Source organism: Prosopis cineraria, unplaced genomic scaffold (assembly GCF_029017545.1).
Source record: "Prosopis cineraria cultivar Desert tree isolate PC_DT_omini unplaced genomic scaffold, ASM2901754v1 PC1, whole genome shotgun sequence".
In the NCBI taxonomy this organism is placed as follows: domain Eukaryota; kingdom Viridiplantae; phylum Streptophyta; class Magnoliopsida; order Fabales; family Fabaceae; genus Prosopis; species Prosopis cineraria.
Genome location: NW_026555332.1, coordinates 55,125,134 through 55,196,118, shown reverse-complemented (window position 1 = coordinate 55,196,118; position 70,985 = coordinate 55,125,134). Strand labels below are relative to the sequence as shown.

The 70,985-nt window shown below is 33.9% G+C and overlaps 6 protein-coding genes across 12 annotated transcripts; 2 read left to right on the top strand and 4 right to left on the bottom strand.

Moving 5' to 3' along the window:
• Positions 1-1,496: 1,496 nt before the first annotated feature.
• LOC129304611 (uncharacterized) lies at positions 1,497-5,642 on the bottom strand. 2 transcript variants are annotated; one of them, XM_054944334.1, is made up of 6 exons: positions 5,328-5,642; positions 4,020-4,312; positions 3,769-3,875; positions 3,504-3,636; positions 3,194-3,388; positions 1,497-2,196 (listed from the first exon to the last, which is right to left on the bottom strand). In XM_054944334.1, exons 2-6 carry the CDS (start codon positions 4,293-4,295, stop codon positions 1,918-1,920), a joined length of 990 nt encoding a protein of 329 aa, XP_054800309.1. In that variant the 5' UTR covers positions 4,296-4,312; positions 5,328-5,642; the 3' UTR covers positions 1,497-1,917. The 2 variants fall into 2 exon arrangements, with proteins under 2 accessions (XP_054800309.1, XP_054800316.1); XM_054944341.1 differs by lacking the exon at positions 5,328-5,642 and adding an exon at positions 4,496-5,291.
• A 2,221-nt stretch (positions 5,643-7,863) lies between these two features.
• LOC129303556 (homeobox-leucine zipper protein HAT5-like) lies at positions 7,864-10,831 on the bottom strand. The gene is made up of 4 exons (XM_054942941.1): positions 10,207-10,831; positions 9,707-9,837; positions 9,115-9,354; positions 7,864-8,491 (listed from the first exon to the last, which is right to left on the bottom strand). The coding sequence occupies exons 1-4, from the start codon at positions 10,289-10,291 to the stop codon at positions 8,105-8,107; spliced, it is 843 nt and encodes a 280-aa protein (XP_054798916.1). The 5' UTR covers positions 10,292-10,831; the 3' UTR covers positions 7,864-8,104.
• A 23,071-nt stretch (positions 10,832-33,902) lies between these two features.
• On the top strand, positions 33,903-38,774 carry LOC129312203 (bidirectional sugar transporter SWEET4-like). 2 transcript variants are annotated; one of them, XM_054954843.1, is made up of 5 exons: positions 33,903-34,042; positions 34,436-34,509; positions 35,943-36,159; positions 37,979-38,263; positions 38,363-38,774. In XM_054954843.1, exons 2-5 carry the CDS (start codon positions 34,439-34,441, stop codon positions 38,522-38,524), a joined length of 735 nt encoding a protein of 244 aa, XP_054810818.1. In that variant the 5' UTR covers positions 33,903-34,042; positions 34,436-34,438; the 3' UTR covers positions 38,525-38,774. The 2 variants fall into 2 exon arrangements, with proteins under 2 accessions (XP_054810818.1, XP_054810809.1); XM_054954834.1 differs by having other exon boundaries at positions 33,909-34,042; positions 34,436-34,472.
• Positions 38,775-39,246: 472 nt separating this feature from the next.
• LOC129312185 (peptidyl-prolyl cis-trans isomerase CYP38, chloroplastic) lies at positions 39,247-43,452 on the top strand. The gene is made up of 7 exons (XM_054954815.1): positions 39,247-39,619; positions 40,387-40,677; positions 40,806-41,005; positions 41,560-41,795; positions 42,468-42,610; positions 42,743-42,814; positions 42,930-43,452. The coding sequence occupies exons 1-7, from the start codon at positions 39,440-39,442 to the stop codon at positions 43,155-43,157; spliced, it is 1,350 nt and encodes a 449-aa protein (XP_054810790.1). The 5' UTR covers positions 39,247-39,439; the 3' UTR covers positions 43,158-43,452.
• Positions 43,453-43,659: 207 nt separating this feature from the next.
• Positions 43,660-47,317, bottom strand: LOC129312193 (serine/threonine-protein kinase STY13-like). Its single transcript, XM_054954825.1, has 6 exons — positions 46,577-47,317; positions 45,432-45,553; positions 45,077-45,273; positions 44,813-44,987; positions 44,279-44,413; positions 43,660-44,118 (listed from the first exon to the last, which is right to left on the bottom strand). Exons 1-6 carry the CDS (start codon positions 46,848-46,850, stop codon positions 43,912-43,914), a joined length of 1,110 nt encoding a protein of 369 aa, XP_054810800.1. The 5' UTR covers positions 46,851-47,317; the 3' UTR covers positions 43,660-43,911.
• A 2,739-nt stretch (positions 47,318-50,056) lies between these two features.
• LOC129316338 (uncharacterized) lies at positions 50,057-58,920 on the bottom strand. Of its 5 annotated transcripts, none has more exons than XM_054960698.1 (19): positions 58,744-58,920; positions 58,225-58,262; positions 58,076-58,098; positions 56,736-56,842; positions 56,593-56,644; positions 56,436-56,520; positions 56,126-56,216; positions 55,584-55,622; positions 55,346-55,413; positions 55,155-55,235; positions 55,007-55,062; positions 54,842-54,915; positions 54,599-54,691; positions 54,403-54,504; positions 54,195-54,275; positions 53,999-54,089; positions 53,868-53,896; positions 50,512-50,622; positions 50,057-50,407 (listed from the first exon to the last, which is right to left on the bottom strand). In XM_054960698.1, exons 1-19 carry the CDS (start codon positions 58,849-58,851, stop codon positions 50,294-50,296), a joined length of 1,443 nt encoding a protein of 480 aa, XP_054816673.1. In that variant the 5' UTR covers positions 58,852-58,920; the 3' UTR covers positions 50,057-50,293. The 5 variants fall into 5 exon arrangements, with proteins under 5 accessions (XP_054816673.1, XP_054816697.1, XP_054816683.1 ...); XM_054960722.1 differs by having other exon boundaries at positions 54,638-54,691; XM_054960708.1 differs by having other exon boundaries at positions 55,155-55,217; positions 58,744-58,919.
• Between the last annotated feature and the right edge of the window lie 12,065 nt (positions 58,921-70,985).

Here is a 70,985-nt window from a genome sequence, read left to right as displayed (position 1 = left end):
AGCAGATTTAGTTACGTCCAGTATAAATGACTTCCTCGCATGGTATTGAAACCCGGACCGGACCGGCCGGGTCAACTCAAAAACCGGTGACCCGGTCCCTTGTCCGGTCTGGGTTTACTTCTAAACCGGTAACGAAATAAATCGGTGTAACTCAGTCAACCCGGTATAACCCGGTTAACCCGGTGGGTTGACTGGGTTAACCGGGTTATTTTTTTAAAATTTTTTTTTTCACTTTTTATTTTTAAGAGTGTTGAATTTAGAAATAAGATAACAAAAAAAAAGTAAAACTAAAGTCAAAAAATAAAAAATTAGAGATAGAGCACGCTAAGTCCAATTCAGATTTTCAAACAACATTTATTTCGGCCTTTCATCTGTGTCTCTCCTCTCTCACCCTAACCTAATCAGTGTCTCTTCTCTAGCTTAATCTCCGTCTCTTCTTCAGGCTCCAGCTCTATCTCCATCTCTTCTCCAACTCTATCTCTGTCTTTACTATCTTCATCTCTTCTCCAGCTTAGTTTCTGACTCTTCGTCTTTTTTCTAGCTCAATCTCCGTCTCTTCTCCAATTCTATTTCCATCTCTTCTCTAAACTTTTGAGATTGAAGAGTTGTAAGTGTAATGATAGATATTTAAAATATTGTATTTTATTACTGTTAGACTTTTGAGTGGTTGAATTTAGTTGAATATTTTTATAATTAATGTCTTTTTATTTAAATTGTATTATTTTAATCATGACCGATTTGCCACCGGTTCAACCCCCGGTTCAACCCTAATTGAACCACTAACCCGTGACCCAATGCCATAACCGGTTCAATGACCGGTCCGATCTTACGTACCTTGCTTCCTCGTCTTCTACAAGGCTTATAAGATCTCGGATTTGAGAAATGACTTCGACGTCTTCCGCAAGGCTTATTCTATTCTCTAAATACCGACTGTCGTGTGTGTACTGGATTAGCCCTGGTCATCTTTTGACCAATGGAAAAATAATTCCACAAATTATTTTAGATTATAGAATATTTGTATTCCAAATAAAAACCTTGTTAACATGTTTATCAGTTTAAGTTAGAAAGAATAAACGGCACCCACCGTTACTTCGGACGCAAATGTTTTCATTTTCACTCGCCCATGTTCTAGCAGGAAGAATCCATCACCGACAAGATATACGTGAAAATTTAGCTAGGCAATGTTGCTTTTCTCATAATTGCTCTTGATAACCCAGCTACCCGTTATTTTTCTATATTTTTAAGTCGTCCATCCTTTGATACATGAAATTTGAGATGAGTCCCATTATTGATTATTCATGATTATGAATCTTGAATAGAATAATTTGAGAAAATACATCTTATACATTTATTTGTACAATGTTCAAGCAAAATAAGTTATTTTTTTGTTTCATAAGTCATATCTTACCTTCTAGCATTTAAATCCTATTGAAATATGTGGAGAAATATTAAAAGATAAAAAAAAATATTAACCCAATAAATAGATGGAAAAAATATTTAAAAAAAAAAGAACAAAACGTGCCCAGGTTAAGAGAATTCATGCAAATAGTGTGAATGCTAGAGGAAATATTTTACAGGCATATGTAGATACTGATCCGAATAATTTTCAATCATCGATTAATAAATTCGCTGATCCATTATCACTTCAATAAGAGAACCCGTGAAAAAGCTTCCTGAAGCAAATGCTAAAAGCAAATCAACCACGCGTGTTCTGCCAAATATAGGGAATGAAGAAGAGAGAGGAAACAACGTAGTTTGCAGAGCTGACAAGAAAGGTGGCATAGGAATCGAATCATGAATTTCCTGCTCAATCCGTGCTTCAACAGCAATTCGAACCATCTCAATTTTCAGTGTATATACAGGGGAAAAAATATGACGAGCAGACCGGATATTAAAGAAGTTGATGCACGGCATGTGTCATGAAACAAGTCCCTCCCGAGCAATACTGGTGACACGAAGTACGGCTTGAGCACTCAGCGGTGAGAGTTTTGATTGACAGAAGTTCTCCCACGAACCCAGCTCTGGACGCTCAGAAACAGAAGCAGGCATGGGATCATGAAATTTCTCATATACATTTTGAAGCTCAAGCAGCAGAGTCCGGGCTGCCTCCCTGGATTCAGGGAGCTGGTCACTCAGCTGGGATGCAGCTACTTGGATCAATTTGTCAATTCCGTAAGCCTTTATGCCCTCAGCACCCTGTAAATAAATACAGCACAGGACAGAAAATGTTAATGCTCAACATCCAGTGCCAATAATAAATGAAACAAATGCATTGCTCTTCCTTCACATATCAACCGAAGAAACGCTTTTCACATTCAGGTTTAAAATGTCAGATGCAATTTATCGCATTAAGTTGCCAGCATAAAGATCTAATAATGATTCTCGGATCAGGAATTGACCAAAGAATGGCAAAAAACAAAATGATTCAGAGAGTATGTGATACATGTAGTTAGGATCCCTTATGTCCTTAACAACAGTGTAAAACTTGGGACTCTTATTTCTAGAAACTCATTATAAAAAGTGACTTAAACTATTGAAATGCAAGCAATTAGAAGATGGTGTAGATGTACTGAATCATGCACTACTGTTAATAAATCCCAGCCCATGTGCATAAAACACGTGCGAGAGTGTGTGTATGTGTATGCATACAAAACTGAGCAAGCTATAGCAGCCAAACATCAACCAAGAGAGGTAATAGTTATACCCTTTAAACAAAATAGCAGTTTAAATATGGGCTTGTGACCATGAATGCCTATATTTCAAGGAACAAACTCTTCAATAAATCAACAGTAAAGAAAGTTGGCAAGGCGAATTTGAGATAGAAACTTGGCCATTCAAAATTCATTCAGATGTCTGAAAAGGAAACGTTTTATCGTAACCTCATGGATGATAAATGCCTTTTTCCTTGTGTCACTAATCTATTTTTCCTCTTTCTAAAGATTTTTTTTTTTTTTGGCGTCTTTTTTTATGGGGGTGGACGCTGTGGGGAGGTTTAACTTCTTGTAATCACCTAAAACCTTTATAGAATTCAGACATCATTCTAACTTTAAGATGCATAGCATATGCTAAAAAAAATGATGTATCAAACTAGCTAAAACCAATAAAACAAATGGAACAAACTTAATAGGATTAGTCGTACAAATTTCTTGGAAAGGAGCATCAGGGATAAGACGCATTCTCAAATCTCTCTTACCAATCGAGGGACACTTCGAGAAAAGCACATTGATGCCTTTGCACGAATTCGAGGATTCCTATTCTTAAGATGAGGTTGCAATTTTGGTAACAAAGATGTAGGGGAAATCCAGGTAGTCATAGCTATTAAGGCTCTCTCAGCTGCCTCACATACAAAGCGCTTGTCCTGTGAAGACTTGAGAAGAAGCTGTACCAGCTGCATCAATGGAAAAATCGTTCACATGCAAGAGCATGTTCATGATAATCAAGTACAACAAGGGAAAATTACTTAGTAAAGTAGCCAGATTAACCAAGAAGGAACACTGAGTTACCAGGGGGTCCAGAAAATCTATTATAAGATCATTATATGCACTGAAAATGTCCGCAGATGTCATAATGGCAGTTTTGCAAAGAGCACTTCTAGGGCTTTTCAAGGACTTTACAAGAAATGTGATCACATCCCCTCTGCTCACCAGAAAGCATATTGATGAATTCATTAATCCCCAAACAAAAACAACAGCAAACTGATCAGTAAAAGAATGTTTTAGATTATCATATTTTCAAAAAAAGCAAAATATCTGCATGTTCGTTACTTACAGAATATCAAGCAGTGCTTCCTTGTGAAATATTGAAATCCGCCGAACATTATTGAGGGCATTGCATACCAGGACCCACTCCTTGGAGTCCAATCCAGTCAACAGAGTCTGTAATAAAATCCAGTAGCTGATCTCAAATAATTCAAGAAATGAATTTCCTATAAAAATATAATAATTAACAGTAAAAAATTGAAGAAATATTAGGAACCATAAACAACTTCAAAAGCCTGCCAGCAATAAAAATAATATTACCTTGAGACAACTATCAATATCTTCTAAATCCCTCAAGTTCTCAGAATCAATGTATTCTACTTCTGCATTTCCTATTTCTATTTGAGAATCGCCTGAATGATTACCATTGACAGGTGGAGGCACTACAGAAGCACAATTTTTTTCCTTTTGCAGATCTTTATTATTTTCATCCACATTGTCAGCAGAAGCCATATTTAAACATGCCTTACTGGAGCTCTCCTCCTTCCTTTCAGTTTCCAGAGTTGTATTGTTATCACTAAGAGCTTTCTCCGACATCCCTGCCAGGCCTTCGTCTGGGATGGAAACAAGGACATCTCATAAAAGCTAACAACACGAAGTACACAGGATGCTACTTAATTTATTTAAATTAATACCAGTGTGAAATGTAAGAATGAATGAAACAATAAAAAGAAAATGAAATCAAGATCTAAACTTGAAGAAGAAAAGATCATCAAAACCATGGATCAGAATTTAACCAAAGGTGTATCTGCAAGCCTCATTCCCCTAATTTTGGTCTCACTCCATAAGACTAATATATTTAGTTGTTTAGATTCACTCCTGAATTTCTAGATCCTCCTCTGCCAGATATCATATTCGCGTAGCAGTTTTTTTCTCCTGAACTCATCTATCGGACAGATTATATTTCTAAGGAATAAAGAGCAAAGACATCCATTTTGCAGCTGCCAATACAAATCCTAGCACCGACCATTCACTCCAAAGCCCACATAGAGCAAAATTTGCATGAGACCTACAAACTGGAGAGTTTTGGCAAAGTGACCCACTCATAGTTTTTCTTTACTCCCAATGATCCACAGAATCCCGACCCGCAAAAATGGCCCTGGGCCTAAACAATGAAGAAGAAAGCCTGAGACTAAGCATCATATAAAAATTGGCCCAAGTCAGCAGGTATTCACAAGACCGGAAACCGATCATCACCTTACATAGAAGACAGACTAACGCAGTATGATTAGGTTCTTACTTCTTAGTAGATCATGCTGTATACTCGGCTTAATGAGGAAAATAGGAACCCAAAAAGAAAAAAAGACTCAACCCAAATGAAATCCCAAAAACCTTGGAGCTGCGCTATACTAGAATTAATCCCAATAGCAGCAAGAATGTATCAAGATCTCGGTTTACACTGCTTTACACTCCCGATTCTTTATGAACTACATGAGCATTTGAATCCAATTCCAACTCAATTGATTGAAACATGGAAACAAAACAGTAGTTGCCATGCCTAATGCCGATCAAACCCGCGTTCGATTAGAGTGAAAAGAACAAGAAAAAGAGGAAAGAGACAGAAATTACCAGACAGGAGGCAGAGTGTGATGGACCAGAAAATGGAGAAGAAAAGATGAAAAAGAGTAGAGAGAGACAGGAAGGAGTTGCAGAGAAAGTGAGGGCACTATAGGAAGTGAAGATTGTGTAACCGGCGAAGACAGGAGTCGCGCAAGACGACGCCACAACTGGAAAACCCGACCAAGGCCGGCAAGTTTGGGTAATATCGCATGTGAATCGCCAGGTCAACCGATTCTTTTAATTCCCGATTTCCTAAATCGCCCAACTCCTTCCCCTCATATTGCTGACTCCTGCCACTCCCAAGATTTACCATTTATGCCTCCCGATTCGCTTTTCTTGTTAATTTCATTTAATTCAATTCACCGACGCTCCAACTCAATGAAAGGTGGCGGAGAGATTTGATTTGAAATGATGCTTTATCATTTGACAGGGATTAAACAATTCATTTTGATGTGGATTAGCACCTTAATATGGTCTTTTCATCTGCTTAATCCATCCCAACCATTGAATTTAAATTCCTCCCATTCCAGATGGAACCACCGAATTTTAGGTAAGCCGTTATTTTGAGGCCAATTTACCTACATTAATTAATATTTTTTGTCAGACGGGTTGCAAATTACTAACTTCTTTTATTGTAATAATATAATTTTCAAAAATGTAAAAATTGGTTACATTTATCTACCCGCCTTGTATTAAAAAATAAATTTTCAGGTACGAAAAATCCTAAACATACGTATCTTTAATTAACCAAATGATATAAAAAATATTTAAGAGAGAATGACACAATTCAATTGCACTCCAAGTTCCCTCTCCTCGCTCGTCCACAAAGCTACGAAAGGGGATCCATTTTGAATTAAACGCTGCTGCCGAAGTTGGTCTCGAGCAAATGCTTACACTCACAAGTCGCAACATCACTCTCAAACCCTGGCAAATCGTTGGCCCAACAAATAATTAATTCATGATCACAATTTTATTCTGGAACAAACCCCTGGGAAAATGTTTCGTTCAGCCATATACGGACCTGACAAGTAACAATTTAGGAGACCCGACTGAACTCATTACCCATGAATGAAGAGTGAGAACAGGTTGAACAGTGCTAATAAAAGCCAATGGGTCTCAAAATATGAATTCTGCAGATACGGATGGAGAGGAACAGCAGAAAGATGTCTGTGCTGTGGTAAACGGCGGTAAAATACGGATATATCATGTAAAGCTCTTCTAATGATGACATGTCTCATGCCTCAAAAAGTCGATGGCTCTGGAGGAACAGCTCATATACATTCAAAGGAACCAACAGAAGTGAAAGCGAAGGGATATATTTCCATACATAGTTGTCCATTTAGGTGCTGCGGAGCTGCGCATGGAAGAAGAATGAGAAATGGCAGAGACACTGTGGGCCAATTCTCTGACCGGGCTGGAGAAGGCTTCCCAATCTTTTAACATCTGGGGCAAAGAATATTTTGAGCTGCTCTTCACCACGGATTGCTTGTCAAACTGAATCAGAAATTGAAGCACTCTTGACTTGGTTGAAGGATAAAAAAACAGCCCAGAAGAACGAGAATTGAAAGAATCCATTTTGCAGTGGCAGAGTTCAAGGATAATTCTACCCATTTTCACCCGGAAGGTTTAAGTTGACCGCCACGAACTTTCGTCCATGTTAGGCAATAGGTGTTAGATTAGCATTGCTGTTCACTGATTTTACTTAAAATATGGTAAACCTTTATATTAGGATTTGGAGGACTTGCATTCAGCAATTTTATTATGTATGTGGTCATGGAAGTTTCAATTAATTAAGACAGGTCATTATATTTAAGCATTTCAGCAGGGATCAAGTTACTGCGAGGGGGATTTTTCATGCACGCAGATAGTTAGGTCCGAGACTGAGACTGCTTTATATCAACATGAATACTTGTGGGAACGATGCAGGCTCGTTACGCAAGTTTTAGATGTCACATGTTTGGGTATTAGTGCAGAATGCAAATTTTGACGACTTGATTTTATTAGGAGGAATGCTGGATCGGCTCCATGAGATCATGATTCAGTTAGAATCTTGCTTGGCAGCACAAAGTGACAGTAAATTATCCAAGAGGTGAAGAAGAGTAGACTGACAATATCTGATTTCGTGTCATTTTGTGGAGAGAGTAGCTTTTTTTGGTGGGTCATGATGAAGCCCATGGTTTGATTCTCTGCAAAACAATACTGAAACCCGCATTACTTGCTTTTGAAGGGGTTTCAAATTTGGCCCCCTCTTTCCACTGAGCCCGCGGAAAAGAGGAAAGCCCACTATTTGAGACGTAGAGATGTTTCTGAGGAAGCTGGTCCCATGGGAACAGTTGAGTTCCGTTATTAATTTCTAACCGAATGTCTGATACCTTCAACTTAATTAGACTCGAGTCACCTGCATTACTTCAATTATAACATTGCTGATGTTTCTCAACTCATTATTCTTTTAAAAGAGAAAAAGAATATGACATTATAGATCAAGCTTAGTCGTCGACCTTTGAGGGCGAACTACACCGTGAAGGAGATAAGACAACATGAGACGTCATTAACCAATTATTTATTAAACTCAAGCTTTGGATCCATTGATCCGAGGGATCTCAGCACCTCAAACAGACGTTGAAGTTTTCTTTGATGCCCCCATCCCCATCATCTGTAACAAACAACAGACTCTTCGCAATCTGCTTTATCGTGTAAAACACTAATCTCTTGCACGACACCTTACATCATTACATTTTTTTCCCCTCTCTCTCTCTCTCTCTGTCTCTCTTTAATACAGGCTTGATTTAAGACCACACCCACCAATGCAACGCCTCTCCCTCCTCATGGTTTTGGTTCTCGGATTCAGGGGCCACAAACACGTCAGAGAAGTAACTCCTGCCATCGTCGCTACCATCGTCCTCCTCCGACGGAACCCCGCTGACCCCAGCCACGCACCCACCGATGTTCTCAGTTGCAAAGTAGGAATCAACGCTGTCCAAGACAGGCTGTGGAGCATCCTCGTCCACCACCGCACTTCCACCACTCCCACTGCTGAGACGGTCCTCCACCTTTACGTTGAATGGTAGGGCAGGCATTTGGGCTGGCTCCATTATAAGTGGATCGGCCTTTTCTTCAAGTAATGGTTCTCGTGGCATCTCCCTAGCTAGAAGCTTCTCGTTTAAGGCTACCACCTGAGGAATTGTCAATAGTCAATTGTCACTCTATAATAAGATATACATATACATATATATATATATATATATATCATGTCATCATTATCAAAGATAAGCATAGACCCATTAGTTTGTGGACTGGTCTCCATACTCACTTTGAAATGCAAGTGTACGTCTTTTTCATAGAAAGTATTGGCATATTTCGAGAGATCTACCTGGTATATTCATCCAGCTACGCTTAAAGGGCCTTTTAATAGTGAAGGTGGTGCTCAGAACCGATGCCACGTTTAGAAGTATGTGGCTAATTAATATGGTCGAATCTCATTGGCGGGACCCTCTTAGTAAAGCTTCAAATCATCTAATAGGTCGTGGGTCCTTTTCCTATGATGGAATCCTGATTGGGAAGGCATTAATTATTAACTTTATCTAATACAGCACCTTACCCAGTTACCTGACGCGCACAAAAGCACAATACAGATCCTTACATTTTTTTTATATTTAATATAAAGACTTTGATATCCATAATCAATAGTAATTAATATCGATTCAACTTTCCATCATATTTATGATTGATTTTTATTTTTGCTTGGGGTATTAATAAACCGGAACCAAATGGACCTTGAGAGACAGTGTATGCGTACCTCTGATTTGAGCTTTTCATTGTCCTTGAGGATAGAGTCGTACTTTGAAAGGAGAGCGTCGTAGGAAGACTTGAGAACATCATAATCCCTTTCAATTTGCTTGGTTTTCCAACGGGCCCTGCGGTTTTGGAACCACACAGCCACCTGTCTTGGCTGCAATCCAAGCTTCTTGGCCAACTGGATTTTCCGTTCCGGCTCCAGCTTGTTCTCTTCTTCAAAGCTTTTCTCCAGCAGAAGCACCTAAACGTTAAATAATCCATATACAAGGGATTACAAATTATATTGACGAAATATACATACTCACAATCTAGAGTATCTTGGAGTTGAGATTGAATTCAGCCTCAACGGGTAATTAATGCTAATGCATACATGCACCTTGCTATATGGGGGAACAATAAATGGGTTGAAATCAATCATTTCATGCCTGCGAAGTTTATATCTTAGATCTATTGCATCAAAAGAACTGAAATCCAGATTCATATTAAATCAGAAATTTGTAGCGGATAATATTGAAGTTTCAGATTTTATACAATATAAAACCGTAAGACCAAGCGGCAGCGTATATATTGAGCTAACTAGTCAATCAACCAACCTGCGCGGAAGTGAGGCGTCGCTTCTTCTCCGGCAGCTGCTCATCGTAATATTCCTCATCGAACAGTTCATCCGCTGACCTGAAAAATGGTCGTTTCTTTGAGCTTTCGTCCAAGCTTATAATCGATCCTCCTGTTTTCATTGCAACTCAAGTTTATGGTTCGGATGAAGAAGGAACGAAACAATAAAACTAAAACGTTTTTAATAGTTTAGTTCGTCATGGTCCAGGTTACGGGCATCAAATATCTAATGTAAACCAAGTTTTATGCAATTAAGTGGTTTCCGTTTATGTCAGTCCAGATTGTGGTATTGTATTCCTGGCTATGACGGAGTAATTTTCTCGACAGCGACCAAAAAAAAAAAACATAAATTTAAGCCACCAAGCAAAATGAAACAACATATTGGCATATCGCTGAAGACAAGGCAACGTTGCAAAAAATATTTGAGAGGGTAAAAAATTTCCCCAAAAAAAAAACCCAGTGGCGAAGTGTTGTGAATCACCTCGATAAGCTGGATCACCATTCCCGAGAAACAGCATGTTCCCGCGGCAAACGGAGGGGCCAAAGAAAAGACGGCCGGCCTCCATAGTTCAAGCCTCGCCCTCTTTCCGCAAGCGTACAGGGTCTTCGACGACACTCCCCACCGATGACCACCAGAGATGCTTACTCCGGCGACAGATGAGGCAAAAGAAAATAGAACAGGTGGGTCTCAGTATAGTATTTACTTTTAGGAATCAAAGGGGTCCAGAGTTAAAAAATCATTAGCTTGTGGCGGAAGAAGCTGGTGCTCCAGAGCAACCTAGCAGGCGTTTCCAACGGGCATATACAAAATCCCATCATGCACCGACCAATCTCGCCCAGCTATGGTGGGGTTTTGCGGGCGACAGTTTCGAATTCTGCAGGCAGAGTCAGAAGCACCCGAGCAGACACAGTTACGAAGGTTTGGCCAAGAAATGGTCACCAAGACTGCGCCAGAGCTGGAGATAGAAAATAGGGCAGAGAGAGGAATGAAAATTATGGGAGCAAAGTATATAGCGATGACCGGAATAAGAATCCCGGCGGACGCCTGGGGTTGCGGAGCAGGCTGTTTTAGACAGCGGGTGTGAATGACGCTAGCGACTAATGTTGAGAGAGTGGGGGAGGGAGCGCTTATAACATGGGTTCATTGGCTTGGAATGACAAAATTGCCCTGGGTCATTCTGCTACGGAATGACGAGATCGACCTTGGCCATTTTGACTCTGAATGGCCATTTCATTGAGCAATTGTGCAAGCGAGAATTGTGCTCATAGACCAGGTGAAAAGTTATTTTATATATAAAGATCTCAAATTTTCTAAAATTATAATTATAAACATGTAGAGCCTTTTTAAGAAAGAGAATGTATTTGACGAATCATATACATAAAAGACAAATACTTTATCTTGTGAAATAGTTACACATAAATAATTTAATATTAAAAATAAGAAAAATAATGATCATATGTAAAAAAATTAGTGCTCTTTTGAATTTAACAATTTAAATGTACAAACCCACAACCTATGAACATTGATTTAAACATATGATTCTCTAATTGAAAGAGCAGTTTTTGTGTTGCCAAATTTAATGATTTTCATTAAGAAATTAATGTTTTAAGAATACCCACATGCATGATGTGGCTACAAAATTTTTCTCTATTTTAGTATTGAAATTTTAATACTCCCTCCCTTGAAAAAATGTAAAATATTTTTTGAAAAGTTTGATATTAAAAAATATAAAATATTTTTAATTTTTAAAGTGTAAAGTACCTCTATTGATGAATGACTTTATATTTAGAGTGTTTACTAGAGATAAATATGTAAAGATATAATTAGTTTGAAAGTAGATAATTACTTTATTGAGAACGATATTTGATTAAAAATGCTTTATATTTTTTAATGGAGGGAGTATGTGCCTTTGAATTACAAAATGATGTAGCTTATTTGATTTATAAATATTTCAATGTTTTTTCCTTTTAAAAAGGGACTTTGGTCCTTCAAAATAATTGTAAAACTTTAAGGTATTAATTTATAAATAATTGATCATTTTTGTCCACAATTATAAATCTCTCATTATGGCAGCGTGGTGGCTAATTTTAGGTTGGGGGCAGTGTGGGTGCTAACCGGCACCAGGGGTGAGATAGGCCAATGAATGATGCAGTGGAATTTAGAAATAAAAAACAGAGTGATTTGAATTCCGTGAATATTGATGCCATGCTGAGCGGTCGGAGTGTTGTCGGATCATGCACCCTCCAAACATTGTTGGTCTCGCCCTTTCAGCCTCACTGTTCCCATTTCAGCACTTCTGATGGGGTGGCAACTGGCAAGTTGCCGCATCATTTAGATTCTTTTCTTTCTTCTTCTTTTTTTTTTTTTTCAAATTACTTACAATTGGTGCTATTTTTTTTTTTTTACTTTTATAACTGACTCAAGGGTAAAACAATTGTATCTAAAATATACGCAAAAGCACGTAAATGTTTCTAGACTCAATTTCAGATTATTTCTATCCTTAAATTGTTAAGAATCTAATTTTTATCATCCTACTGTTAACTTTATCTATTTTAAACATTAATAGGATCCACATTTAAAATTTTTAATATTTTTATTATAAAATATTAAAAATTTTAATTTTTTTTAATTTTTTTAACATCATTCATTTTTTTAATTTTTTTTCTCCCTCTCTCCTCCTAATCTCTATCCAAACTTGTTTAAGTCCAAACCCACTTGACGCGAGTGGGTTTGCTATAAACCACAAAGCAAGAACAGAGCAAGTTTTCTAGCAACCTTAATAGTGACCTCTGTTCCAAAATCCAAGACTATAGATGACAAGTTTGGACTTCTTCTTCGCTAACCCTTCCAAATTTTCACCAAGCTCAATCATTGGATCCAGTAGAAATTAATGAACTCAAACAAGTTAATATCTTTGTTTTTAATAGAAAAAATAGGTAAGCTTGACTGCACGAGTTCACTAGAGTAATGTGTGGGTCCTTTAGAGGTTGTCGATGGAGGGCTTGAGTATGTGTCCATGAATTCTTCATGCAAGCTTGGGTGAGAAAGAGAGGGAGGGAGGAGGGAAGGAGAGAAAGTAGAGGAGATGGCCGTTGGTCGAAAGCTTAAATAGCTTCAATCATAGCACCTTCATGCATACATGCATGTATAGCTCACGGTACTCCTTTCTCTCTAGTCTTCATCTTCCACAAGGTTTACTATTGTTGTCTTGTTGAACTGTCCTTAAGCAGCATTGGGATCCCCTGGATGCTAGAGTTGAAGCCTAATGTTGTCCTTGAGAAGCAAAGTAGAGAGGGAGATGGGAAATGGGAGACTACGAGAGAAGGTAGGGAGAGAGAAGAGAAGGAGATGAAGGGGGGAGATGGGAGTTTGAAAGACTAAGAGATGAAGCAAAGGGAGATGAGAAATGAAGGAGATGAAGCAGAAAATAAGATAGGAGAAGAGAGTGTGGACGAGAAGGTGATGAGATCAAGAAACTTGAGAGGGCTAAGAGGGAGAGAATAAAAATATAAAAAGATAATGTGAGGCCCACAAATAATATTTTGTAATAAAATATTAAAAAATAAAAGTGGGCTCTGCTAACAAAAAAAATAGGCAAATAAAACAATAGGGTGATGACATAAAATTTTTTTTTAGACTAAGAGATATAAATGATTTATAATTTAATTTATGATCATCTGTAAACCTTCACATACAGTTCAAGGGTAAAAATAATCTTTAAATTTTTATAATTTTCTACATATTTTGATATAAAATATTTTTATCTAGCGTGTAAAAATAGCTTAGATGTCTTAATTTTTTTAATTTTTTATTTTTTAATATCACTTATTTATTTTTTTTTATTTGAGATGAAAAATTTCGAAATTCCATACTCTTATAGATATTTTACGCAAAAAATATTAGATGTATTTAAATTTTTATTAAATGCTTTTTATATTTAAATATATCACTTTTCAAAAAAAATGTTTTATATCCTAGACAAAAAGTGTGTTTTCATTTCTTTTTTTTATATTACCCAAACCACCGGGAGCCAATAATCAAAATAGCAGTATGCGATAATACAATCATTTATTTCAACAACTCATGGCGTCTAAAAAATTACTCAATCTTGTCACCACTTTTGGTCTAAAGTTCTTGTAAAGGGCGTTTTAAATTAGGATTTAATCATCATATTAATCATGGTTAATTAAGGATTAATTCAAATAGATTATCCAATACGAGATTAACCCAAATAAATTCTTAATATGTATTTTTTTTAAACTATTTAATATAAAGGGATCCAAAGTCTTTAAAATATTTTAAGAACTCGTATCATTTAATTAAACATATGCGGAAGCATGATAATAACTATTTTTACTTGCACAAATATTTTAGCCCGTAATTATAGCACAAGCATCAAACCACATTTCTCAGGGCCCAAAATACATTTTCCCCAACACAAAACCCATAATGCAAGTGAATCAAAAATATATTATCCTAATTGGTAATATCATAAACTAAATACACATATCAAATAAAAAGAGAGAGCCTACAGAAGTGATTATTATCACTTAGTCTAATGCTCCTTTCCTCTGTTATTCTCAGATGAGCTAGCTCCTGTAATATGTTAAAAGAGAGGGGTGAGTACAACCACTCAGTAACCAAGGTATATCTAAGTTATACAAATGCATGATAATTAATCATGAATGTAAGTGGCCAATAAATTTATCAAGGTGATCATTCAAACAATCACATCAATAACATGTTAATCACATTAATATTTAACTCATGTGAATAATTTCAAGAATAAAGTCAAGTATAAAATTTGCACAAATAGCCACATATACATTATTCACATAATTACTGCATGTTCTCATTTCTACAATTATAATCATATCCTCAACATAGCCATCAATTACTCAAATGGCATGATAGTAATAATATGCAGGATCAATCTCTTCCTTATATCCCCCCTTATTTCCCCTGACATGAAATCCGTGGGCCAACAACCAGAAGGGATCGTCCATGTGGTGAGACTACCCAAAGCCTTAATCATATCATGAGGGGCTACCAAGCCAGGGTTACCTTACTCATTTATGAACACGGTTTCTTCCAAATCACACACTATGAAGTGTCATACCCAAAACTAGCTCTACCCAAAACTCCAGGTAGGCCGGTAGGGTCAAGTTCCTTAATAGGAACAATGCTACTGTACCTTACAAGGTAAGTAGCGGCTATAACCCCTAGAATTATTGATTAATAGCCAGGTACCATATGAATTTTGCATAACTGCTAACTCCTTCACTAAGGCGAACTCCCGCCATATGATCATACTCATGAGAAAATGCATTTCAAAAACTCATATATATAATTCAAAATTATCCCACATGCTCATCAACTTTCTTGCTCAACAAACATTAAGAATCATCATATTTCAATCATGCCTATTGCATCAATTTTTTAAATTATCATACAAAATCACATTAGCATCATATAAAACTCAACATGATCATACAATTCATCAATGTGCATAATCCACAACTTATAACCAAGAGTGTACACATAATCATCAACCATCAATCTCATTACTCACATCAAGTCATAATTAACTTGGTCACAAGTCATAGAGTCTCAATCAAGCCACATGCATTATAAACAATCATTTCAAAATTTAGACATATATATGTATATATATATATTTTTATTTCACCAACATAATTAATCAAGTAACATATAAATGCATAAAATAGATTTCTCTCGGTTACCTCAACCTTTGAGATGTCAAAGGTTACCCCTCAAGTTACAACACTTCCAAAGCTTCCAAAACTTGAATGGTGTCAAAAAAAAATTAATCTATAATTGATCATATCTCGATATGTCAATAATATTATTAACACAATTTTCACTCATACTCTAACACTTAAGTATTTATTTTATTTTATATATATATATATATTTTAAGAATTTAGTCTCAGTCACTTGAATTCTAAAATTTAATTTCATGTATTTGAACCTATCTACTTGGTTCAATAGTCTCATTCACAATAATTTCATTCAAATAATTTTGTAATATCAAAATTTCTTTTTTTATTCCAAAAATTCGCACATAAAAATACCCAAAAATTACAAACTTGATTTCAAGCCTAGAATCATTAATCTATAGCCATAATAATTTATTTCTCATCTCAAATAATTATCTAAATATCAATAAATCAATTTATATTTTCAAATTTAACCAAAAATCTACCCATAGGGATCTAGGGATAAACTCAAATGCCTCAAATTCCAATTCTATCAATAAAATAATACTCTAGAATATTTATTACACTGCCAACAACCTCAACAACCAGATTTTCTCACCAAAAATTCATCCCTCTTTCAAACCATAAATTTTCTAAAATTTCAGAATCTACAACTCAAAGAGAAAAATGACTAAGAAAAAAATGTTTAGAACACTTACCTAGTCATAAAATACTTAAAATCTCATCTGAAATATCTTACTATGGAGCTTCACCTTCTAAATCAACTCCTCTAGCCGCAGCGTCGCTCGCTCTCTGCCTCAACTCGCGCACAAGGAAGAAATAAAGAAGTGAAGGAAAGAGGTGGTTTTATAAAAAAATACTGCGGTTCCCACATTTTTTTTATTTTCCTCTCTCCTCTCTCTTCTCTTTTTTTTATTATTATATATATATATGTAATCATTACACGCGGACGAACGCCGAAAGCTTCTCTTCTTCTTCTTTCTTTTGTTTTTTTTACATTATTTACACCTCAACACCTAAAGCAAAAATTACTTCTCTCCCCCCTCTAATTTTCAATTTATTTTATGTTCCTTTTCCTTCTTCTTCTTTTTTTTAATAATATTATCATTACTATTTCTATTTACTATAAGATCATAACTTAGAATTTTAATCTAAATTAAATCCAATAATAATTTTATAACTAAAATTATTTATATCTAAATATTTCTTTAAAATTACTCATTTGCTCTAAATTAACTTAATTAACCTTAGGTTAATTTTTTAGGATGTTACAGTTCTCCCCTAGGGTTTAGTCGAAGCTGAGTCCTTGTTAGGTATCTCCATGGTAGGAGGGTTTGTGTGGCAGCAGTAAGAGGCTTTTGTCGGTCTATGCTTGGGAAATCTTAAAAGGTAGGTAGTATGCTGATTGAAGATGGTGAAGCTAGGCTTTGGGGGTGGATTGCTGATAAGCTGTGGCTTGAAATGGGAGGGATGTTAATGATGGGAAAAGGAGGAAGTTTCAAGATGATGGCTCCAATTTCGATGAGAGGTAGGATAATGGTCGACAACATTGAGATTGAGCAAGCGAGGGAGAAAGAGGCTAGCGATTCAAAGCTGTGGCTATTGCCCTGTGGTGATGACAAGTTGAGCATGATGAGGCAAGGCAAGCAACCATGTCTTAGGCCTATAATTCTAGTGAATCGAGATACGGCTTGGCTGAAGCAAGGCATTGATTTTGTTGAGGAAAAGGCTAATATTATGAACATGAAGGGTCCTTTAGCAGATTTTTCTATTAATTTTGGTAGTTGGCTTATAGCTACAAGGTCTCATGAGAGATGTTATTTCCTATTACTAAAGTTGTCAATTGAGGTCGAGTTTGTCAAACCAGTTCTTTTAAACCCTTCTATTTTTCAAAAATTTCAATCTGAAAAAAATAAAAAAACTAATTACCTAACTAAAATAAATGAAAATCCTAAACTCACTCCTCCCTTCCTTGTTCATTTATTAAGATTTAGTTAATGATGCTAACATCTAATTTTTATTGTTATTAATTTGATATTGTTATTTGATATTATATTTAGATATTTAAGTTTTACATTTTTGTTGTAATGTATATTGACTTAAATTTATTTTTTCAAACTTAATCTTATGTGTAATAATTTTTCTATGATTATAAAAAAAAAATTTTAGGTTTTTATATTTAAAATGAAAAACATAAGGGTGAGGCCCACAAGGTTGGCCTTTCAACTTTAAGAGCTAAGATCAAGGCCTTACAAAATAAAATCTTGAAATATAATCGAGTTTATTAGAATTAATTTATTTAAGCATTACCCTTTAACTCTACCTACTATCAAGGTTAGTTTAGGAGATCCCTAGTGGTGTTTTGGTCACCCCTACTAGGTGTTAGGTCTTAATTGTGTGTTTTTTTTTCCTTTTAAGTTCTTCTTTGAGTGTCCAATTGTTTTTGTTTCTTTCCTTTCTTGTGGTGTATTTTTTTAGCGATGATGGCTGGTTTTTTTTCCTGCTATGATCAATGTTTTTCTAGGAGTTAGTCTTAACTTCCAGATGGTTCCTTTCCCTTCTTTTATAGAAGGTTCTCTTATAGCTGCAAGTTTAGCAGCATTGGGCATCGAATGAGGTGGGCTCAATAAAGCAAGTCTTTAGACAACTAACCTCTATTGCTCCTTTTATTGATCATGGTGGAAAGGTTGGCCAAATCACCTTCAATATATGCATTTGTTGCACCACTATTTTGTCTAGTATGTGTTTAGATTTTTGCCTCTTTGACTTTTTAACGTTTTGTTTAGTTTTTGTTCAGCTTTTATTTTGGCAGTATATTATGCATTAATGTCTACATTTATTTCTTCTATAAGGAGGTTCATATTTCGGGTAAAAAAAAATTCTTAATCTTAATAATTACTTAATCTTAAAATAGTACTATCTCTTGTTTTAAATTATAAGATAATTTTAGAAGAATTTCAATGTCTCAATGCATAAGACAATTTAAAAAAAATAAAATTTCATTGATGATATTTTTTTAAATACTACATTTCAACTGAAAAGAAAATTAAAATGATACTATAGTATGATGATTAAGTATACAAAAAAATTTTTAAAAGTTTATAGTTTTATTTTAAAAAAGTAAATTTATAAAATATTATTGTGTTTTATTGGTTTACGCAATCTTATCTCAAATTATTTTATAATTTGATACACAAGATTCTATTGCATCATTTAAAAAAAGTGTAATAAATGTAGAATAATTATAAAAAATACATAATACCTAATATTTTTGACCAAATAAAATTTCTAGAAAATATATTATATTACAATTTCAATGGAGTATGTCTTAATTTAAAAATACTACTCATTTCATTCTAAATTATAAGACAATATTAAAAAAATATTTTAAAATATCAAATAATTCAAAAAATTTAATATTTTATTAAAAATATATTTTTAATATTACCCTTTAAGTGAAAAGAGAATTACAAAGATAGTATAATTTGATAGTTAGGTGTATAGGAGCATTTTTTTTAAAGTTTGTAATTTTATTTAGAAAAAGTAAACTTGTAAGATGTCATTACTGTGTTTTGTTGGTATGAATAATCTTGCCCCAAATTATTTTATAATTTATGACAGAGAGAATATTATTTAATGAAGATATCATAAATGTTTATTAAGAATTATTATTTTGCCAATAAAAAAATACAAATGTAAGTGTACAAGCAACCCTGCAAGTGTCTCCCCTCCTTTGTATTTTGTGTCGGATTGGCATTGTAGTTCCATAGTGCCATCCAATGAAATTATATTTTTTTATAAATTAAAACATCATTGACAAATTAATTTTTAATAATATAAATTTAAATTACACTTTATATTTTAGCTTTTGAAAATTTAAATTATATTTTTTAAATTGTATGATATTATGTTAACATGATTTTTATTTATCATGTTAAAGAATTAGTTATAAATTTTTATTTTTATTTAGAGAGATGACAATAGTAAATGATAGATATTTTTCAACAAAATTACTCATATATAAAGATTGAAATTTATTTTCAATTAATTACTCGAAAGTTCTTATCACTCACACCTACCTTAATGAGCTCTAAAATAATTTATCTAAAAGAAATATTTATCACCTTGCACATTCTAAAATAAATTTTGTGAAAATAAAAAAATTATTATTTATATTTCTATATTATAAGTACTTAAAAAACTTTGTATATGTACCAGGAATAAAAATATATATCGTTTATAGGTTGCTAAAGAAATTAAAAAAATGTAGTTTTTTTACACGTCATTTTTAAGAAAATTAATAAAATTTAACTTTTGCTCTTCTCTACACTATTTCTTCCAAACAGGGTGCATTAATGATTTCGTATTTCGCACGGGTCTAAAATTTAGTTTTGCTAAAAGATAGAGAGAATACTATCTACTCCCTGTTAGCCTTTTTATACACGTGTATATATTATCCTCCAATATTGCTTGGAACATTCTCATTTAATGGGAGAATAACAATAAAATATTTTTAAAATGTATAAAAAAATTAATTTTTTAATCCTTTAATTTTTAATTTACTTGTAATTCAATCACTCAATTATAACTCATTGTGATTCAGTCCCTCAATTAGGACTTATTTATGACTCAATCCTTTAACTTTTGAATCACTTACAAATTAATTCTTTAGCTTTTGTTAATTTTTTTCATGTTAGCTTATATCTCACATTAATAAGCAAGAAGAGGGTATTTTAAAATAATAGATGAGCATTTTTTTATCCCTCGTATTTGATAAAAAAAATTTAAAAAAATAAAAAAATAAGGATTGAGTTATAAGTGAATCAAAAATTAAAAGATCGAATTACAGCGAGTCATGATTGAGGAATTGAGTTATAAATAAGTTAAAAATTAAAAAATTAAAAGATTAATTTTTTTATATATAAATAACAATAAGGTACTGCAGGATGTGACAACTTTTTTAATCCCTTTAGACTTGTGTGACATTTTTTTTTAAATGACAAACTTGCCCACCCCCAACCCTATCTTTCCCCATGACAGTAGCAAAGCAAGACTCGTATTGTACTCTGTAATCTTCTTCTTGGTGTCACACTGATCAATCTATTGAATATCAAGTTTCTTAGCCATCGATATTGCAAAACGATATATTTGTGCAGCGGGGTGGATTGGATTGGAAGGATTTCTTAATTTGATCCCAATAAAATGCAATCTCTCTCCCTCCCTCCCTCTCAGCCTGCTTTCGTCTCTTTGAAATCTCCCCCTCCACCCCAGTGCACTTTGCCTACTTGCCCCTCTCCCTCGGTAACCCCGAAGTAATTTTCGCTTGTGCATGTCTATTTTACTTTTACCAATAGGTACGTTTTTATTTGAAAGTCTATTTTAAGATGTTTTACCGGAAAAAAATCTTAGAGTTTATTAATTCTCTCTAAGAATTAAATAAATTTGTATTCCTATTAAATATATATGGTTTAATAAATTGTTTTTTATCATCAATGTTTAATAAAAATGAAATTGAAAATCTATGATAAAAAAAATCAATGGGTTAAGCGTGTAAGTGTCTTATGAGGTGCGAAACAAAGAGGCCAACTAATAGAAGAGAGAAAAATATTTGTCATATTAATTCTAATCAACAATGACATGGTATTAGAAGGGGGGTGGGGGAGATGAAGGGACATTCTTTAGCAAAAGGCTTCAAAGCCACAGGATCTTGACAATAGTTGGTGGGTAGAAGGCCGCAGGGATAGGAGAGATCAACATTGACAAGGAGTAATTAAATTTTACACAAATCTTCTGAACCTTAATACAATTGTATATAACTTGTTTTACCTTTAAAATTAAACTCCTCTAGCTAACTTTTCTGGTTTACATTAGAGGGAAAATCAAGAGATAGGGGGAAGTGGGGCGTGGCATCATACTTCACAATGTTAAGGCCCTGGAGGTCTCTCTTTTATGATAAACCACCAAACTTCAAAGTGAAAGTTTTATCTTTTTTATTTGCAGGAAAGTTGCTTTCTGTTAGTGGTACTTTGTATTTCTAGTTGTTATGGCACGATGATAACTTGCTTTGAAGGATGATCAACTGACGCCATGGTGGATTTTTTTATTGTATCCAATGAATCTCCTCAAAATATTTGTATAGTAGGTTGATCGGATGACACAACAATAAGAGCATGGAGTGAACATTAGCGAGACGTTGAAAAGATTGTAGAGTACGATGAGTCTTCCTTTGTGTCATGGATGGGGAAAGATGGGTTTTAGAAGTGGGGAAAATATCATTTCCCACAAAACTAAAATGTTAAATAAGTCTTTAGGAACTAGAAGGTAATTATTAGATTTTAAGGTACCTATTTATTATTTATATATTTTGAAGATATTTTTTATTATTTTTCTCACTTTAAAATTTTAATTTAGTGCTATTTTATTTGTTGACTTTGAAGCCCTTTCTTTTTATCTTTGTCTTTTCTTAGGGATTATTTGAGTATTCATTAAATGACACGATCACTTATAAACTGATCTAAATTTAATTATTATATTTAATACAGGCACTGATCGAAGTCATTAAAATTCAGATTAATATTTATAAATTTATATTCTACTTGATATTAATGAATAAATAAATTTATCTAAATTATTAATTTAAATTTCAATAACTTGATATAGACATCCAATACTTATACTCAATATATTCATTAAATTCAAATTTACCCACAATTACGTGGCATTTGAGTTGGTTAAATCCACGATCAGATTCTATGTTGAACATGTTGATTATGCGTGCCCTTTTTTTCCGGCTGTCAAGTTCAACACTCAATACTCATGTCATATCTCTTTTTGTAGCGATCTATAATCCATATAATCCATAGCCAATTCCCCCCCCCCCCCCCAAGTTCAACACTCAATACTCATGTCATATCTCTTTTTGTAGCGATCTATAATCCATATAATCCATAGCCAATTTTCCCCCCCCCCCTCACAAAAAAAAAAAAGAAGAAGAAGAAGAAGAAGCAAAAGAACAAAGGAATGTATTATTCATAAATTATAAAATAATATAAATTATTTTGAAATTTTTACAGAGTGCAAACTTGTAGTCTATTTATAATCATAATTAATGTTGCATCATGTGTGCTTTGGCGAGATATGTGATCTTTTGTTGGCCTCAAATAAAATATAATAAAATGGTGTAAGTAATTTTTTAGGAAGAATTTCAAGTAAGGAACAAAAATGTAATTTAATCATTAGTGGATAATAAAAACAATCTGAAATTTCATTGAACTGAAGATTATGAAAAAAAACCAAAGTATCATTTATTTATTAATTTTGTTTGAGATGCAGATCATTAGTTATTAATTTTATAATTTTACTTATAATTTATCAATATAAATTGTAAATTAATTATTTTGTCAGACAAACAGCAACATCAATTATTAAGTTATTAATTACCGACAAATTTACAATTGATGTCAATAAATTAATAAATAAAATTAACAAATTAACAATCAATATTATTGTTTGTGATTGAACGACCAATTTTTAAGTTTTGTATGATTATTAACAAGCAAGTTGTTTAATTTATAACTCATATTAATAAATTAATAAATAAAGTAAAAAAATTATCAATTAATGATTATGCATTTTGGACAAAATTAACAAGTGAAGGAACCTTGGTCTTTTCATGTTGGAATTATTTATACTTCAATCCTTCTGAGCTGACGCTTTAAATTTTTTTGGAGACCTATCAATAATTAAGTCACAGCCCTAAATTGACATTCCCCCCCCCCCTTTTACCAGAAAGTAGTATGACCGTACAAGTATTGGTAGCATATATCAGCAAATGTGTGTGTGGATTTGCCTTTGGTATTGGACGTTCATTTATTTAACGATCTTTTAAATTTGACCAGTTTTACACTCCACTTCTATTTTATTTTGGAGTCGCGCATTAAAATTAAAAAAAAAATGTGAACGACAAACTTATGTATCAGAAAAGGGGAAGGGCGAGAAAAGGAGGAGCTGAGGATGCAAGCAAGTTGCTTTACTAGCTCATTTCTAAGTTCTAACCAGCTAGTATATTTCAAACTTGAACTGGTCGAAAGTTTTATTTTAGTTTGATTCCATCTGAATATCTTGTTTTGAAGTAACAATAAACACGTTAATACGTGATTTCGTTTGATTTTAGATGCTATTTTGGCAGCATTAACTATTCTATATTGGAAATAATTGCAGGACAGGCCATGTGTGTATACGCCCCGCTATTAAAGGTCAACTGGATGGGCACCAGTACATCATCCATGGTGCGTACAGGAAAAAAAGACAATCTTAATGCCACATCTGCGACTGTCGCACATTGTTTAAAATAATATAGTACGCAGTAGCAGTGAATTTAAAACTCGTGATTAAATTATGTTTTCCATTAAAACAAGCCACACTTACTTACACACGGAAATAATGCAGTAGCTGGAAAGGGGACAGCAGAGTAGCCAGGAAAATACGATAGGTAGCAACAAGTCGTGCCTGTGACGACGCACGGAGAGAATTTAGTTTTTAAATATAAGCCACAGCGAGACAAGCATGTAAAGTATCAGTCAATTAATTAGGGGGTTTGTAAATGGGCATTGGAGAAATGAAGAAGAAGAAGAGGAAGCATGAATAGGTGGCCACATGGAGCGTGTTTGCTGGGAGACGGGAGCGAACAGCTCCAACACAAGAGACGGTGATTTACTTCGTTGGGTATGAAACTGCCAATCAAAGAGCCTGTACGTGGCGGCTTCCACTCAACTCACATGCATCTTGCTGGCCTATCCTCCACTTTTTTTGGCACATTCTATCTCTACATTTTGTTGGCGGCGCCGACGACAGATGTGAATGGCGAACTACAAACTGCTTGAATTGTGTTTGAAAGGACATTGTCCTTAACAACTATTCCAACACACCGAAATGATAGACCGATAGTTTCCAAAGATTAAACAAGCACTTCCTGCGGAGTAAGAAAACAGAACAGCAGAAACTAAAACACAGTCAGATGAACAATGAAGCAGATGGTAGAGGGAGGAGAGAATTGCCTCTAAAACTCAAGCGGTTGGTCATTTGCTTTGTCTGCACCCATGACTATATATAGCCCGAAGATGAAGACATGAACGTTGGCTCATAATCACCGGATTAAAGCTTCGATTATACTCTCATAAATCACGTTTAAGCACTTGTCTGAGAGGTTATGCAGACATAAATCATAGTTAAGCCTTTGTCTAAAAACGTTGAGGAGACAAATACATTTGGAAAATTAATCTGGTTAATGACAAAAAAAAAACGTTCATCATTTGAATTTAAATTCCAGACATCCAAAACCTGAGATTTTTTGGTAAGCAAAAATAATTAATTATTTATTTATTTTGTAAAAATAATTTGGTAAAAGGAACTCATTGCCTCTTGAACTCGTGCACAGGAGGGCGAATCAACTGATTTTAACTACGATTGCCCTGTGTTGGCTTGTCTCATGTGCTCAAAATCACTTCTCCTCTAAGTCTATTTTATTAGTTTATTTCATTTCTTAATATATATATATTAAGAGAGTATTTTTTTTTAGTTAATGTGAGACTTTGACACACATACAACACATTTTTCTGCCTCCTCTCTGCTGCTCGACCCAGCCCTCTACCATCTTTTATTGAGTTTCAAACTTTGAATTGCGTATGATTCCAAACAGAGACATGCACACGTACACATTAATTGGCTCACGGGAACCCTACCAGATGGGAGACTGTAACTGCTAGGCTAAAAGCAGTTCAAATTCAAGTTTGGATGTCGAGGATTCAAATTTTATGGAGATCATATTATCTCTCAATTGAGATGACAATGCTTGAATATGATTTGGTGGTTTTTTTTTTTTTGGGTCAATATTTGGTGGCACCCGGAGGATCATTGGCTTCCCTTTTTATAGTGGCCAGTGTAAGAAAAAGATCGTTGAGAAAATCGAGTGATAGAGATACAAATCTGGCGCGTGCGTGCGTTTGTTGTTGGGGTGGATGCAGGAGTGGAATGGTCAACAAAATTACATCCTAATTTAAAATAAAAGACATTTTTAATTATAATTTAAATATCAATAAAATTAAGTTATATTCTTATTTTTAGTTATAAATATAATAAGTCTTTTTTATTCTTTTTGGCAACTGTCAATGATAAATTAAATGAGAGAGATAGCATTGTTTTAATAAAATATCATAACATGAGAAACCTTCTTATAAACCAATAAAGTTTTAGTTATTATGAAGAGTAAGAAAAATGTAATAAATATCAATAAGGTTATACAACAAATCAAGTTAATAAATATAAAAGTAAAATAGAAAAAAAAAATTTCAAAACTTATTGTCTTATATTTTGAACCAATATGAGCTAAAAAAAAATATCTTATAATTTAGACTGGAAGAATATGCCATTATTTAGAAGAATTTTTCAAAAGAAATAGCTTCGGATGACGTTTCCTCCTCTCTCACCCTAAAATTGAAGAAAACATCATTAAAATTAATTTTACTAATAAGGCTGAACAATAATGGTCAAATGAAACATTTTTTTTTCCAACAGAACTTCCAAAATGATGCAACAACAAATAATCCATTTCATTCCACCTCATCCCCCCCGCTTCCTCCTACTTCGTTAATGACCTATTAAAACTCAAACTTTTAAACGTCCACTAAACCATCGGAGGGGAAAAGGCGTGAATCAGTGTATAATTATGCACATACACGCATGATTTACGTTCTTGCCCCTTCATCACGATTATAAGTAAAATATTTAAATATTCAAGTCAATTGCTACGTCCGGGCTTGGGTTATCATATGGTGTACTAAATAACATAAAAATGTGTGAAAAAAGGGATAGCATTAAAAAATAATAATAAGAAGAAGTGTCAACGTCCCCTTCGACGCTGGTTGATTATGGATAGTGTTATATGGGGCACTAGTTATGTAAGGTTTTAAAATATTGGGATTTAGAAAGGCGATAATTTGATTTTCAATCAATCCAATTTAACAAATATAAGAGATGCCCATATAAATTAGATGAGAAGATACGCTTTCCCAAGACTTTTAAGTATAAGATTGAATTACAATAGTTTAACAGCTGATTGAAAGAATTGAGCAAGAAGAATGAAGGGTTCGTGGAGGGTTGAGGTTTTAAGAAGCAAGGAAAAGAAGGTGGAGATATTTGCAAAAAAAGAATAAATTAATTAAATAGGATTGACTTTCGGCGTTTGAAAATTAAAATTAAAGGGAAGTGTGTTTACATCAGGAGCAAGCGAACCTTGCTAGCGTGTATGCACATGATTAGATGCTGTCCCGGAAAATGAAATATTAAAAAAAATTAAAATTATATATACTTATAATTTAAATATATTCTTTTAGATTAAATCTGTGTGTCTTCCTCAGTACATTTCTTCATGCCAATTTTACCCGTCCATTTAATCATTCATTGGATTTAATGATTAATATTACCAATTATGACATTACAATAAATAAGACAATAATGTAAATTAAATGAGAAAGAGAACTTGACATTTATTGTAAATAATACATATTTTATTCCAGTTTTTCCATCAAAAAATATTTTATTACAGTTTTGGCGGGGTGGCGGCCAGTGGGGCTTTCAATGGTTCCGTATGTGGGAATAAGAAAATTGATTCCTATATATCCGGGAAGTAAGAATAGAAATGAAAATAAATAAAAGTCCACTTGTCCCTCTAAACAATGGGGTTTGCATTACACCTTATCCTTAAAATGATAACAGGATTGGAGAATCTTTCTAGCCGATGACGTGGTAACCTGCGGTAAGCACAGCACGTATTTTTTTTTTTTCAAAAACAAAAAAGAAAGAAAGAAAGAAAATAATATGTTACTGGTGTTATTCTCATCTCCTAGGCATATCATCTGGCGAGCAACACTGACCAGTGGAATCAAGGGAACAACCCGTCATTGCTTCTTGTCCACTTAAAGGCTAAAAGCCACTTTATAGTTAATTCCCTTACACCTTGAAATATGCGAATCATTGAGTTAACCTGCTTCTAATTCGGGAGTGCATTATGGCGTAGTATAATTCAAGTTACAAACTGTGCGTGTTAAATATTGAGCATTGTATGCTATTTTTCCAGTCTTCACTTCATTGTGCCAGGCTGCTTTACTTCTGGGAATTTTTTTGCAGCATTGATATCCAGGTTCAGATATCACGAGATAGATAAATAAAGAAACGTACGAGATATGCGTAGGGGATTTAACGTCTGGAAGTTCCCCGTTGATAAAATGCGCTTGATTGTGATGCCATTAGAACGTGGCAGCACGGAATTAAATAGAATATGATACGATGCTATTAAACGACGAAGGAAAAGGTCTGGCTTGCTAGGTCGTCACAAGAAAGTTAATTCCTTTTTTCTGAAGACAAGCCTAATATCGCGATCAGTTCTTCATTAAATTCTATTCGACACCACCTTTTTATTTAAAAATTACATGTGTACATCTTGTTTTTTAACCTGTATTTCAGTTTATTCTTTTTTTTATCTTAACAACAACAATAATTAAAACAGCATTTTATTGGAAGATAAATTTGTCCATGATATATAAGAGCCCAGCATAATTTATTGGAATAAGAGAAGGTATAAAATAAATCAATGAATGGGATATAAAAATAGATTGATGTATAAAGCCATAATATAAACGGTGTAATAAGTCGTCAAATTTTGGAAGGCAGGTAATGAATGAAACGAGTTGGGGCTTGAATTTGGTGAGGGTGACTAAATGGGGACGAGCGAGTGAAGGAGATGGATAAGCAACTATTGATTTAGTGGGCACTGAAAAAGCTAAGCAGTGAAGAGAACACCGAACACGACGCATCCCTTGTGTTATTCCCACTTCAAAAGTGCCATGCCCTCTCTCGTCTCCGTCTCCCCCCTCCCCCCCACACCAAAAAGCTTTTCCAATCTTGGGCGTTCCCGTTTCTTTTTTTATTTTTTCCTCCTCGTCGCTCAATGTCTTAAAAGTTTTGGGGTATTATAATCACCCGCCAAAACTAATGCAAACCTCCTCTATGTTCTCATTACAATTACCCTCCATGTTCAGTTCTGGGCCTGCTGATTAACGCTGGAGACAAATTAATTAATTATGACCGAGGCATGATTTGGCACTAAATTGAACATATTTTTTAATGAGAATTCGAATATTGGTTCACCACATTATGAGAAATTAATTCTATCTGCTAGATCTAATTTCTGTTGATAGTTTTCATCTTAATTACACTTGGATTGCCTCAGCCCCGAAGTCGTTTCAGGAAGCAGGGTCACACAGGTTTGCAGGACTGCTACTGGCTTTTCCCATTTTGGGCGGAAGAGTAGGAAACCATTAACCTTGATCTTTCCTCAAGGCGTAATCCAGTTCAGGATTTTGGCCCAATTCATACTAGGCTTTTGTTCCTTCCTGCCAGGTAAGAGTGGGCCATCAACGGACGGCTATAAACGTTGGCTTCAAGGGAAATGAGCCCACCTGGGTCATGCAATGCAAGTTAGTTCCCCCACCCCACCCCCAAAAAAAAAAAAAAGTTATATATAACGCACTCCACATAAATATTTAAGATTCTGTGTTATTTTTCCCTCAATGAGTGGAAATAAATAAACAATATGGTAAATTACTCACAATGGGATCACTCCTTTTTTAAATGTTTTTCATACGGAAAGACATGTTGGCCTAGAACACTAGATTCATTGTAGCGTCGCGAAAAGTTAAGTGACGTTTAAATTAAAACCGTGATAGCTAGATTTAAACAGGGTCGGGATGGATATTGACTGAGCCACGGGGCTAGAGTGTCACACTCTCTGGCATCACTTCTTTCATTCTAATTTTATTTTAATGTAATTAAAGAATGCCAGATCGATGGAATTATGCCATGTATAATAATCCACGTAACAATCATTCGTTGATTTTTTTTAGTTTGAAAAGAAAATCATTTTTCTGACACTGATGACAAGTAACATTGCGTGTTCTGAAGCTTATATCTGAAATAAAACTGCGCAATAATAAGCTTTATGAATATTCTAATACGAATTATTGGTAACATAGACCTTCCTTTCAAGTATTATTGTCTGATTGAAATGCTCGCAGCTGATTGCACGAGGTTGGCCGCCCGCAGGTTTTGGTTGATAGTAAATGCCAAAGGTTGCTCATCTACGCCAAGGAACTTGTATTCGTCTTCTTTACCTAACCACATGAAATGTACAGCTGCCTCATCAATTCTCATTGGGCTTGAGTCGAAGCAATATCCCTGAATTGTTTGTATGGACCCATACACTCCATATAATACAGGGACCGTTCCAAATGAAAGCACGGCACGTGGGAGACTCCGAAGTACATGTACGTTTGGGGTCTTCTATCAGATAATGTTGCGCCGTGTTTTATCAAGTGTCAGAATCTGATAAAGAAAGAGAACCATATTATATGCAGTGCTATATTGCTCGATCGCTTACCCCCTTCACGTGCTGTAGGTTACTCGGATCGTGAAGTTGGGTCCTGATGAGACCTGATCTTTGGAACCGAGTGTAGTCAATGTTATGCTCACGAGTCACGAGAGGAACTTTGACACTTTGCATACCAAACTTTGTCTTTATTCTTTTGTTCGCTTTATTCACTTACGCAGTTTTATTTGTAGCAATGGCTTTCAGTGGCGTCATGGCGTAATAATTCGACGCGTGAATTGATCATGACACACAGTATCGAGCGTCGATCATCGATCCACTAAGACCAATTATGGCAAATTTACACCACTCTTCGTCGCTGGACGAATTCCCGGAGATCGAACATCTCTCGAATTATTATTTTTTTAATCTTGTTTTTTTTGTGAATTAGACTTCACTTGATAGAATATCGCCTGTTATTGTATCTTTTTCAATGAATAAAGAGTTGGAATCACGTACGTTTATGTGCTATGGCCCCAAAAGTCAAAACCTCCTCTTTAATAACCCTTCCATGCACATGTATATTGTATGATTGCATTCGCGTGCAGTATATTGATTAAGAAAAAGCAATCGCCACAATGAAAGGTTATGTAGCAACAGCAACAACAATAACAATTACTCTTTTGCAATAACATGTATATATGCAGTACTGTGCAGGGTTTGAAATGTAAGCACAGTAGTACACTGTCGATACTCTCTCATTTATTACTCTCTTCTCTTATTTAATAAGGAAAATAGCATACAAGAGCCAATGTATAATATTTATATCACACAAGAACTAAATAGTTTCATATTTTTACTGTAGCCCTCTAGTACTTTGGACATATTAATTTTACGGGTAAAAAGATTGAAATATTTCTCATAGTTAAAAAACAAAAGAAAAAAGAAACCTCCACCACCGACGGCAAGGTCTCTAGAGCCTCTGCTGCAGGCAGGGTCATCGACGGTTGATAATCAGAGCTCCAATGTTAGTAACATTTTATTTTAAAACTAAAGTTTTTAAGTGATTAAGGGTGAGTTTGATTTTATGACCTTTGGTCATATAAAAAGTTTGGTGGCCAAAAGCCCTTTAATATATATATATATATATATATATGGCAGAAAACAAATTATAAGTAGTAAATCAAGTACAAAACCACTTTTATATAATAATTTAATATGTGTTACTTTTTGAACAGAACTTGTTATTTTATGAATATTACTTGTTAATTTGATATGAACAATTGTAAATTGAAGGCTTCAAAACTTCACTCATTTTACTTGTTAAACGTCCTAATGTATTGTTATCAATCACAAATAAGTTGTTGTCAAAATCAAATGGATACTTGTTAGCCAATGACTAATACGTACAACTAAACCATTCTCATCATTTTTTTAACTTGTTAAAATCATAATAGATTCTTATTAATTTTAAATGAATTGTTTTTATTTTACGAATGTCTCTTGTTAATCTGACATAGATAATTACAAATTAGGAGTTTCAAAACTGCATTCATTTTATTTGTTAAATATCTTAATGTATTGTTGTCAATTACAAATAAGTTGTTGTCAAAATTAAACAGATACTTGTTAGACAAATTAATAGGAAGGGTCAGTACGTATTAATATTCACTAACAAATTTGACAGTGGATTATATGAAAGTGGTTTTGTACTTGTTTACTACTTATAATTTTTTCTGTCATATATATATATATATATATTAAAGGGTTTGGTGGCCTAATGGCCACCAAAACTTTTTAGGCAGCCAAGAATCATGAGATTAAACTCACCCTTGACCATCTAAAAACCTCAGTTTTGAAATAAATATCGTCGATGTTGGAGCTCTGACGACCTTGTCGTTGGTGGAGGTCCAATGACCTGCGATAATAGAGGGTTTTTTTTGTTTTTCAACTATGAGGAGCATTTAGGTGGCCAAAGATTATGAGATCAAACCTATCTTTAGCTACCTAAAAATCTCAATTATGAGATAAAGTGATTTTGTGTTGGGTTTATTATTTATAATTTTTTTTGTCACACACACACACACACACACATTAAAGGGTTTGGTGGCCAAAGCTCTTTCGGTGGCCAAGGGTTATGAGATCAAACCCACCTTTGACCACTTAAAAATATCAATTTTGAAATAAAATGTCGTTGTGTCGGAGCTCCGGCGATCTTGTTGCTGGCGAAGGTCTAATAGTCGGCGACAGTGGGGTTTCTATTTTTTTATTTTTTAATTATGACGGGCATTTTAATCTTTTCACCTATAAAATTAATATGTCAGCAGAACCAGAGGACTGTAGTGAGAATATAAAATCATTTGGTCTTTGTGTGATATAAATATTGTACATTAGCCTTTGGCTGCTATTTTCCCTACTTAATATTCCCTCCATCATTATATACAATTTTTTTTTATAATCTTATTTTGTCTATAAATATAAGAGATATTATGATATAGTTTGAATAATTCGATGATTTTATCCTTGTTTTAAAAAGAGAAAGAGATATTAATTATGTTACTCACCCTCATAATAATAATTATGAAATTATTAAAGAGAAAATTGAAAGATTATTACAATTTTATTTGCTGCCAATTAAACAATTTTTTATTAATATATAAAATTTAATTAAAAATATTTTATATATAAGAACAAACGAAGAATTTACCTTCCCTTGAAGGACTTCGAAGGACCAAATGGCTAAAAAAGAACGGTTGGGCTGGACCGAAAAAGAGAGGTGTCTCTTCATTTTTTATTACTTTTCCTTCACTTTTTAATCATGAACCCTCATCAAATCTATATGACCAAGGCAAATTCATTTAATACAGTGATATTAACTGTTATGATTGAGAAGTGATTCAATTTCCAAGCTGCTTCAAACGAATGCTATTTGACTGGAAAATCGTCATTAATTAAAAGCAATCGATTTTTTGTTCCTTACCTGTTAGTGCGAAAATCAAGTGCTAGATTTCCTATGATTTTACTTTATTTTTGGGGCCACCGCTAGGTAGGACTAGGATAATACAGCGATGGAAATGAGACGCATATTTTCAAAAAGAAACTACTCGCTTGAACAAATCAACACGCACCCTTTTAAGTTTTGATGATTAACCTTCTAGAAAAAAATAAATGCCCAGTCCAAATTCCAGCCTTTCTTTTTCCCAATATAACATAATATTCGGTCCTTTAGTTAGAACAACAATTACAGGATTTTAAATACTGATTCATAAAATCTCCTCTGTCTCTCTCTCTCTCTCTCTAAAACAATTCATGAAATTTACAGACTCTTAATTTTAAAAAAATTATTATAATTGTTCAAAAAGAAAAAAATATTATACAATTATAAAAAAAAAGAAAAAATATTATACATATTAGATTCTCTTAACAAACCCTTTGGTAAACGGATTCCCAAATAGATAGGACTTGACGAGCAGATCTTATGCTGGATAAGATTATTTTTTCGACCGAAATAATGAATTAAATAAAAGATTGTTTTTATCCTTTCTTTCTTTCTTTTCAACAGGAAAGAGAAACTTTCTCATTTTATAATTAATATAATATAATAATACTGTTTAAGATAATTTCTTACAGGAAAAAGGATGATCGGTCATTCTTCAAGCTTATGTAATGTAACCTTTTAGTCTTTTTACAACACTTTAATTGATTTGTCTGCGAAGAAAAAGAAAAATTACTTTTACGTAATAAATTGAAAAATTGAGAATTTTTGGGGCCAAGATGTTGAAATGTTCAGTGTTAATTGAGTATACTGACGAGATATTTCATTTATTGCCTTTTGAATTCGTAAAATTTACTCCAGCACAAAAGGGTGTTTTTTTTTTTAACCAGGAGAACGGTGTCAAAGCCTTGAAAGTTGAAATCAAGGTTTTTTTTTTTTTTTAAATTGAACCCCATTTTATGAGAAACGGTTAAAAGATGGTTACGTTCCGGTCTGCTATATATGCTGAAGCACCGAATACGTGAAGCTTCGAAACTCAAACTCTTTCTGCTATTCGTTTCTCTCCCACTCGGTGGCATTTTCCAGAGTTTCTCAGTCGAAGCATAGCCTTGAAGATGGTGGCCAGAGCTGCATTAGCTCGTAACATCGTTGGCATTTTAGGTTTGTGCTCTGATCATATCAGATCAATCAACTCTTTCGATCTGTGTTTTTCGCTGATCTTCCGCTACTTGAATTTCTCTGAACATAAATATTCCATTATTTTTCCCGGTTACTGGATAACATGCTTAACATTAAATAATTTTCTGTCGAATTTTCTGTTCGACATTGAGAAGAGGGAGTTGCGTACTGTTTTTATGCGCCATTGATGGATGTGACTTTACTTGCTTTGAACCCTAAATTTTAGGGATGCGTAGAGATGAGGTATGGAAGAAAATCTCCCACTTCAATTTTACCTCCAGGGCTCGACGATTGGAAATTTTAATGTGTTCATGTTTGTGCAAAGACTATTTGAGACTTCTGTGTTGTGATGTGATGTGTTGGTTTTCTGTGCAGGAAATGTCATCTCCTTCGGTTTGTTCTTCTCGCCGGCGTAAACCTTCTCTCCTTCCCTCCCTCCCGCGCCTCCCGTGTGTTCTTTTCTTTTCTTTTTCCTCCTTTGCTTTGCATGCATATGCATAATTGGATGCTGGCCTTGTAATCTATGCATTGCTGGATGACATGTTGAAGTTTTAGAGAGAAATCATCGCCATTAAATCAACGAATACCCACACATTTTCTGAATAATATAATATTGTGCATATCCACATTTTTTTGAATAATATAGTGAATATCTTGGATATGGGTGGAAATAAGATGGCCTAAATTAAGCTTTGACTAAATAGATTTGAGCTTGTATGGTAAATCAGAGTGGTAAATCAAAAGCTTGAACTTGATCTAAAGCTTGTATAAGGGTTTTTATATAGTTTAAGTCTGAGCCTACTTAAAACTTAACTTGTAAGTCTATTTAAAAATTTACTTAAAAGTAAAGCCTTTTAAATAGGCTTGCATTAGTTTTACACGTTTCAAATATACTTTCTTTAGGGTTATTGTAATATATAATATATAACTTAATTTATTAATTATAATATATAATAATTGAAGGAAATTATTAACTACAATATAATATAATAATAAAGTAATAATATTAAAATTAATATATAAGTTAAATATAATAAAAAAATATAATTAGAAGTGGTAAATAATAAATTGATTAAAAATATTATGGTGAAATTGACATGTCTGTGATATAGTACATAATATATATAAATAAACTGGCCTATTGAGCTTGTAGGTTATGTCTTGAAAAAATAAACCTAACCTATTTAATTAAATATGCTTAATTAAAGGCTTGAATTTGATTTAAGGCTAGCTGTTTAGTAAGTAGGCTAAACTAAATCTGAAATATGTTAGGTTGTAGGTCCTTGTTAAGGGTTTAATTTATTTCCACCCATGGCCCCTTTGAAAATCTAAAATTTTTGATAAAAAAAAAATTTCTAGCACTTGAAAACATCTTGATCCGCCAATTAGGTGAGTGCCGTGAATTCATATTTAATGAACGGGGCGCTGAAAAAGACGGAAGCTTCGAGTTCAATAAATTAAGCTGTGGGGGCTCCAAGAGAAGACATGCAATACGAATGAATAAATGATGCATGATGAAATAAATAAAAAAGTATACAACTCTTGGAAGCTAGTGTTCTATGCTGGAAATTATGAGATGCTATGAACTGTCGTATTTTCAAAAATGAAATATTCAATGTGGATAGCTCTTTAGCACAAATTAAAGCTATAGTTGATCACACGATTAGGACTTACAGTACTTATAGTACCCTGATGTAACTATCTGTCTTTTTGTATCTTATACAGTTTGATTCATGAATTTATCCCATTTCCACTCAAAAAAAGAGTGTGTGCGCGTGTGTGTGTATAAACATATTTGCCCGTGAAATTAGCTTCATATTCATCTGCTATTTCAGTTGCGCAGGAGCGCGCGCACACTTATCAGTTATTGAATTGTTTTCAGTCCAACTTTCATTGGAATAATAAAGAAGAAAGCAGTAGAAGAGTTCAAGCCAGATCCTTATCTAGCAACGGTGATAAACTGTGCGTTTTGGGTGTTCTATGGAATGCCTTTTGTGCACCCCAACAGCATTCTTGTGCTTACTATTAACAGTGTTGGGCTTGTATTCGAAGTCGTCTACCTCGCCATCTTCTTCACCTTTGCCCCACAAAAAGGACGGGTACGTATAATTTCTCCCTCCTAGAATTAATGCTCGCTTGACTGACTTGATGTATCATAATTTGACTTGTTAGGATATGTGCGCGTGCTTTTAAGTAGATTCGTTTATTATCAGATTTTTCATGCTTAAACGAATTGTTAGAGTTGTCCCACACTCCCATTTCATGGAGGATCCGTGCGGGGTAAAAGCAAAAAATAATGAGCTTATTAGAAAAAAGAAAATGCAAAGAACGCGGGCAACGAACCCTCTGGCGGACAATAGACCATGGAATAGCAGAGATCCGTGCTCGTCAAGGTTTGCGTTAAGAATATTTCCCATATTGAATTAATGAGGCGTTTTGGGCTTGCTTGCTGATATATTCCTCTCGGTTATGCCGTTATGGTTAAGCCTACGCCTAGAACCCCATCAATTTAGGTATTCGTAAAACACGTGCGTTGTCTCTCTTTTTACCTGTTTTCTTCTTCTCTAGAGGAATCAGGTTGGTTCGCGGGCACCATAAATATCTCGTGATTCTTTTATTGGTACACTCCATAAATAAATTACCTTGCCTACGTTCTTTCTACAGGCTGGTGCCCATCTCTATTGGGTAAATGGTACGCTGCCAATACCTTCTTTGAAATATTTTTAGATGTATCTTGTCAAAATTATTACCTTTTTGGCGGGACTTGAGCCCTATTTAAAATATTTAATATAAAATAATAAAGAATTATATTTGTTTAAAAATTAGGTATTATTATGTGAAATCATTGTTTCGCAGGAAAAAAAAACAATCTCTCTTTATGTGTGCGTGAATCATAGCCATAAACTTGATTGGTAAGATGAACGGACTTAAAAAAAAAAAAAAGAAAGAAAGAAAGAAAGAAAGAAAGAGTACTAGCTAGAAGTGTTATGTATATCCAATTATACCACACTCTGTACTCGACCTCCGCGGCCAAAAAGTTTACAGCAGCATACCGTCTTGCATGATTTGTCACGACTTCCAAATTTTTGTGCCATTATTAATTTATTATAAATCCTCCTTCGTCCTTTAACCTGTGAGAGAATTTCGTCCTCTCGCGATGCACAAAGAACATTGACAAACATTACCGATGCTATGATTATTCGGTAATCAGAACCCGTAAATACGGATATCTACAAGTGGCACGGAATTTGGTGTCTCTTACAGACTTCTCTATTTGTATAATTAAATATATTTATTATAAAATTATTGGCTGTCAAAACAAAACTAATTATTATATGTGAAAAAGTCATATGTTTAATCTAATAATTTTAACTGTATTATATAACTAAAAAAATATAAAAAATATAATCATTGATCTCTAGTACACTTTTCATTGGATTATGTTTTTAATTCTTCTAATTTATTTTTAGTATTTTCAATAATTATAATTTCTGTAATTTAATATCATTAGGGCTTTGAGGAACAAGTATCACTTAATTTTGTTGAAACTATAGAAATTGTAAGCATTTAAAATATTATAGAAACTAAAAGTAAAACTTGATAAAATTATAGAGATTAATGATTGTGTTTTTCAAAAATTTATGCAGGTAAATTTTTAAAAGTATATTTTTTCTCTCACACAATTAACATATTTTAACTTGGAAAAATTATAATAATTAATTAAACACGATTCTATCTGCAAGTGGCTGCAGGGTCTTCGTCCGATGGCAAGCTATTTCGATACACTGCCATATTTTTTATTCACATTGGTTGATTGTCAACATATATGGCAATAATTCCCTATGAAACTCATCATTGGCTTAGTAATAATACGGTATGTTAAGAAATGTTTATTGTTTCATTGCTCAAATTGTCCAGAAGAAGGTTATGCTTGCGCTTCTGGTGGAGACCATATTTTTCGGAGTCATAGTTCTTATTACGATGCTGGCATGGCATGGCACTGAGAAAAGGTCGTTGATCGTTGGTATTCTGAGTGATGTGTTCAATATTGTGATGTATATTTCGCCCCTTACAATCATGGCCAAGGTTATAAAGACCAAGAGTGTGAAGTACATGCCCTTTTGGCTCTCGTTCGCTAACTTCTGTAATGGTTTGTGCTGGGCAATTTATGCTCTCATCCACCCCTTCGACCTTTTTGTCCTGGTATGCAAGCTATTTTATATTTCAGTTTTACCAGCTAATTAATAATTATCAGCTTTCAGCGATTGACCTGATGAATTGCTATTATGGATGATCTTACAGATTAGTAATGGTCTTGGAGCATTATCTGGTCTTGTTCAGCTGATACTATACACTTTTTATTGCTCATGCAAGCCAGATACCAGTGACAGCGACGACGATAACACTTCTAAAAAACCTGCTGAAATCCAGCTCCCGGCTACAGATGGAGCAGCTAGAGTCTGACGCGTATCTTCGCATCAAATATTAGATTTGGCTATACTTCATTCTTTTTATATTTTGAGACAAAAAGTGGACCTTGGTTTGATATGTTTATGTACATGATTGGAGCGAGAACTGTAGTGTGATTGCATTATGCAACTTGTGTTCCCCGTCTTGTGATTGGGAGGTCATGACCGCAACCCAAGTAAGCTTACAGTTTCTATCCCAAAAACTATTGTGCATGTTTGGTAATGCAAATTGACTTTTTTCATACTATAATTAAGGCGAGCTGGTTAAATTTGACTAAATGATTAGATTAATTTCTAAAACTAGTTACTACTAAGATGATTAGATTTGCGAGAAATCTTAATGAAAGTCGGTCATGGATAATTCTTTAAACTGGAATTAAGTAAAGTCAAAATCCGGCATGTTGGCACAAACAAACAAAGGATAAATGATCAAATCAGACTCAGACCTCTGCCTGAAAGAAAACAAAATGGGAAAACCTCACCCTTTTAGCTTTCGGCAACTGTGAATGGTTGGATGGGCTGAAGCCTGAAGGTTGAGGCCTGATCCAGTCGATTTACCAAACAGATGGAAGCTTCCGCACCCCCCCAACCCCCACCCCAAAAAAAAAAAAAAATATCTTTCTCTTTTTATTTTCAAGTTGGTCCAATTGGAAATTCCAATTTCCGATTACATTGGTTTTCGATATCTCATATCTTATCCGATTCCGAGCTCAAACGAAAATCTTTGCGCGACCGTCCCTTGCACAATACAAACCCCAAATTGACTAAAACCTTATCTATTACATCTGCTCTTTGTCCTTTTGTTTTCCATTTCATCTTTCAAACGTAGACACTCGCGGAGTCACCACTATTTGGCGTTCAATATTGAAGGCTCATGAAATTTGTTGCCTGACACCTTGGCGTAATTTCCATGGCAGCCATTGTTCCCTGCCACTACTGTGCTTCGGCAGCTACCGCCAGATTGGCCAAGCCAAACACTCTCTCTAGCCGCTTTCGCTTCCCGGTTTCTCTGGGCAATGCTGGACTTCGGGATTTCAGCACTCGATGCTCTTACCAAGAACCCCAACCTACAGAATTCCATAACAAACATGTAAGGCTCTAGAAATTCTGAATTTTGATTATCATTATCTCACTGCATTCCCTTTTTAATCGAACACTTATCTTGACATTAATGAATGCGTGCGGCTGAATAAATGAGTGGTGAAATATTGCCCCATCAGCATCTAGTTTGATCTTAGAATGTATCTTTGGGAGATACTGCTCATCTTCTAATCTTGTGTTCATGTGGAATGTATTTCTATAAAAATGGGAATAGTGGAACTCAAAAGACAACTCTCCCATAGACCAGGAGGACAGTAGATAAGGTAATGATCTTCTAAACAAGATCTAGTCATATCAGTATCGGAAGAAGCCTTGATACAGAGCTGTATTTAGGTTCAAATTAATCTGCATCTAATGTAAAATCTTGCGTTATGCAATGGCAAAAAAATAAAAATAAAAAAAAGCCTTGCTTCATGTTTTTATCTAGAACTATTGTTTCAGTTACAGAATCAAAAAGAATTGTTGGCAAACTAGTGGACAGTGGTGCGGTACTCGGGCCAAAACAAAAGAAACACTGGTGGCGTGGTACTAATGGCAGCCACATTATCTTCCCTTGAGATTAGTTACTTAGTGCTGAAGAATTGGAAACCATTTCTTGCATTGATATTATTAAATTGAACCTTGTTTTGTATATGGAATATATTTTCCTTTTCATAACATGCTCCTGTCACTTTGACAAGATTTGAGATTGTTGCAATGTACGATTGGAGCCTTAACCCTTTTTTTTTTTTTTTGTGTGTGCATATCTTGGAGTAGAAAGGGTGGCCATTTTCCCTAAAGCAGTGTGCAGTTTCTATAGCACTAGCAGTTGGGTTAATTACGGGAGTTCCTCCCTTGGGCTGGTCTACCCATGCCCATGCAGCTAACCCTGTGTTGCCTGACCTGTCTGTATTGATCTCTGGACCACCAATAAAGGACCCCGGAGCATTGTTGAGATATGCTCTTCCTATAGACAATAAAGCAATTCGAGAAGTGCAAAAACCTCTTGAAGATATTACAGACAGTCTAAAGGTTGCAGGAGTTAAGGCACTTGACTCTGTGGAGAGAGTAAGTCATCCTTATTCTTTTAATTGTGGTTAGCGTAGTGCCCATGCAATTTGTGTATAAGCATTTGTGTTCTTTTTTTCCTCACAACAATAAAGTTCAAGGGACCTGTTACTTTGTGTGAAATGTAGAACTTGAGACAGGCATCCCGAGCTCTCAAACAAGGCAAGACTTTAATTGTATCAGGGTTAGCTGAATCAAAGAAAGAACATGGAGTTGAATTGCTTAATAAGCTGGAAGCTGGTATGGACGAGCTTGAACTGATTGTGCAGGATAGGAATCGAGATGCAGTTGCACCAAAACAGAAAGAGCTTCTTCAATATGTTGGAGGGTAAGTAACTTAGTAGTCACATTTAGGTTTATAAAGCACATGAAGATGCTGTATTCCGGTCATTCCCATTTATGCTCATAAGAAAAATGGCATGGAGTTAAGCAGATCAGTACATGTTTTTACTACATCAAGGCTCAGGATATTTCTTTGTGCTAAGATTAATTGCACTTTAAATTGTTATTCTGTCATCAGGTTATTTAAGACTGAGATCATATTAATAGAAGTTAGGATTTACTAGATTCATGAGTGTACTCTGGGTTTTTGACCAGGTAAACCACATAACTTTCCTTAATCTTTTCCTGGGAACTTCCTGAAAGTGTTCTCTATGAAGGTTTGGTTGCTTCAATGATATAAATGAGGTTGTAGCTTATAGCCTTATATCTGTGGAGGAAATCGCCATGATTTTAGGTGTTAACAAGAGCTGTATCCTTTACTAGAAATAGGAGGTTGAGGAGGACTTGGAGAATTAATATTCTGAAGAAAGAAGACTGTTCTCTTATATAACCTTTCATTGACTGCAGCTGAGATGTTCCTGGGGCATTACGTTTCTGCAGTGTTGAAGAAGACATGGTTGATGGTTTTCCGTATGAAGTGCCTGAGGAATACCGAAATATGCCTTTACTGAAAGGAAGAGCAACTGTGGATATGAAGGTCAAGGTTAAAGACAATCCCAACCTGGAGGAATGTGTTTTCCACATAGTGCTTGATGGTTATAATGCCCCTGTAACTGCTGGGAATTTTCTTGACTTGGTAGAAAGACACTTCTATGATGGCATGGAAATCCAGAGAGGTAAGAAATATATACCACGCATGCATTTTTCTCCTCCTGGTCTTCATTCAAATATTGCTGGTTTTGTAGGGAATATTTTATATTCCTCTTCTCCAGCTTTGTGGATGAAGAATACTTCTTTTGTCCCGAATTATTAGACAATTTGAGATGAGATTATGTATACCAATAAAATACAATAATGACGTTTTATAAATTTATTTTTTCAAAACAAAACTATAAACTTTCAAAAATGCCTCTACACACTTAATCGTTATGCTATAATATCATTTCGATTCTTTTCCAACTTGAAGAGTAATATTGAAAAAGTATCATCAATGAAACCTTATTTTCCTCAAATTGCTTTATATTTTGGGATAAAAAATTTCTCCAAAGTTGTCTTATAATTTGTGACAAATGGAATAGAAGATATATACTAGGTCCTCTTATTCTACTCCTTGCACAAGAGTGGGCAATGGATATTCATATTATGCTTTTATGTTCCCAATCAATGACTATATGTCGACAGTAATTTATGTTTTTGTGATGGAAGCATTATCACATACCAGTATGAAAGATCTATAATTTTGTATATGGATCTATAAATAGGATTTTTTTTCAGTGTTGCTGCCCCACTTTTATATGCAGTTTGACTGAGATTTAGTTTTCTTGAAATTTCCTCAATTCTTTGTTCAGCGGATGGGTTTGTTGTCCAAACGGGTGACCCTGAAGGCCCTGCTGAGGGTTTCATTGATCCAAGTACAGAGAAAACAAGAACCATACCTCTAGAGATTATGGTGGTGGGAGAAAAGACACCTGTTTATGGAGCAACTCTAGAGGTCAGCTGCAACCTTGTTCCTTGGTGCATGTTTGTGTATTTTTTTTTTTCCTTATTTGATGTTTAAATGTTTGCGAGCCAAATTAATCTTCAGTTATACTTTTTCTATGTTGAATATAATGTTTTTTCACAGGAGCTTGGTCTCTACAAAGCTCAAACAAAACTTCCATTTAATGCATTTGGAACAATGGCCATGGCAAGAGATGTGAGGCTCTCTGTTTTTTTTGGGACATGATGTTCATTAATCTTAATCATCATGTTTACCAGTATTTATTTTTTTATTATTTTGTTTTATCTAAAACTCCTTTCACGTTGAACAGGAATTTGAGAATAACTCAGCCTCTAGCCAAATTTTTTGGCTATTGAAAGAAAGTGAGTTGACTCCCAGTAATGCCAATATTTTGGACGGTCGCTATGCAGTGTTTGGGTATGTAACAGAGAATGAGGATTACTTGGCAGACCTCAAGGTTGGTGATGTCATAGAATCGATTCAAGTAGTCTCTGGCCTCGATAATTTGGTGAATCCAAGCTATAGGATTGTTGGATAGGGATTTGCTGTTAAATTATTCTGCATAGGTTATGAGTACATGCCGGCTACCTGCGTTAAGTTTGTCAAGGAAGGTTGCCTGTGATATGAATTTGCTCGCTCTCGAGTTTGTTTATTTTTTTTCAAGAATCTAGAATTCCTTGTACAAGAACCTAACATTCATTTGTTCAGTTTGAGTATATTCTGTTCAAGACTGAATTGAAGCCAGTATGTATCACATCATGTAACTTACATTGAATTAATTCCCAAATAAATTTGTGATTTTCCAGGGAAGAAACAGTTAATCACGTCGTTTAGATGCTGGTTCTACAGTTTAGTTACTGATGAATTAGTGAGTTGAAAAAACAAGGTTCCTTGTATACTAAATCCTCATGTTGATTAATAACAATATTTTTTGTCCCCCCCATTGCACTGTGCTGATTCGAACTTGGATGATCTCAAGTTTAACGTAAATTAGCAAGTAGAGAATTAGTGCGGCTATAAGAATGAGCTAAGAAGCAAACTTGAGCTAAAACAGATCACTTACAAGCTCATGACATGAAATGACGCGGAAGCTAACAAGTAGGTGAAATGAGGAAAGGCACAGTTAGGTTTACAAAAATCACAGCCCAACAGTGTATGTAACTACATATTGCAGAACTCTTCATTGCTTTTTCTGTGCATTTCATCTTTGATTCTTCCATCCCTATCTATCATTTCATTTCAGTTAAACAAATACGAATTGAGCCTCCAGATTACTAAAAATATTTGAGGTTTCAAGGTCCACGGTATCTTCGGAAACAAAGACAACTTTGGGGCTCATCATGAGGGATCATGCCTCCACCTTTTGAAGTGTCTATAGCTTCCAACATTGTCACCACCTCATCCATCTCTGGTCGCTTGTCAGGATTCGCATCCCAGCATCTCTTCATTACATTTGCCAGAGAGCTTGGGCAACATCGAGGTATCTCTGGCCTCAGATTCTGTATTTCCACAATATACTCAAAACTGTTAAAAACGCCCAAAAATTTGAATGCCACTTACAGTTTTGCCTGCTGATGTTTGCTCAGTGAAAAAGTTTCTAAAATAGACCCTGTCTAAGTGAAACCATAGTGTTAGAGCCACTGAATTCATTTCCTGTACCTGACGGACAACAGCAGACGTCACTTCTGAGAAGCTAAGGTCAGGATATGGCATGTCGCAGCAGTATATCTCCCATAGGCATATACCAAAACTATACACATCACACTTTCTATTATATGGACTACCGTTTAAAACCTGCCCACAGCAAAAAGTTTAAAGGACGTTAGATGAAGTATCTGAAATGAAAATTGTTCTGCGACCCCTATTAAGAGCTGATCATTAATTATAACAGAATATATGCCTGAAGGTCATGGATCTACAGAGAGCTAGCTAATCACAATTTTTTATCACATTAATATTTGAAATAAATCAATCAATTCTATGCAAAGATGCATAACCTTCTAAGACTTCACAAAACTAATAAAGTCTAGGTTAGATACTTGATACACTCAGAGGTTTCCATAAGTTTACGGTTCTAAAATTCCAGTTGCTGAAGATGCAAACTGCTGGGAACTTATTAAGGCAACAAAGACACAAGCACAGATGATTTTGATAGCGTAGCAATGAAATGGTCATTCTATGCCTATCACATACCTCTGGAGCCATGTAACCAAGAGTTCCAGTTTCCCCAGTCATGTCATGAGGATTAGAAGCCTCAATGCGAGCTACTCCAAAGTCAGCTATCTTCAAGGTTCGTGTCTTGTCTAAAAGCATGTTTTCTGTTTTGACATCTCTGTGGACAATCTTCTTCGAGTGGAGATAGCTCAACCTATATAAATTATAGCAAAGCAATCAAGCTCAGAAAGCAAGTCCAAGATGACATACCGGAAAGACATAAATTTAGAGTGTGAATTGGACCCTCTTGCAAGATCAAGTGCCAGTTGGACAACCACTTTAAATGCGAGCTTCTTTCTCCTGTTTTTGATGAGGTAAGACTTGAGTGCACCCCCAGGACAATACTCAACAACAACACAACAAATATTACTTGGCATTCCTATATGACCATTTTCCATTTGTATGTGTAGATCTGATGAGCCCACTGTTGCTCCAATGAACTGCAAAACAAATATTAACAATTGAAAGTAAGGTGTGTTAACAACAGAGAGAGTGAATAAATTACTTTACCTTCTGATTTAATAGAAACAGGATGGTGTATGTACTGTGTTGTAGGTGGAAGAAAATTATGATAAGAACGAAGAATTGAGAAACTTACCTTTGTTACGTTAGGATGGTCAAGCTTGTGCCAAACAGCAACTTCTTGCGTAAAAGCTGCTCTCAGAGAAGCTATTTCAGCTTCTGACCGATGGCCCTCTTCTCCCCAGTCAAGGAGCTTCACTGAGAGAATAAAATGAAATATGAACTACTTCATATAAGTCATCTGGATATCCTATGTAACGACTTCCTTTTATCTTTCATTTATTCAAAATGCAGTGTTACTGCAGGGTTAACAAGTTCAAAATTTCCGGATCACAAGAATTACATAGTTCCACACAGACCATGATTACACTAGTTTTTTCTTTTGTTTCCTTGGAAAAGGAAAACTCATTTTACGAATGGCTGGCTCTAATTAAAAGAGTTCGAGAAATCAGAAACGTAGATTTACGTGGCAGCATAATGTCCAGTCAAAGCCAGTCAACGGTTTCAATGGTATAAATTTCATCATCCAGCACCACACCAATTGACAATTGTAAAATAAGGGCATATCAGGATTAAACTATAACACATGAAAGTTAAAAAAGGAAAAGAGGAATGTTAAAGTTAATGGAGAGAACTGTCAAGTCAACTCTATCTTGTGAGTTCTTAAAAAATAGAAAATAAAGACACAAAAGCACACACTCAATCTTGTGAATCACGGATATTGTTAGTATGAATCTACAAAGTTGCAGTGCTTGCATTCGCAGTTAACATAATTACATGTTTCCACTAACGTGGCTTCTTAAACAGCTAAAGGGAGCGAAAGAAAGTAAAAGATGGACTTCGTGTCCTCCAATATACAACCCTCAAAGAGGAGCCTTGAGCACGTAGAACTTCTTCTTTCCTTATAAAGCAAAAAATATGGAGCCATAGCAATTAAGAATCAGAAATTTCTGTACTTCTACCATGTCTATGGAATATAGATGCTGACATGGAAGAAGTGACTAAGGAGTAAATCACATCTACATATTATGCAAAAACGTCAGCTGGAAACACTCATAACATGGTCATCTCAAAGCTAATAACGTTGCTTCTTGCAGTAAGTGTCGAATAACAAATGAATGGAAGTAAACGGTACTGATAACGCAGCTCATTTTTTTTTTTTCTTTACAAAAATTAGAAACTGAAATTGTGGGAATAGACATGGAAGAAGCAGAGTAGTACCTGCAACATCTTGGCCATCATAAATGCCACGGTGAACGGAGCCAAAAGTGCCGCGAGCAATGACGCTTTTGACGATGAGCTTGGAAGGGTCAATCTCCCATTCTTGCCTCGTTTGGGTAGACCTCCCTCCACTCTCCTCTTCTTTATTATTCTTGTTCTTCTCCATCGTCCATGCTCGTGTCAGATGCCTCTGAAGCTGCTCGTCCAAGCTCTTCAGATCTATCTGATCTGCTCTCACATACCCTCCACCTCCACTCTCGCTCTTCTCCTTCATCTCTTTCCCACTCTTCTCCTCCACCTCAAAATAATTGCCACGAAATGGCTGTTATTGCGGTCGTCGTCGAATGTTATGGCGCGTGTATATGAACATTAAAGCACCATATTCATGATCCAACTAAGCGAATTCCGATTCGTCCCCAAGCCTTTTCTGATTATGTTACGACTGGGGATGAAGTTGGTGCTGGCGTGAAGGTCATAAATAAACACAATGGTGGCTGTGGATACAAGTACTTGTTCTAGTCTCACTCTCTGGCTCTTTAATCACAATCATACATGTGGGCACATGGAGTTTACCTGAAGACGACGTGTGTTTGGAACCCACCTCGATCTCCGCCTCGCTTCTTTGCTCGCACTCTGACGTTCTGTTTGAAACCCGAGAGTCAAGACCTCTCTCTCTCTCTCTCTCTCTCTCTCACAGAGACTGAGGGCTCTGCTTTCTCGGGTGGTGTTTGTTTGTTTCTCTTTTTTATTACCTTAATGGAATTCACGGTCAATGGACCTTTCCATGTGACATCCTTTTCAAATTAAAAGGGGCTTATCCTTCCTTCCTCACTGTCACAGGATCATCTATGACTTACAGATTGTTATTACGACTTACACGTCCAACCGCTTCATCGTTAATCCTCTCTTTCATCACGTCCAACAGGATTACCCACACATCACATTTCAACAACACTTTCTTCCTTTTGATTATCGACAATTTAAATTTTAAACACACCACACACACACCCACGCGGATGAGGCAGGATTTTAACGCCACTGTGGCACATCCCACTGATACAGCACTTCTTCCTTGATATTTTGTCCAACTCGGTATTTCGGTCCAAGAGACTTCTAAAAGAAATATTAATGACAGTAAATTACGCGATTCGAGTGATGGAGTTATCACCGCTTAAGTATAAATTGAACGTTAAAAACGTCTTAGGAAAGTTGTTTTGTTGTTAAAATGAAACCATAGGAAGCAAATGGCTATGGAAATCACATTAGGCATTATGCCTATCAGAGCCGATCAGATTACAACAACCCAAAGGAGAGAATGAGGCATTTCAAACTTCAAAGCGTCAGTCAAGAAGCATGGGTGGTAGAGAAGGCGAAGACTTCATTTTTAGATTCTTCAATTCTTCCTTTTTACTTGACAAGGCGCTCTCAAAATGAGAGTTTGTTAATTTTATATATCAAATATTATCTTATATGTTATTATTAAAAGTTAAACCTTACCTTGTTAAATGTTTAAAAAAACTCTAGTAAAAAATATAAGTTAAAGTTCAACTTTTAACAACATATACATACATACATACATACATACATACATACATATATATATATATATATATTTATATTTTCATAAGATAATATCCAATACACAATTAATAAGTCTTTATTATGATAAATGTAAGTTAAGGGTCAACTTTTAATAACATATACTCCTTTCGCTCAAAAATATAAGGTATTTTTTGAGAAGTTAATTGTTTAAAAATGTAAAGCATTTTTAATTTTTCAAAGTGTAATCATTATCTTTTTTTAAAAATATTCTATCAATAGTTCTTAGAAAGATTATAACTTATATAAATGAACTAATGCATTATTTTTAAAAATCTTCATGGAAAAACATTTTACTTATTTAATTGTTTAAATTGATAAGAATAATATTTACACGCAAATAGCTTGATAAAGCGTCAAGCCCGAGGCTCGATATGAAACAAGTTTGATCCGTAACAGAAATAAACGGATGCTCTAAAACAAATAATTCTTTTCTTGTGAGAAAAACTAATGTTTTTAAAAACTGAAGGGAATATTAAACTAAAGGTGTTAATAATTCGTGATTCGTGTGATTCAACAACACAGTTAGATCAATTATAACATAATAATTAAATTAAAAATTTATATATGTATATAATAATTTAAATATAAAAAATAATATGAAATTGCTAGTTAATTTTAAAATAAAATCAAATATTTTAAATTTATCATAACTTAACAAATCACATGATACAATATAACATCAAATGATTAAAAAAAATAATTATTTTTTAAAAAATTTGATAAATTTTTTTTTTTAAAAAAGGATATTTTTTTTAAACATTCCAGTTTTTTAAAACTAAATCCTATTTTCAGTTTGATCCCGATTCTCAATCCAACCATCAGTCCAAAACAATTCAATATGGCTCAACTCTCCAAACAGTTTTTTTCAACCCAACCAAACCATTAACCTGACTAATCCACTTTTTCACCAGTCCAACCGTCCGTTTCAATTTGGTTTTTTAATCATTGATGAAAACCAGTAATTGTTATATATTTTATTTATAATATGAAATTTATTTTTTTAAAAAAAACCTCGTACAAAATTAAAGATAAATATAATTATTTTTATACTGCGATTGAGATAAATCAAACTTTTAAGTGAAATAAAAAATACGCCATCAAGTACAGATTAATGTTTTCTAAAATTCCTTATATTTTAAATTGATTTTGGGCGGTAGATCCAAGAAGGGAATTTCTAAATTCAGCTAATGCATAACTAGGAATCTCAAGTAAAGTTAGCCGTTGCAATTATACTCAAGCCAAGTTCAAATTCCACTATAAATTTTAGGTACAGGAAGGACGTAAATTTTAGGCGCAGAAACTGCAGCTGGCAACGATGATTGGCCAAGGAGAGGTTAGAAAATATCTAGTAATCAAATGACAAATAGGGCATACTATGGAATAAGGTAGATGGAAGGCAGCAGTTTGTCAACCAGGAGAAAAAAAGGTGAAGGCGGACAATACATGCCCGTGAAAGGCCATGCTGCCATGGTATCCTTTTGGGGCTTTTTATACGATGACAGGCCAACATCCTTCCTTTACTTTAATGCCACTGTCCCGACTCACGAGGCCATTTTCGTCTCCAACGCTAAAAACACCACATTTCACACCCGTGATCTCAGACTATGAACCTACCCCCCCCCCCCCAACCCCCACCCGGCACCATCTCACAATGACATTGTCAAGCACAAAATCAATCTTCCAATAAATGGGCTTTGGCATTAATAAGCACTTGGACCGTGAGAAATGAACTAATGGGCCTTCTTCTTATCCTAATGGGCTCACGTGAAGTAGTCAGGTCAGGTCTCTTTTTTTCTCTCTTCCCTCCGGTCATAGTTTCCCTTCTCTTCTAGAGATAACCTTCCCTTCCGTTATCTTTCGTTACATTTGTTTCAGTAATTGTAATTTAACTGCTATGCATGTAGATTGATATTTCATACAGGGATATTCAGTTACATCTGAACCAGTCACCAGAGTGAACCCCTACTGTAGATTTATGGTGGGAAAATAACACCATCTATCATACAAAACTACAAAGATTGAGCTATATGACTCAACTTGTGGGAAACTAACTAGAAATACCTGTATGCTTATAGAGGGAGCAGAAGATGCCTACAAATTCAAATACAAACGCCATCATATGCACGAATTGTAACGACGCTTTTTCTTGTCTGGTGTTGAGTGCACCTGTGGTTTGATACCGTATGTTTTCATCTGAAAATTTTCAAAAGCCTCTGAAATTGCTTCGACCTATTACAATTATATTGGGACAAAAAAGAAGGTAATAAGCACAAGCTGAACTGAAACTACGTAAGCATGATATTAAGCTTTCAACGACATTTAAATTCACTAACCAATTCTGGCCTTTTGGAGTACACCCTTACTATCATATCTTGGTAACATGCAGGCAGCAAGTGGCTTATACGATCCTCGGAAATTGTAAATTTCTCCTTACTTTCAAAATCCTGAATAAATTAACAAACATCTAAATATGCTAGAAAAAAACGAAAAACTGGATTGTGGAATGGGTTCATAACTCAAAAAGGTTTCTTTTCATGATATATGGGTTTCACACACAAAATTTCACTCAAATACATAGCCTTCAAAATCAGATGCGCCCGTCCGTTTTGTAAAAGGAAGCAAATGTTTGAAAAAAAAAAAAAGAATTGGTTAAATTCTTTCAATGAAGTGACATCAGGTCTAACATGTTAAATTGTTAACAGAATACCACCCATATCGGAAGATTGCAAGAAATCAGCTTCTCCAGGATTATCTGTAGAATTCTCCGCAACAGTTATTTTGACCCAAAACAACAATCGTCATGCACCAATGCCATGCAACTTGGTTGTTCAACGTCTAATCAACTCAATTTCAATCATACTACTGTGTGCTTTCAGGAATGCTCTAAAAGAGCAAAACCATGAGTAGAAGCATAGACAGTTTGGACATACTATGACAAGTGTTCAAATGGCCGATAGATATTATTTGAAAGGAAGAATCAAGATAGATGGTAGCAGAAGTGATAACTGATAAGCATCCAAAAGAGGAAAGTGGAATCATAAGCATCTTAAAATTTTCTCTTGACTAAAATAAAAAAATACGGGAGGTTGAAAAGTAGTTTTGGGAGAATCAAAAGGTTCTGGTCCGAGAGATAAGGAGTCTTGGTGGTGGAATAATAGTGTACAGGACAAAATCAAGTATAAGAAGAACTGTTTTAAAACCATACATTTGTGTAACAATGAGGAAAATTGGGAGAGGTACCGTATGGCTAAGAAGGAAACTAAGAGAGCTGTGGGTGAAGCTCATTCTAAAGCTTTTGAAAAATTTTATAAGAGCCTTGAGACGAAGGAAGGAGAGCGAAATATTTATAAGATTGCCAAGAGTAGGGAAAGAAAATCAAGAGATCTAGATCAGGTAAGGTGTATTAAGGATGAAGAGAGAAGAATTTTAGTTACAGATGATGAAATTAAAAATAGATGGGAAACTTACTTTTCTAAACTTTTCAATGAGGGAGAGGGTTCATCTAGTAACTTGGAGGATTTAGTAACTGGTGAAGGAGAACAAAATTTGCCATTTTATCGAATAATACGTGATAAGGAGGTAAAGGAAACTCTTAAGAAAATAACAAATGGTAGAGCCAACGGACCTGATTGTATATCTACCGAAACGTGAAAATGTTTAGGTGAAGAAGGGGTGAGATGGTTAACTAAGTTATTTAATGTGATTTTACGGTCCAAGAAAATGCCTGATGAGTGGAGGAGAAGTACATTAATTCCTATTTTTAAAAATAAAAGAAATATTCAGAATTGTACTAACTATAGAGGGATTAAACTCATGAGCCACACAATGAAATTGTGGGAGAAAGTAATTGAGCACAGGTTGAGATTAGAGACAAGTATTTCTGAGAATCAGTTTGATTTTATGCCAGATAGATCAACTACAGAAGCGATTTATCTATTAAGGGGATTAATGAAAAAATATCGTTGTAAAAATAAAGATCTACACATAGTTTTTATTGATTTGGAAAAAGCTTATGACCGTATACCAAGAAAAGTGCTTTGGAAAGCGTTGGAAAAAAAGTAAGTACGGATTGCTTATATTAAAGCCATACAAGATATGTATAAGGGGGTAAAAATTAGTATAAGAACGCCTAGTGGTCAAACAAAGAATTTTCCTATAAAGATTGGACTACATCAGGGATCATCTCTGAGTAGTTATTTATTCAACTTGATCTTAAATGTTTTGACGGAACATATTCAAGGGGAAATTCCGAAATGTATCCTCTTCGCGGATGATATAGTTCTTATAGCAGAGACAAGAGAAGAGGTTAATTGCAAACTTGAGTTATGGAGGAGGACATTGGAGTCGAAAGGTTTTCGTCTGAGTAGAAGTAAGACGGAATATTTATATTGTAAATTTGGTAAAGGACTATTCGACAATAATTTGGAAGTGAAATTGGGAGATCAAATTATACCTCAAGTGGAAAAGTTTAGATATTTGGAAGCCATTATTCAACATGATGGCGAAATCAGTGGAGATATTTCACATAGAATTCAAGCTAAGTGGTTTAATTGGAGAAAAGCTAAAGGAGTTATTTGCGACCGTAAGGTGCCTAATAAACTTAAAGGAAAGTTTTATCGCACTGCTATCAGACCGGCAATGTTATATAGTAGTGAATACTGGGCTCTAACGGAACAGCAAAAGCATAAAGTTGGAATAGCAGAGATGAGAATGTTACGATGGATGTGCGGACATACACGTAAAGATAAAATTCAAAATGAGCACGTACGCGAAAAAGTGAGGGTGGCACCTATTGAGGAAAAAATAATAGAAAATCGGTTGAGATGGTTTGGGCATATACAAAGAAGACCAAGGGAGGCACCAGTGAGAAGAGTGGAACATATAACTTTGAGTCCGATTAAGAGAGGTAGAGGAAGGCCTAAGAGAACACTCTTGGAAGTCGTTGAACGCGATCTCTTAATTAATAATATTCCTAAAAGCTTGATAAATGATAGAGCACAACGGTGTCTTGCAATCCATGTAGCCGACCCCACCTAGTGGGATAAAGGCTTGTTGTTGTTGTTGTTGTTGTAAAGAATAGCACCAATTAAAATAAGAAACATTAAAAAAAAAGGAGAAAAGAAAAAAGAGTAGCACCAGTTGGCTTCAAAGAACAGCATGAAACATTACAATAGCACGTCAGGTAAGACAGTTTGCTCGACAAAATCAGACATTATAGATACCAACAACAAAAAACTAAAAGACATGGGAAACAGGATTAAGGTGATTTTATCTTTATTTTAAGATAATTAGAATATTTTAAAAATTTATTTTTTATTATTTTAACTAGGATATTTAGATTATCTTTTGAATAAATTTAGTTGGATTAGGATTTATAGAATTTACCCTATCATCCTATCTTATCTTTTCTACGATTATTTTATTTTATCTAAGTCAGTTTAGATTATTTTTATAATTTGAAAAATTGTTCTTAGGGCTCTATAAATAGACCCTAGGGTTATTTTGATGTTGGACCTTTCTGATGAATTGAATACACCTTAGGGCTCTATTCTCCCCTTAGATTCCTGTTCTCCCTCAATTCTCTCTCTATTTCTCCCTCCTTCCTTGACTCCCCCTCCCTTGTTCTAAATAAAAGTCTGGTACTCAAGATGAAATATCTTGAAAAAGATAGTGGGGTTTAGTCATATACCTTGAAAAAGTTGATGCTGCCAAAGAAACATGCACCAAAACAAAGAATAAATAATATTTAGTATCTGATAAAAAGTAATAAAACACCTACAATCTAAAACCAGCATGTAAGTTCAATCTTCATTGAATACCTTTCAAGTGGATTGTGCTTGCCACGAGTCAAATCAATCTTGACATTACAGACAGCTACATCCTCCTCTTTCAGTGTGACTCCCCCATTATTCTACGAGATGAAATTAAATGACATTAATATCAAGTCCCTCTTTGAAACTTGGCAAGAAACAAAAGTATCTATAAATTTGAAGGTTCAAATGATAAATTCAAGCACCTGTGAACAAATAATATCTTGAGCAGTAACTTTCTTAAAATTTTCAAGTTCGTCCTTTGGTACAGCATACTCATTACAGAACTGAGAAAATGAAAGGGCAACAACCTGACCTTCATCAGCACAACTTTAAACAAAAATATCATCTACGAAACCGTCCATCACAGAAGGGGCAAAAAGAAATGAGAAGCAAGTAACAACAAAAACATACCTGGTACAGATTCCTCCTCCGAATACGCAGAATCAACTCCCTTGCTTCCTTTAGTTCTTTACTCGGGGACGTCTCAATGGTTTTAATTATTGTGTCATCTAACTGCAATTTCCAAATAAAAAGTCATTCAAACTTCAAAAGGTCAGGAATATGCCATAAATAAAATTTAAATTCAGTTGAAAGCATCTCTTGGAACCTTCCAGTACTCAGAAGGATTTAGAATGTGAGATGAGACCTCCAAATAATTGTTTGCTTCTACAAGTGCATCAGCCACCATAAGTTCTATAGCCTGAAAACAACAAAAGATTAGGAATAGTAAAGCCAAGAGATAAAATTAACTGACGTTGGCAAAGGGAAAAAGAAGAAGAAAAGAAAAATTAAGGATCTATGCCTGAACAAGCAAACAGTAGATCTTTACAAGGAAGATAGTAGACTGTACCTGTACTTTTGGATGAGTGTAAACTGTCCTATGCAGGTCAGCACGAGTGGCAAATAACTTGTGGATGGTAAGATCTAACCAATTGCACAACCAAAAGCAAGGAGCAATTAAAATGTCAAAATTGAATGGGTGAAGTTAAAAGTGTGTGCAGAAGATAATACTGACATTCCTTAGCACGATAACAGATCTCATCATCCAAAACCTGCATAGTATCCAATAATCTGCAAGTGGAGCAATTTTAGTTGCTTGGCATCTGTATTTGCTTTTCCTTCCATTTAAAAAGAAAAAGTTATCTACAAGGTCTTTGCTTAACCTCTGAAATTCAAAGTTGCAACCAAGGCCACAAGCTCGGCTGTCACGAACAATGTAATCAAATCTGCAGATCAATTGTTTCCTCAAGAGATTACAATAGAGTGTTAATTCGCATCACAAAATCTAACCCCTACAAATACAAAATGAATATGTACAGCAAATTTGCCCATTAAGTTCACTCAGTTTACTTACTTGTCCACATCAACTCCATTTCGACCATTTGCTACAATATCATACAGGAAGCTTTTCTCACTCGAGCTCTAAATTATCAACAAAAGAGAAACAAGAAATGACTAAATAAATAAAATGACTAGTTATTAATAAACGCCTATGATAGGTGAAATTAGCGGGGTCTTCAACCAAAATTCATAAAAAATTACGTCTTGAGAACAGAGAACTAAAAAAATCAGAAGAAAAATAAAAATCATACCCTAGGAAGCGCAAACTCGGAGCTTGCGAGTATCATCTCCTGCCAAAGACAATCAACATACATCAGGAGAATGATCTGAAGTTCCAAACCACATTTCTACCATTTTCTAAGTGATATGCCATGATGACCATTAAAAAAGTTAAAATATATATATATATATATATCTTGTACCAAAAAGAAAGAATGGACGTTCATAAGAAATTAAGTAAATATTAAAGTACAAGTGAAGGTTCTATCAATTAAGAAAATCTTCAAAAACAAGGGAAAGGACATGAGGAAACAGGGAAGCTACATAACTGATAAGCTTCTAGGTAACATAAAAATTTCACCCTAGTGACATTTAAGAAGTGATATTCAAAATGACATTTCGGTAAGTGGTATATCTAAAGAGTGGCTTGTTGATATAGCACATTAGCATAATGAGATCAATGCAACCAACCACACCTAATGGAATAAGGCTTGTTATTGTTCTTACTGTATTCAAAATGACAAGATAGTTAATAGATTACAAGAATAAGAAACTCACAATATAGCAAACATACCTTCACTTTTTTTATCATTTCAGGGTCAACATCAATGTGGTGTTCATCGACCATATAATCAACCATATTAGCTGACATTTTCTCATGTGACCTACAGAGGATAGAATATGATACATAAAGGATAAATAACATTCACAAAGTAACATGAGAATAACCGGATAAATAATAGATAACCTTTTTAATCATTTCAGTAAAACAAGAACAAATTGCAAAGACAAAATAAACTTTTGGCAAAATGTAGGAAAAATTAAATGAGATTAAAATTCATATTAAAAATTACAGAAAAAATAAGAAGAATTAAAAAATTTACCAATGAGAACCACTAACAACCCGGGGAAGAAACTGCCGTTCAAACAAGTGACTGAATGGCCCATGACCAATATCATGCAGAAGTCCTACAAAAAATGATGAGAAAATCAGATGATATATAGGATAAGCATGGTAAGAGTTCATAACAAAAATATTACCTGCAAGTTTTACTGTTTGAATATCAAATTTATCAATGCCAAGCTCCATGCCCTACAAGGATCAGATGGACCCATGAGAAACCTTCAAAATACTTAATTGTATCTTTATATAGGTAAAATGTATAGCATAGAAAATTTTGTACTTGATAATTTTTAAGCTTTTCTATAGATTCACCAGCAAGCCAATAAACACCAAGAGAATGTTCAAATCGAGAATGCACAGCCCCTGGATAGACCATACTTGTCATACCTGAAATATAGAAAGTATGATAAAAAGATTTCATATCCTGAAAATTGAAAGTTCGAAAGTTGATGGCAAATCACACCATGAGCGCAATAGAGTTTACTAGTGTTTGAGGTGATTTTAAGAATATTCTAGTAAACAAAAACTCCCCTAAAGGTATAGCTTTGTTTAAAACACAACAAGAGATATGCAAACCATGTTTTGACCAAAAGAAACCAACCCAGTCCTTACTCTCCCCCCCTGTAGACTTTACACGAGCTATACCTTTGCATTTATCAAATCTTCAAGAGGAAATGCCTGAAATACCATTATTGATTTTGTCTTGGCATAACTAGTGTGAAAACCCTGCTAGAGGTATGTCAAGATCGTACATATTTTCCTTGGTGTCATGAGCATGTGTAGTTTGAATGATGATAGGTATCATAATGAAATTGCACTTCTTGTGGCGACATTTATCGAACCCAAGTTCAAACTTTAATCACGTGTCTTAAATCATTTCTCAAATCTCAAAGCAATGAAATCAACATTTTAACCCAATTCCCCAGCTTGCAAAACGATTGAGCCAAATGTGCAATACCTTTTCTCATTTTGGAAAAAAGAACAAGCATAATAAGAGATCCCTCATGGGCCTACTTAACAAATCATTTGTGATGACTTAAGAAACCATCAGATTTAACCACTCGAAAGCATTCTAGTTTATTGCAATTAACTAGAGCTAGTAATTCAGGCGAGTCGAATTTATTCGGATTAGGCTCAATTAGGGCAGGCTTATTCAGATTGGGCTCGAAACATCTCACCTTCTTTAAAAAGCTCATATAACCAAACCTGGCCTTAACTTTTTTTTTTTTTGGCCAGGTTCGGGCTGGCCAGTCGGGCTTGGCCAAAATGACCAACTCTATATACATATAAAGCAAGAAATTTCAATTGTCGAGCTTATTTGGGTTAGGCTCAATTCAAGCTAGGCTTATTTAGATCGGACTTAAAATATCCTATCATATAGCCAAGCCCAGCCCTAACTTTTTTCAGGTGGGTCAAGTTTGGCCTGAATCACCAGCTCTACAATTAGCATTAGCATTGTAAAAGCAAATAAACTTCTAAGAGATTACAGGGAAAATAAGACAGGAAATTTTTCAAAAAGATAATTTTGAATAAGTAGCTTTGCTGGTTTATCTTGATTCTAAACTGGCTTCCATAGCAACATTTGATAGCGATGAGTAAAGAAGAAAGGAGTTAACTCACCAAGCTGTTTGAGGTCACGAAGCCTGTAAATAAGAAATCAAGGCAAAATCATGCATTGCAAATAACACAGAAGAAGTAATCACCAAGTCAACGCATAGACCAATGTTACAGAGTCAAGCGATGCATGGAATTTAAACAAGCGTACTTGCCTCTGAAACTGCTCGGTGTCTATGAACCTCAAACTGAGCTACAATAGACGAGGAAAAAAAAGTGTTACTGGATTATAATGTCAAATACCACCAAAGATAAAATTACACCATCACATATTTAATTTCTGCAGCAAAGAGCACCATGTAAAAACGTAACACGACTTTGACGCTAGACCCGAGAAAGGAAAAACACTGAAAGAGTCAATGCAAAAGGAAAAGGATAATTAGACACTAGAACACACTTTTCCAGTTAATTTTTTAAATCAAATCAAACTCAGGGCTAAAAATAAAAGGAAAGGAAACTGGTGTATTTGGTTGTCCGGCAAGTTCACTAGCTAAAAGTTTATAATTCTTCATCGACTGGTTAGCCAAACTCTTCTACTCCGTCCATGTCGACGAAAAAGTTTCAATGAACTCAAAGGCATGTTTCAACGCATTGCAAGAAGAAAAGAGCAGAATAAAACTCAAAAGGAAAGCAGCGAAAACGAAAACAAAGTGGGGAAAAAAGAGTGGTAATACGGGATCCAGATAAATGTTGCCATGGACGTTATCGTGGATGTGCTTGGAGAATCGGCAAGAAGTAGGGGAAGGAGAAAGGGAAACGTCGCTGTTGAGGCAGGCTCCCATGGCTTCCCTTCACTCTGGGAGAGTTGCAGGAAAGCGAGGGGTTGAGCAATAAAGAGAAGAAAGTAAGGTGGCAAACGGGAAGCCAAGCATTTATTCCTTTAAAAAAAATTATAAATTGTTTTTGGGAATTAATGCGTCAAGTCAACAACGTAACGCGTTTGGGGTGTGGGACTCCGAAGCAGAGTGAGGGGTGAATTTCTTTTGTTTTTGGGTTAAAAAAAAAAATAAAGGATGTTCTTTCCGCTGTATCCCAAAAAAAAAAAAAAAAAAACTAAAAGAGATGAAAAGTTCTTCCTCAGTCTTCTTTTACAAGAGCAATTAAGAACAGTTTTTTTAATAAAAAATTACTTATTTTTTAAAAAATAATTAAAATCTCAAAAAACAAATTTCTAAGAGTATGTTTTTTTTAAATAATTTAATGTGATAAATAAATGAAAGAATGTGTTTTAAAAAAATTAAATACGTAAAAAATATCATAAAATTTTAAAATAATATAATAAAAAAATATTTTTATTAAATAAAAATTAAAAAAGATATCATAAAATTTAAACTAATAAACTAATAATTACTTTTTTATTATGGTAAATAAATATAAAATAATATTTATTTTTTATAAAATATCTACAAAATAAATATTTTTTATAAAATTTTTAAATTATTTAAAAATTATTTATTTTTTAATCTTAAACAAGTGGCACTTAAAAGAAAGAATAATATAATCCGATTAAAATTAAGAAAAAATAATAATTAAATTTTAAACGATTGAATTAATGGCAGTTAGTTGTTGACAAAATTTTTTAAAAATAAGTTATAAATATTAATTCAGTCAGATTACAAAAATAAATTCATGTTATAATATAAGAATTATATTTGATATTTAAATACTTATTTATAATTAAAACTCCTAAATTTATAATTATTTAAATTTATATTTTTAATTTATTTTAAAAAAATTATTAAAATTTAACTGTCATTAATTTAATGATCTAGAACTTAACTATCATTCTTCCTAAAATTAATGAAATGTAATAAAAATATAAATTACTTTTAAAATATCTCTGTTATGGAGTTAAATTATTTCTTTTAACAATTGATTTCATTAAAATAGTATTTGGATTGATAGATTTATATTTAAATTTTAGATTTCAAGTCTCATATTTAAAATTTTTTATTTGGATGATTTAAACATTTTCAAATGAAGATCAATAAATTAAGATTCAAAATGAAAATGAAAAATTAAAAGTGATGGGTTTTAACTCTATTTTTTAATTAACAAGAGATGGAAAATAAAAAATAAAAAAAGATATTAGAGTCATAGAGGCATCAATAATAAAAATATAAAAAAATAAAAAGTTTAAAATAACTAAAATTTCAAATGATTAAGATATAAAAATATTAAATTTATAAAAAATATATATTAAAAAATGAATTTGAAATTATTTAGCATCTAAATTGAGGGATTTGATTCCAATCTTCCATAATCTAAACACACCATCTTATTTTTTTTTATTGGATATAAAAATGGAAAATATTAATAAATATTTCAGACAGATAGATAAGTAGATGATTTGTAAAAGCGGAGCACCGAGTAAAGCAATAAAGGATCCGGCCGAACCGGGCCCCACTTCCCACTATTTCTGCATTTCAATATGTTTTAAATCTTTTATTCTGGGCATCTTCTCCATCCCATCCCAAATTTTGAAAGTTTTATCTTTGACGGTCTTTGTGTTGCTACAAGCCATACCGCATGGAAAGAAATTAAAAAATTGAAAAACTTTCATCCTTAATCAAACTTTATTTCAATAAAAGCTTTTAAATTTTTAAACTTCCACTGCATATATAGGAGATTAAGATAAAATCAAACAATTAATTAAAATAACGTTATTGTCTCTGATAAAACTAAGCATATGCAATTCATGTATATAAAATGAACAATTGATGTAGGTGAAATTTATAACTCTTGTTAATAGCATAACATTATTATGAATATAAATAAGTAAAGTTAGGCAAATAAATAAATTAGGTAAGAAAAATGAACAATTAATGTAGGTCGAATGAGAGTCCAAATTCATAATGGTATCAATAAGAGTTATGAATTTCACTTACATCAGATGTTCCCTTTTCATAGTACTTCAGTTATTAATTTATCTACACGAGTTATTCATGCCTCCAAGTTTATCAGGGACAATATGATCATTTTATTTCAACCCCTCATGTTCAGTGAGATTTCAAAATTTAGGCTTTGGTTCAAATTGAAGACTAAAGCAAACATTTAATTTCTTAACTTTACACAAGATTACATCTTAGTTCCTCAACTTCATAAAGTGTTTTTTTAGTCTTTAACCTTGGCAATGTTAATTTTATTCCAATAAATTTTTATATTAAATTTTTAAATACTGACAAAATATTTTTAAATGTTGAGATATTAAGTTTAATTTTTTAAAATAACAATGGTTGATACAAAAAAATAATTATTTGAAACTAACAATGTTGGGGTTAAAGAATTAAAAAGATACTTTATAAAATTAAGATACCAAATTAAACCCTCATATAAAATTAAAAGACTGAAAATATTTCAGTCCAATTTAAATTGGATCAAGGAAATCTCACTAAATATTTTTTAAAAATATTTCAAGCTATCCATGTTTGGCATTTTTGTCCCTCTAAAAATGATGATTTCTATTGTTTTATAAAAGATTCTCCTGATTTTACCATCATACATCAATTCAATTGACAAGGATGGTATAATCTTAATTGAAAGTCTTAAATTCGAGCCTTGTAAATGCATTGTCGAATTTTTTATATTAAGCATGCTTAATTTAAATACAACTTCAATAATAATTTTTATTTTTTTTATGATCCACAAATTAAAAAGATAATTTTTTTGTCATGTTTTGGATGGATTAGACTTATTATGGGCCACTCGCTGAAAAGGTAATAATTTTTTCTCTTAATATCATGCTCATTTTTTAACATGACCTACTAAATGAAGCAGAGAAATATCATCAATATATAATTTGAATATATAATATCAAATTTAAAGTAAATTTTATTATTTTTAAATCATAGATAGTGCGGCTTACTAAATGAGAATCCATATAGTTCATGCAGCTAGTTCTTCTTCATTAACGAGATGATTACGGTTAAGACAATAAGCATAAGGCCCAACACTAAATACAATAACAGGCCCAATCTTCTACTAGACTATTAGCTATATCTGTACTAAGCCCTGTAACAAATTCTAGATCATTCTTTTATTCTTTTCTCTTTTGTATACGTGCCTTATGTTCATGTATTCTAAGGTTGTATACCCTACCTATATAAAGCAATACAATGCCTTGGGCCCAATAAGCCACTCTTATAATATTCATTTCTTAAATTGGTATTAAAGTGAATAGGCCAACAGCCATGGCAACTCCTTCTGGTTTACCAATAAGCTCGAATGAATCTCAAAGTTCTCTTGCTTTTACTGCTTTGCTCACAAAAAATCCCAGTGCCTCCAATTCACTCAACCAAATTTGTTTTGTCAAGATGGATAGAACATACGGTACTATTTGGCAAACTCATATACTGTCGATGATTAAAAGACATAAACTTGAAGACTTTGTCAATGGAACTAAGCTTTGTCCAGTTCAGTTTATTCTAATAAGAAGGGTGAAATCAAGCTTAACCCAGAGTTTGAAAACTAGGTAGCAACGGACCATCTACTCTTCAGCTAGTTATTGAACATGATGTCACTTGAAGTTTCCTTAGAAATGACCTAAGTCTCAATAGCTGCTGGTCTTTGGAATACAGCACATCAACTTGCTAGTGCATAGAACAAAGCCCGTGTTCTAATGCTTAAAATAGAGCTTTAACGTACTTGGAAAGGTTCATCTCACATGGTCGAGTATTTGTCAAAAAATGCAAAGTATTGTCGAGTAGCTCTTCATTGCTGGATACTCTATTCCACTACCTAATCTAATTATTCAAACACTAGCCGAACTAGATGCTAACTACAACTTAATCGTAGTATAGCTGAGCAAAGAATCCGATAACTTGAGCTGGATCGAATTTCAGGCATTCTTCCTCACATATGAAGGTCGCATAGATCAGCTTGTGTAAGTTTCACAACTAAATATTTCTACTACTAATTTTGCCAACTACACCGAATCGTTTCCTTCACCTAGAGGAAACTGGCATGATGGTTGTTAACCTCTAAAATTTCATATTATTTCATTACATTTTTCTTAGATTTTAATCCATTTTGGCTCAATTATATATATTTTTACTGACCAAGTTAGAAAAATATATATTTTGTTTTGGATTTGTATTCTTAGCTTTGATTTAATCTTTTTGGCCTAATTTCATATAATTTAGGTTTAAAATTTGATTAGATGCATTTATGGACTTATGTTAATGCTTTTGGAAGGCTTTCAGGTGAAAAAATTAAGTATAAAAGGGATAAATTTTATTACTTGTGAAAATAGTTCAAAACTTCCAAAGTTTTCAGAAAGTCATAACTTTCATTCGAGACTTTCGTCGTTGTCAAAAAATGCTACATTTTATTTATCTGAAATTAGTTGGGAAGGACATATATATGCTGAGAGCTCAACCCAGAATGCATTCTTCTCACTTTTAGACACATTTAGAGCTTGAGTGTGTTAGAGTTTAGGCATTGGAAGTGCTTGAAGTAAGGGAATGGAGTTTTAAAAATATTTGGAGCTCTTTTTCTTTAGTTTTTCTATTCATCTTCTCTTTCCTTCTTGTAATCTTGTCATAGCTGTGAATATTTTGTGTATTTATAGCTTTTTTATGTTTATAAGCAATCAAACTCTTTGCTCTATGATTATTTTAAACCTTTGTATGGACTAACATTAAGTTCCTCCTTTCTTCTTATGATTAATGATATATATGTGTTTATTTTACTATTTCCTTAATGCTTATAAGTGATTGGTCACTATTTAAATATTGGGTTCATTTAATTGATGCATGAGAGGGTTAGTTGAGTATAGAACTTGGGTAAAAGTGTGCAAGAACTTGATATTTTCATATTGAATGGATGGTTTTGCTAGTAAAATAAAAATATACTTGTTAGCCTTGTATAGCTATATTAGGGTTGATATTTAAAATTAAGTTTTTTTAATTATAACAAAAGATTGGTTAATTAATTTAACTAAATACTTGTTCATAATTTGAGAGAGTTTGTCCAAATATTTTTAGAACCCTAGGTTAGCACTTATTTTTATTAAAAATATTTATGGGAGATAATTTTAGTGTTATGAAATGCAAGGAGGATAAATAAATCTAGGTCTCAATTTGTATTTGAAGTGTGTGAATCAATTGCTTTTCTTTATTTTCTAATGCTAGTTTAGTTTTTTCTTGGCCAAAAAGTGTCAGTTTAATTTGCAAAATCAATTTTTTCCTAATTATGTTTGGCTCAACTTAGTTGAAGTCACTTAGTATTTTGCTTAACCCTCATTTTTAAACAAATTCTCAAGGGAATGATACTTTACTTTCATTATATTACTTGTTACGACCCATGCACTTACGGTGAGTAACAGTGATCGTTCTAGTAGGGGTTCAAGAAGTCATGCTCATGGTCGTTCATACAATATTAACAACAGTGAGGATTGTCCTAAGTGTCAATTATGTGAAAGGTATGGTCATAAGGTTGACACATGTTTCTATCACTATGACCAAACCTTTATGAAGCCAGGGCTTAAGAAGAAGGTTAGTTTTTTAACTGGTTCTTTCAGTGGTGATCCTAATGTTGCATTTTGTGTAACTCCTAAGACTGTGAATGATGATGCTTGGTATATTGACAATGGAGCCTAAGTCATGTTACAAATGATCCTGCTCGTCTGGAAAATCCTATTACTCCTAATGGTAATGTTAAAATTATGGTTAGTAATGGAGATAAACTCGCTGTTGAAAAAACAGGGTCCTTGACTCTTCAAAATGTTCCTCATAAGAGTGTTTCCCTACCTAATATTTTATATTCTCCTAAGATTAAGAAAAACTTATTGAGTGTTTATAAGTTGGCTTCAAATAACAATGTAGATGTTATTTTTAACTCTCATGGTTTCTCTATTAAGGATCAACAAATGGGGAAAATCATGCCACAGGGACCACCAAGTAGAGGCATGTTCAAGGGTTATAGTGAGAAGGAGGATGGTAGAGTTAAGCTCATGTTTGTTACTGAAGAAGAATTTAATTTTCCAACAAATAATAGTAGTAGTTACTTAAACAAGAAATTATGGCATTATAGGCTTAGACATCCAATTAATAAAGTATTGACTCAAATTATCAAGGATTGTAATTTGAAAGTTCACAACATGAATGAAAATATATTTTGTGAATCATGTAAATATGGCAAGTCTCATTTTCTACCATTCAAACTATTAACCTCTCGTGCTTCTAAACTATTAGGATTAATTCAAATTGATCTGTGGGGGCCTTCAGCATTAGCATCAGTAAATGGTTTTAGGTATTATATATTATGTTTGGATGATTATAGCAGATTTTTATGGATATATCCATTAAAAACTAAAGATGAAGCCTTGTCAATGTTTATTCAATTCAAAAACTTTGTTGAAAACCAAGTTGACAGTAAAATTAAGGTTGTGCAAAGTGACTGGGAAGGAGAGTACGTAAGTTTCTCTAAAGTTTTACACGATTCAAGCATTCTTTTCAGACATTCATGCCCTTATACATCTCCTCAAAATGGGAGAGTTGAAAGGAAACATCATCACGTTATTGAATTGGGATTAACTTTACTTGTCCAAGCAAAAATGCCTCTCTTCTACTGGTGAGAAGCATTTCACACAGCCACAGAACTTATAAATGTACTACCTACAAGTGTTTTAGGTGGAGGAACACCTACTTAAGATTTTTCACCTGATATCCTTATTATAGCAAATTAAAGGTGTTTGGATCAACTTGTTATCCTTATCTTAGGTCTTATAATTAGCATAGACTCTAATTTTAAACCATAAAGTATGTTTTTCTGGGCATAGTAATTCACATAAGGGTTACAAGTGTCTCAGTCCTACAATATATCAAGACATGGTTTTAATGAATCTAATTTTCTATTCTTTACAAGTTTTATTAATAAAAGATCTGTGCACGTTGAAGAGGAAGTTAATCCCAAAGTCTTCTTTAATTCTTGCTACTTAAGCGTGCCTTCTGTCTATCCAGCCATAGATGACACTCAACCCTCAACTTCTGGCACTTTTATAGGCACTCTTTTAGTGATTGAATCCGTGCTTGTTGATGCCTGCACCTCAATGATGCCATCTACTATAACTCTTCAGTCTCCTCAGTCTGTAACACATTAAATTATTCAATCAAATTATGAAAGTTTATCTCTTATACAACACTCATTTATAAGTGCAAAAAATTCATCTTCCCAAAATGTTCTTACTAAAGTTACTTCAATATCACCACAACTACAAGCTAATACACATGCTATGGTCACATAAGGGAAAGCAAGTATTATTAAAACTAAACATCCCTATGTTGGTGCTATTTATGTTGAACATCAAGATATTTTTTATGAACCACAAATTGTCAAAGAAGCATTGAGATCTAAAGATTGGTAAAGAGTAATAAAAGAGGAATATAATGCTCTTGTTCGAAATCAAACCTAGACACTTATGCCATATACAAGGAAAGAGAACTTAGTTAGTTGTAAATGGGTTTTCAAAACTAAACTCAATGTGGATGGTTCTCTTAAGGCCAGAAAAGCAAGATTAATTGCCAAGGGCTTTCAACAACATCCATGTATTGATTTTGAAGAAACATTCAGTCTAGTCCAAAAAGCCTCCACTCTAAGGTTTGTTCTCACTCTTGCTATAACCTTTAGGTGGAAAATAAGGCAGTTAGATATTAATAATGCTTTCTTAAATGGTTTTCTACAAGAAAGAATTCTCATGAGACAACCGAAAGGACTTGTTGATAGGAAATATCTTAATCATGTTTGTCTCCTAAATAAGGCTCTATATAGATCAAGACCAGCTCCTAGAGCTTAGTTTGAATGACTAAGTTCAACTCTATTTGGTTGGGGATTTTTACATTCAAAAGCTAATATAACTCTATTTTTCTGGAAACAAGATAGAATAATGTTATTTGTCCTAGTCTATGTGGACGACATAATTATTACAAGATCTCAAATTCAATTATGGAAGCTTTCATTAAACAACTCAACAATTTATTTACACCAAAAGATTTAGGCATTTTGCATCACTTCCTTGGTGTCGAAGCATATAGAGATGAGATAAGATTATATTTGAAACAAGGAAAATATATTTCTGACCTACTTTAGAAAAGTAGAATGGAAAACTTTGCCTCAATTCCCACTCCTATGGTTGTAAGTCGTCACTGCTCAAAAGAAGAAGGTAAACCACTCAAAAATCCAACAATATACAGGCAGATCACTAGAGCATTGCAATATCTAATAAATATAAGATTGATATCATGTTTGCTACAAATAAACTCAGTCAATTTCTAAATTCAACCATAGAAATCCACTGGTAGGCTTTAAAGAGAGTACTATGCTATCTCAAAGGTACTATAGATCTAGTCTTGCATGTAAAACCATGCACTCACCTAACTTTTCAAGGCTTTTTCAATGCCGATTAGGTTGTCTGCCTAGATAACCGATGGTCCATGGGAGGTTATTGCGTATTTCTTGGCAAATTGTTGATTTCATGGTTTGCCAGAAAGTAACAAGTGGTGGCTCGTTCGAGTACCAAGTTAGAGTATCGGGCACTGGCAAATCTAGCGACTAAACTTGCTTGGATTTAATCTTTCATTCAAGAACTTGGGTTCCATCTAAAAATGCCTCCAGTCGCATGGTGTGACAATCTCAATGTGTAAAGAGTGTCCTAAATTAAGACTTAATCATCAGACTACCTACAGTAAATCAAGAACTAACCCAAAAGGATTATCCTATAAGAGATTAACCTAAATAAATTCTTAACATGTACTTTCACAAATGATTCAATATAAAGGAATCCCAAGTATTTAAAATATTTCAAGAACTCATATCATTCAATTAGACATATGTGGAAGCACAATAAAGGAAACACATCAACATGAAAAAAGAGCTTCCCCTTTTATTTTCTTTCTATACCTTACTCTACAATACATATATACATATTTAGGATATAATACTTGGCTACTCAAACCCTTCCATAACTAGTAGCGGGGGGCCAAGGTCTCAATTACATTTATCATAATGACTATTACCTAATCATCATACTCTACATATCATCTGTTTATCAATAGCCTATCATATACATGAATTTTCTTTTTCATTCACATATAATTAATATCAACTGTTCACCCTTGGACATCAAAAACATAAAGGGGAGACCATAACAACATTCAAGTTCTCAAATTAGGCAAATATTAACTATTTCTACTTGTACAAATATTTTGGCCCGTTAATATAGCACAAGCATCAAACCACATTCTCCAGGGCCCAAAGTACATTTCCCCCAACACAAAACCCATAATGCAAGTGGATCAAGAATATATTATCCTAGTTGACAATATCATAAACTAAATACGCATATCAAAATAAAAAGAAAAAGGCCTACATAAATGATTACTATCACTTGGTCTAATGCTCCTTTCCTCTATTCTTCTAAGATGAACTAGCTCCTGTAATATATTAAAAGAGAAGGGTGAGTACAACCACTCAATAACCAAGGCACATCTAAGTTATACAAATACATGATAGTTAATCATGAATGCAAGTGGCCAATAAATTTATTAAGGTGACCATTCAAACAATCACATCAATAACATATTAATCATATTAACATTTAACTCATGTGAATAATTTCAAGAATAAAGTCAAGTATAAAATTTGCACAAATAGCCACATATACATTATTCGCATAATTACTACATGTTCTCATTTCTATAATTATAATCATATTCTCAACATAGCCATTAATCACTCAAATGGCATGATAGTAACAATATGCATGATTAATCTCTTCCTTATATCCTCCCTTATTTCCTCTAACATGAAATCTGTAGGCTAACAACTGAAAGAAATTGTCCATGTGGTGAGACTGCCCAAGGCCTTAATCATATCATGAGAGGCTACCGGGCCAGGATTACCTTACTCACTTATAAACACGGTTTCTCCCAAATCACGCATTATGAGGTGTCTTACCCAAAATCAGCTCTACCCAAAACTCTAGGTAGGCTAGTGGGGTCAAGTCACTTAATAGGAACAATGCTACAGTACCTTACAAGGTAAATAGCGACTATAACCCTTAGGATTATTGGTTAATAGCTAAGTACCATATGGATTTTGCATAACCGCTAACTCCTTCACTAAGGCGAACTCCCGCCATATGATAATACTAATGAGAAAATGCATTTCAAAAATTCACATATATAATTTATAATTATCCCACATGCTCATCAACTTTCTTGCTCAACAAACATCAAGAATCATCATATTTCAATCATGCCTCTTACATCAATTTTTATATTATCATATAAAAGCACATTAACATCATACAACACTCAACATGCTCATATACAATTTATCATTACGCATAATCCACAATTTATAATTAAAGATGTATACATCATCATCAACTATCAATCTCATTACTCACACCAAGTCACAATTAACTTGGTCATAAATCATAGAGTCTTAACCAAGCACATACATTACAAATAACCATTTCAAAATTTAGATACATATAATATATATATATATATATATATTCTTTTATTTCACCAACATAATTAATTAAGTAACATACATGCATAAAATAGATTTTCTCCAGTTACCTCAACCTTTGAGAGGTCAAAGGTTACCCCTCAAGTTACAATACTTCCAAAACTTTTCAAAGCTTGAATGGTGTTAAAAAAAAATTAATCTACAATCAATCATATCTCAATGTGTCAATAATATTATTAACACAATTTTCACTCATACTCTAACACCTAAGTATTTATTTTATTTTATTTTATTTTTAAGACCTTAGTCTTAGCCTCTTGAGTTCTAAAATTTAATTTCATGTATTTGAACCTATCTACTTGGTTCAATAATTTCCTTCACAATAATTTCATTCAAATAATTTTCTAATATCAAAATTTCCCTTTTTATTCCAAAAATTCGCACATAAAAATATTCAAAAATTGCAAACTTGATTTCAAGCCTAGAATCATTATTCTATAGCCATAATAATTTATTTCTCATATCAAATAATCATCTAAATATCAACAAATCAATTTATATTTTTGGATTTAATCAAAAATCTACCCATAGGGATCTAGGGATAAACTTAAATGCCTCAAATTCTAATTCTATTAACAAAAAAAATACTCTAAAATATTTATTACACTTCCAACAACCTCAACAATCAGATTTACTCATTAAAAATTCATCCCTCTTTCAAACCATAGATTTTTCAAAATCTTAGAATCTGCAGTCTCAGGAAAAAAATGATTAAGAAAATATTTAAAACACTTATCTAGTTTTAGAATACTTAAAATTTCATCTGAAGTATCCTATTATAAAGCATCAATTTCTAAATCAGCTCCTATTGTCGCAGCGTCGCTCACTCTCTCTGTGTAGAAGCAGAAACGAAAAGGAAGAGGAAGGAAAATGAAAAGCCAAAAAAGCTTGTTGGCTTTTAAAAATCGTGTGGGTCCCACACTTATTCATGCCTCTCTCTCTCTTTCTTTTGTCTTTTTGTTTTCTTCAATGCACACACGATTCCGCCTCCACCTTTTCTCTTTTTTTTTGGCATTATTTACACCTTAACACCCAAAGCAAAATTTACTTCTCTCCCCCCTCTTCAATTTTCAATTTATTTTATATTCCTTTTCCTTCTTCTTTCTTTTTTTAATAATATTATCATTACTATTTCTATTTACTATAAGATTATAACTTAGAATTTTAATCTAAATTAAATTCAATAATAATCTTTTAACTAAAATTATTTATATCTAAATATTCCTCCAAAATTACTCATTTGCTCCAAATTAACTTAATTAACCTTAGGTTAATTTTTGGGATGTTACACAATGCAACGGCATTAGCCTCAAATCATGTGTTTCACGCTTGGTCAAAACACATTGAATTAGATGTTCATTACTTGAGGGATGGAGTGCTT

Coding starts and splice junctions, on each gene's coding strand:
- LOC129304611 (XM_054944334.1), bottom strand. CDS start 4,295: ATGTCGGAGAAAGCTCTTAGTGATAACAATACAACTCTGGAAACTGAA. Junction 3,876..4,019: donor ATATTGATAGTTGTCTCAAG/GTAATATTATTT, acceptor ATTTTATTACAG/ACTCTGTTGACTGGATTGGA. Junction 3,637..3,768: donor GAAGCACTGCTTGATATTCT/GTAAGTAACGAA, acceptor TCTGGTGAGCAG/AGGGGATGTGATCACATTTC.
- LOC129303556 (XM_054942941.1), bottom strand. CDS start 10,291: ATGGAGGCCGGCCGTCTTTTCTTTGGCCCCTCCGTTTGCCGCGGGAAC. Junction 9,355..9,706: donor GACGCCTCACTTCCGCGCAG/GTTGGTTGATTG, acceptor TTTAACGTTTAG/GTGCTTCTGCTGGAGAAAAG. Junction 8,492..9,114: donor ATGAAAAGCTCAAATCAGAG/GTACGCATACAC, acceptor ACAATTCCTCAG/GTGGTAGCCTTAAACGAGAA.
- LOC129312203 (XM_054954834.1), top strand. CDS start 33,997: ATGGTGGCCAGAGCTGCATTAGCTCGTAACATCGTTGGCATTTTAG. Junction 34,043..34,435: donor TAACATCGTTGGCATTTTAG/GTTTGTGCTCTG, acceptor TTTTCTGTGCAG/GAAATGTCATCTCCTTCGGT. Junction 36,160..37,978: donor TTGCCCCACAAAAAGGACGG/GTACGTATAATT, acceptor CAAATTGTCCAG/AAGAAGGTTATGCTTGCGCT.
- LOC129312185 (XM_054954815.1), top strand. CDS start 39,440: ATGGCAGCCATTGTTCCCTGCCACTACTGTGCTTCGGCAGCTACCGCC. Junction 39,620..40,386: donor CAGAATTCCATAACAAACAT/GTAAGGCTCTAG, acceptor ATCTTGGAGTAG/AAAGGGTGGCCATTTTCCCT. Junction 42,815..42,929: donor CAATGGCCATGGCAAGAGAT/GTGAGGCTCTCT, acceptor CACGTTGAACAG/GAATTTGAGAATAACTCAGC.
- LOC129312193 (XM_054954825.1), bottom strand. CDS start 46,850: ATGAAGGAGAAGAGCGAGAGTGGAGGTGGAGGGTATGTGAGAGCAGAT. Junction 45,554..46,576: donor TGATGGCCAAGATGTTGCAG/GTACTACTCTGC, acceptor TTATTCTCTCAG/TGAAGCTCCTTGACTGGGGA. Junction 44,988..45,076: donor GCACTTGATCTTGCAAGAGG/GTCCAATTCACA, acceptor TAATTTATATAG/GTTGAGCTATCTCCACTCGA.
- LOC129316338 (XM_054960698.1), bottom strand. CDS start 58,851: ATGGGAGCCTGCCTCAACAGCGACGTTTCCCTTTCTCCTTCCCCTACT. Junction 54,916..55,006: donor CTGTTATCGTGCTAAGGAAT/GTCAGTATTATC, acceptor GCAATTGGTTAG/ATCTTACCATCCACAAGTTA. Junction 53,897..53,998: donor CAAGCACAATCCACTTGAAA/GGTATTCAATGA, acceptor GTTTTGGTGCAT/GTTTCTTTGGCAGCATCAAC.